The sequence below is a fragment of the Sorex fumeus genome, unplaced genomic scaffold (assembly GCF_029834395.1).
Source record: "Sorex fumeus unplaced genomic scaffold, SorFum_2.1 ptg000044l, whole genome shotgun sequence".
NCBI lineage: Eukaryota > Metazoa > Chordata > Mammalia > Eulipotyphla > Soricidae > Sorex > Sorex fumeus.
Genome location: NW_026606101.1, coordinates 12,991,978 through 13,061,858, shown reverse-complemented (window position 1 = coordinate 13,061,858; position 69,881 = coordinate 12,991,978). Strand labels below are relative to the sequence as shown.

General features: G+C 52.0%; 1 protein-coding gene across 1 annotated transcript; it reads left to right on the top strand.

The window, feature by feature from the left end:
- The first annotated feature begins 14,508 nt into the window (after nt 1-14,508).
- On the top strand, nt 14,509-63,685 carry EFCAB8 (EF-hand calcium binding domain 8). Its single transcript, XM_056121550.1, has 26 exons — nt 14,509-14,626; nt 19,001-19,119; nt 21,196-21,299; nt 23,775-23,910; nt 28,650-28,755; nt 28,886-28,970; nt 29,858-29,982; nt 32,714-32,793; nt 35,759-35,889; nt 37,955-38,022; nt 38,378-38,529; nt 39,734-39,871; nt 41,438-41,551; nt 43,204-43,431; nt 45,232-45,302; nt 46,460-46,664; nt 47,593-47,781; nt 47,963-48,079; nt 53,789-54,010; nt 54,859-55,017; nt 57,569-57,737; nt 59,511-59,631; nt 62,563-62,767; nt 62,860-62,958; nt 63,296-63,504; nt 63,616-63,685. Exons 1-26 carry the CDS (start codon nt 14,509-14,511, stop codon nt 63,683-63,685), a joined length of 3,540 nt encoding a protein of 1,179 aa, XP_055977525.1.
- The last annotated feature ends 6,196 nt before the right edge of the window (nt 63,686-69,881 follow it).

Sequence of the window (69,881 nt, the reverse complement as noted above, 5' to 3'; positions counted from 1 at the left end):
TGTGTGTGTGTGTGTGTCTGTGTCTGTGTGTCTATGTGTATGTGTGGCAAATGCAATAAGACTGGGTAGTACTTTTCCCTCGTGTATGCTTGAAAGTAGTTCTCAGGGGTTCTTGGGGTAAGGGGGTGCTGGACGTTGAGCTGGCACAGCATGTGCTCAACTCTCTGAGCCATCTCCCACTTTGGCCCACCTTGTGAGTTCTGAGCTGATCTCTCAGGGGATGAGGTTTGCCAAGAAACCTCCTTCTCTTTTTTTGTTGGGATCAAAAATAAGCTGATGGATAAAAAGAACCAGTGTTACAAGCCCTGCAGGAGTTCTCTAGATCTCAACTGTTCATAGGTTAGCAAAGCTTAGGGCAAGGTTTTGTTTCTGTTTTGGGGGCCATACCTGGCTGTGCTCGGGTCTTAAACTCCTGTCTCCGCTCAAGGGTCACTCCTGGCAGGGCTCAGAAGACCATTTCTAGTTAGGCGGGGGATCGAGCCCTGGTTAGCCATGTGCAAGGAAAGTATCTTACCTGCTGTACTGTCTCTCAGGACCAGAGAATTCAGGGTGTGATGTCTTAAAATAGGTTCTATTATTTTTTTTCTCCCACGACTGATATTCCAGCTTCTTCCTAGTTTTGTTTTTGTTTTATTTTTGGGCCATATCCTGCCGTGCTCAGGGCTTACCCCTGGCTCTACATACAGGAATCACTGCTGGCAGTGCTCAGGGGACCATTTGGGGTACTGGAGATAAAATCTGGGTTGACCGTGTAGAAGACAGATGCCCTTCCTGCTGTACTATCGCTCCATCCCTTCTGTTTTCTGTGAGATTGTTATATCAGCATGCATAGCAAATTTCTCCACTGATGAACTACATCCCTGCTCCCTACATTAATTTTAGGGATTTTGTTCTGTTCTATAGACTATTGTCTCTTTGTATAAAGATAGTGCCAGCAATTGCAGTGTTGCAAAATTAAGATAGTATTGTTCATCTGACACTGTACAACCTATCACTTTTTTTTTCGCCATTACCACTTCTAATGGGAAGATCATTAAATATTCTGTTTTGTTTGGGGACCACACCTGGCAGTGGTCAGGACTTACCCTGGCTTTGTGCTCAGGGATTACCCTGGTGGGTTCAGGGGACCATATGTGGTACCAGGGATTGAACCTGGGTTGCCAGTGTGCAAGGCAAGGGCTCTACCTGCTGTACCTTGGCCCCATCATTAAGTATTTTGGCCTAAATTCAAGGCTAGATATAAGTAAAAGATCCAAGACCTAATAAAACAGTGTGAGCTTTAAATTACTTTTTTTTTTCTTTTTCTTTTTGGGTCACACCCAGCGATGCTCAGGAACTGCACTCAGAAACTAATCCTGGTGGTGCCCAGGTGACTATATGGGATGCTATGGGTCGGTTGCATGCGAGGAAAACGCTCTGCCCGCTGTACTATCGCTCAGGCCCCTGAATTACTTTTTACTTTGGTTTGTTTTTGGGCCATACCATCCGTGCTCAGGGATCACTGTGGGTGTGCTTGGAATGATACCTGGGTGCGGAGGATTGACCCTGGGCAGGTTGTAAGTTGGCTTGCAAGGCAAGACAAGTGCCTTACTGTATCTCTCTGGTTCTCATTAGGTTTGTTTCCCAGTCTTTGATGGAACTCCTTTTGTGACTTTTCCTGTACTTCGCCAGAGTCCACGAACAAATGCCCTGAAAAGCCGCATGACCCCAAGGATAATAGCTTGCCTGGCACATGGGTGACTGTTGGCAGCGGAGAGTGGGAGCGACTGCTTTGAACCAAGTGCAGGGGAGCTGTGGTCACGGGTCTTGCCTCCCCAGTCACTGTTGCTCGGGAGTGAGGAATGTGTCTTGCTTTGGGGTTCCTACTTTTCCCTTAGAAGATGAAAGTAGGTGCTGAGCCATCTTTCCTCCTCGTGTTTGCTTGGGAGGCTGCACCTTCAGGGTGCAGGCACGGCGGGCCGAGGCTACTTTGACAGTGAAGTGACTGTAGGCGACTTGCCAAATGCTTAGCAGCTGCCTGAAGGTTCCCTTTGGCTCTGAATTAGTGATGTGATCCCCCAGTCCTTGGGGCATGGGAGCTTTCTGTCAAAGCTGTGTTTGGACAGCACTCAATTTGGTTGTCTGGGTGACAGAGGTAGCCTTGCAGTCAGATTTACAGGCTGTCCAGTTTCGGACTTTCAGATACACATACACATATATACATACTTCTTAAAATTTAAAAACTTAAGATGTCAATAACTATGATATTTCCTTTGTATTTGAGATCCTTTATATAACATGGAAAGACCATCATTGAAAGGTCCCTGCCAGTACGAGATAGACTCATCTTTGTTTTGGGGCTCCATCTGGCAGTGCTCAGGGCTACTTCCAGCCTGCTGCGTATCTTGGGCTTGTGACTGACCACTTGAAACCAAAAGGGATTAGTCATCAAAATTTAGAACTTTGTGAAGCTATCACAAGACTTTGCATTGCAAGGTTGTCTTGTTAGTCTGTAGTTCTGCAAGATGTCTTTTACGTGTTCTATTTTTGTTACTTTCTTGCTTTACTAGAATATTTAGTACAGTCTCCAGAAATCGCTGGTGTGATAGGCTGGATGCCAGTAGCAAGAAGAGGAGAGGAGAAATTCTGTGTGTGATATCTTGTGATATCTTTAACTTTTGAGATCTGGTCGATGAGACTGAGTTTGGAAACACATGCCTTTTTTTTTTTTTTTTTTTTTTGCTGTTTTTGGATCACACCTGGTGATGTACAGGGGTTACTCCTGGCTCTGCACTCAGGAATTACTCCTGGCAGTACTTAGGAGACCATATGGGATGCTGGGAATCAAACCTGGGTTGGCCGCATGCAAGGCAAACGCCCTATCTGCTGTGCTATCATTCCAGCCCCAACAGATGCATTTTTAAGGTTTAGCCTTGACAGGTGATCCACGAATTGCAGTGGAGGCTATTAAAGTTAAGTCCCAGGTCAAGCGTGCAAGAGGCAGATGGAATATGTACCTGTGGCTAGAGCCTTTCTGATCTTTACCAAAACTAGAGACCCGTAGTCAAGAGACCAGCGTGGGCTGGAGTGAGCGCCCAAAAGCTGAGCATAAACTTTGTATGGGGGAGGCTTGGGTTTGATCCCTGGCACCACTCAGTTACCCTAGCATCTCTGAGTGTGGAGCTGGATTTGACCCCAAACTCCCCCAAATCAAGAAAAACCTTCAAGGCTGGGAGTTGAGACCAGGGTCTTCCACCAGGCCCCGCCTCTCCCCTCTGCCAAGCACAGTGTTTTGAGGATACGGTTCCCCTTCTGGGACAGACAAGGTTGCTTATGTTTTTTTTGACACAGGAGAGAGCAGGATCTAGTGGGAGAGTGCTCAGTTGTGACAAGTGTTGCATCTCGAGGCCAGTTTCATCATCTGAGGGACAGTTGGATTCAAAGAAAAAGACAGTGTTTCTAAGTCTTAGCTTCATAGCTCTTTCACGTTTTTGAAAAAAGAAAAAAAAAACTTCCCACTGACAAATCGTAAAGTGCATTTTTGTTTTGTTTTACTTTTTGATGGAGGGGGATGTTTGGATCATACCCCGTAGTACACGGGGGCTACCCCTGCCTCTGTGTTTAGGGGACCATACGCAGTGCTGGGAAATCGAACCAGTGCTGACCCAGTGTAAGGCAAGTGCCTTAACCTGTACTCTGTCCCCAAGTGCCCTGAGTTTTAAAAAATGTTTCTTTTTGTTTTTTGCTTTTTGGGTCACACCTGGAGATGCACAGGGGTCACTCCTGGCTCTGCACTCAGGAATTACTCCTGGCGGTGCTTAGTGGACCATATAGGATGCTGGGAATCGAACCCGGGTCAGCCGCATGCAAGGCAAATGCCCTATCCACTGTGCTACCGCTCCAGCCCCTTAAAAAGTGTTTTGATTTCAGGGCTGGAGAGAGTGGAGGGCATGCTTTGGTGCAGGAGTCTCAGGGCATTCCCTAGCACTGCATGGTTTCCTGAGCACCACTGGGAGCCACAGAAGCTGGCTAATTGCTCCCTGCCCAGAGTTGTGAAAAGTTTGGCCATAAGAGGAGGTGAGGCTTTCACAGAAAAAGCAGCTCCTTTAGGTGTGCCTGGCTCACCCCACAGGCTGCAGGGAGGGAGAGCTCCGCTAGTCCTCCCATCGGGAGCACCCTGCACTGCTGTGCCACCATCTGAACTTGGGCCATCCTACTTCTCAATTTTTGTTCCTGTTCTTTTTTTTTTTTCTCTTTGGGTCACACTCAGCGATGCACAGGGGTTCCTGGCTCTGCACTCAGGAATCAACCCTGGCGGTGCTCAGGGGACCATATGGGATGGTGGGAATCTAACCTGGGTTGGCCGCGTGCAAGGCAAACACCCTACCTGCTGTACTATCACTCCAGCCCTGTTTGTTCCTTTTCTTTATTTTGAAGTACTGTATCTCAGCACAGAATTGTTGCCATCACATAATAACTTTTTGTTTTTGTTTTTGCCATATAGGTGATGCCCAGGGGTTACTCTTGGATATGGTTGCCAGGGATTGAACCTAGATCTCCTGTATGCAAGGCAGGCGCCCTACTCACTGTACTACTGCACCAGCCTTACACAATCACATCCCCCCACCCTCCAAGTAGTAACAAAATAGAGCTTCACGTAATGACTCTACTCCACTTTGCTGCAAAAAAAATTTAGTATAAAATTTGCAACGATGACATGAAATTCAGTGGTTTTGAAGATATGACAGACCCCAGGGTTATCTGGATTTTAGCATTCTAAAGGTTTCTCTTCTGAAAATAAAGTGAGTTAAACATTAATTATGTGATTGTTGATTTTACTCTGGCCTGCTCGAGCAAATCAATGAACAATGGGAGGACAGCGCTACAGATTTTATTCTAAAAGTTTTAATTTTGGGTGACTACATTTTTTTTTTTTGCTTTTTATTTATTTATTTATTTATTTATCTATTTATTTGTACTACCTGGATGCGCTCAGGGGACCATATGGGATACTGGGGATCAAATCCAGGTCAGCTGTGTGCAAGGAAAGGGTCTAACTAGATATACTATATCTCTGGCCCCTAAAGCCTGAGTATTTTTATAAAACACTCCCTTCTCGCTTATAATTGCTAGTTTAGTCAAACTGATGGAACTTTGACTAAAACTTCTGCTCCTACTACCTTTTGGTTGAGTTGCTGTTTTTAGTTTTCTATAAACGAGGCAAAATCCTTATCTCCATCCTTGATACAATGGAGAAAACATTTTTCCTGATTTGGATTTGGGAGAATGTTACATTTGGGCGACAGTTGACATATGGTCCCGTTTAGGACATTACGGAATCATTTAGCTACCTTTTTAAAAAATTTTTTGGTAGGGGGTGGGAGGGGCTTAGGGGGCTTTGGGAGCCACTTTTGGTGATGCTCAGCCAACTAGGCAGGACAGACCAATGCTCAGATCCGGCACTGCTGGAAACTCAGGGTTATGCCCGGTGGTACTTGGAACCGTGCAGTGCTGGGGATTGAACTTGGGGTCCTGTACCTGCAGGGCATGTGCCTGACCCTTGAGCTATGTCTTTGGTCTCTGATGGGACATCACTAGATTCCCTGTCCCCATGGACATGTCTGGAGATGGGCCTGGGCCACTTACCCCCACTGTGTTGTGCGTTGAGACAAGATTGAACAGTGCTGCTTCTCTTCCGGGCTGACTGGCAGTAGTGCCACCCTCGAAGCCTTCCTCTAGGACTCTGGGCTCAGAGGAAAGTGCCCCTTCCCCTGGATGGTGTGCCGTCCAGCAGTGTTGCGCCACCTTGCGCTTGTCCTTGCTCAGTTTGTGTGGGTTACCGAACCTGTCGCCACTGCACGTCCAGTGTCATCAGTGAAAAGCAGGCTGAGTGGGGAACAGCCTGTTTGAACGGGATCCCAGGACTTCTGTGTTGGCCACAGAAAGAACGGTCTCATGGGCCTGGTTCTAACTGTGCCATTCTGCACGCAGGTGGGCGGAGGCTGCTGAGCTCTTCATGATGGCACAGATGGGACCACTTTGAACATTGGAACAAGTTGCCAAGATGTCTCAGCTAAGTTTGAAGTTGAACAGCAAAGCCTCTAGCCCACATGGGTAATGGGAGAGAATCTCAGGCAGGACAAGTGAGGATGTGGGGTTCAAGTTGTCTCCAGAATGTTGAACCTCTGGGCCCCAACATTAGCCGAGGTAGAAACAGAGAGTGTCTCTTCCCCAAATCTGGGACAACTAGAGCTGCTCTGGGCCTTCTTAACAGCGCATCACACAGCCGGCCACGGGCTTCCCATCTGCCCCAGGTACCCTTCCTAGTGGCTGCTCCAAATGCCCCCGACCCCCAAAAGATGTGTCTTCCCGTCCTGATAATGATTTTTTTTTTTTTTGAGCCATACCAGGCAGTGCTCAGAGCTTACTCCGGACTCTGCACTTGGGTCACTCCTGGCGGGCCTTAGTGGGCCATATGGGGTGCTGGGGATCAAACCCAGGTCAGCAAGTGCTCTACCCAGGGTACTGTTATCTCCAGCCTGCTGGGTATTTTTTGTTTCTGTTCTTGTGTTTTTCGGGCCATACTCAGAGATGCTCAAGAATTACTCCTGTTTATTGGAAAGCCAGGTATGAGCCAGTGGTGATGTGGCAACTGCAGTCTCATGGGAAGAGGGGCAGTACAGGCTCGTCCTTCACGCCCTACCGAGGTCACGAGTTGCCCCCCAAAAGCGGCTCTTCGGCACGGCCATGGCTTCAGAGGCAAAAGGACTTAGTCCAGAGCCTGGCAGCTTGCAGAAGAAAAGTGAATGGATCATGCATTAAACTATGGCGCCATGCATCCCCGGGAGGGAAAGGGTGTTGCTCCCTTCTGCCTTTTCCCCCCTGGTAGCAAGGTGGCCTCTACCTCAGAGCTTATTGGAAAGCCAGGTATGAGCCAGCAGTGATGGGGCAACTGCAGTCTCATGGGAAGGGGAGCGGTACAGGCTGGTCCTTCACGCCCTACTGAGGTCACGAGTTGGCGCCCACAAGCAGCTCTTCGGCAAGGCCACGGCTCCAAAGGCAAAAGGACTTAATCCAGAGCCCGGCAGCTTGCGGCAAAAAAGTGAATGGACCATGCGTTAAACTACGGCGCCATGCCTCCCCGGGAGAGAAAGGGTGTTGCTCCCTTCCGACTTTTTCCCCCCCCCCCAAACCCCCCTCCTGGCAGCAAGGTGGCCGTCACCTCAGAGCTTGGAAAGCCAGGTATGAGCCGGCGGTGATGCAGCAACTGCAGTCTCATGGGAATGGGGGTGGTACTGGCTCGTCCTTCGTGCCCTACCGAGGTCATGAGTTGCCCCCCACGAGCAGCTCTCCAGCACAGCCATGACACCAGATGCACAGAAAACAATCTTGTAATTATCTGGCTCTTTGCAGAAATCCAAAATCATTATATGATTCTCATAACCAGCTATAGAAAACAAAGTATTTCACAATGCCTTTTTAGCAATTCTGATTGTTGGGGGGGGGAATTCTAAACAACAATGGTGCATCTTTTATCGAAATAATGAATGTAATCACTGTAGAGAAGAGTTAAGTGGAAATCATCTGTCTCACAGGCATTGGGAGGGGTGGGAGGGGGGCATATTGTGGGGGGTTCTTGTTGGTGAAAAGTGAGTACTGGTGAAGGGAAAGGTGTTTGATCATTGCATGACAGAGACTTAAACCTGAAAGCTTTGTAACTTTTCCCACAGCAATTCAATAAATAAATATAAGAAGAAAAAATAAAACTATGAAAAAAAAAAGAATTACTGCTGTTCTGAGTCTCATCCAGGGCACCCCGGAGTGGGGCAGGTGAGCCCACCACCTGCCCAAACAGCCCTGGCAGCTAAAAAACTCCAGAACCCAACTGTCACCATGCCCCTGGCCAATCTCCACAGGCTTGGGACAAGCATGAGCTCATCCATGAGAATGAATCTGCTGAAAAACTCTGGTATGCGGATTTTGTGACCGAAATCTCCAGGCTCTCACAGAGTCTGGGATGGGCGACCTACCTCCATACCCCTGTTCTTCCAGGAGCCTGGCAGTCACGCCCATGAACTGCCTCTGGTGCCATATAATAGTGATTCAGGGACACACCAATAAATCTTGAAAGAGAACCTCAAGCTGCAGAGATGCCTCCGAACCCCAGAATCACTGTCTAATAAAGATTTAACTCCAGCTGCATCACCCCCTTTAAAATCTTACACTTCCTCGAGTGACATTTCATACTCTGCGCTGCTGATCTGCCCAGAGTAGCGCATTTGATGGGGTGTACAGTAGAAGGCAACTGATCTTGATCAAGCTAAAGTATTAGCACACAAGGCCCAACCTTAACAACATGTTAGTAATCTCTTAAACAGGGGCTTCATGGCTCCGGGTGAGATACAACAATCTTTTCACACTTTTCCTCTAAGGAAACATTTTTGGATCATTTTTAGCAGATGATTCATAACAAGCAATACAAAATAAATTATTTAGGGCCTGCTTTTGGGGGAAGCTTGGCTGGTGGTGGGAAGGTGTGATGATGGTGGGGTTGGTGTTGGAGTATTGAATGTAATAAATTATTGTGGATCTTTATAAAAACTCGATAAAAATAAAAATAAAGAATTACGGGCTGGAGAGATAGCACAGTGGGTAGGGCGTTTGCCTTGTACGCGGCCGACCCAGGTTCGATTCCCAGCATCCCATATGGTCCCCTGAGCACCACCAGGAGTAACTCCTGAGTGCAGAGCCAGGAGCTGTGCATCACCGGGTGTGACCCCCCACAAAAAAGAAAAAAAAATTACTCCTGGTTCAGAGGGCCATATGGGATGCTGGGGATTGAACCTCGATCAGCTATGTGCAAGGCAAGTGCCCTACCTGCTGTGCTCAGGGCCACTGGGAATTTTCATTTCCGTTAAGCCCAGCATCATAGGCTCGGGACCACTGCCCCCGCAGGCACCTGGTACCCACGATGGCCCTGGCGCTGCCCTCCAGGGGCCTGGTTCTTGGCTTCTGATACTTGCCTTTGGTGCTCCGCCTCTCTGCGGACACAGCTTGGTCGCCCCCGGTGGCCAGTCCCAGGTGCTGCTCCTCCTCTGCTTTCCCTTGGTCTTCGCTGAGTTCTCATAATTCTGTTCAGACTCCCTGCTGAGAGGTTTAGGGTTCTACATTCTGTTTCCAATTTCCCTTCTCTCGCCCTGTTCTTCCCTCTTCACTCTGCGCCCCCCTGAGGGCTGTTGTCAGCCACGATGGCTCATTCCCTCTGTCCGTTGCGGACATCTAAGACTTGCCCCTTTGAGGGCCTGCCTCCTCCTCGCCTCGATCGGCCCTTGCACTCGTGCTGGTGGGACTTACCGACGAGGTAGGCCCCACAGATCCAACCGACTCAGCTCACGCGGGTGTGCTGCCAACCCCGTGGGAACAGGCCCTTGTCCTCTCAGAGCCTGGGGCCCCGCTCTCACCTTCCCTTCTTGTCTCTCAGCGCGTCAAAGGGTGGCGGGGCAGCTCGGCCCTTCTCAGCACACCCTTGACGTGTTGGCCAGGTGCCTGCCCCCCGGATCGTGGTCCGACTCTGGCACGACTTCCTGAGCTCCTAAGTCTGAAAAGCGGGGCATGAAGTTGGGGGGCTTGGGGATGCCCTAAGGCTTCGCAGGGCCAGGTGTGAGAGAGGGACCGGCTGCGTGCTGGAGCAGCCCCAAGGCCAAAGGGGTGCCTAGCAACCGTGTGCTGGGAGTAGCCATGGCAGGTGCCCTGACCCCTGACCTCTGACCTCTGACCCGCTCAGTACCCAGCTCAGCCTCACTGAGGTGCGTTACAAGGATGGGAGTTAAAGCCACTCCTTCCCCACTCTAGGTCCAAACCATTTCCTCCGCCGGGAGATGTGAGAGAGGACACTCCAGCTGAGAAGGTAAGAAAAATCCCAGAGCCTGGGGAGGAAGGGGCAGCCCAGACCAGCCCAGAGCAGAGATGAGCTTGCTGTTTCATATGGAATATCTGACCTCTGATGTCAGTGCTTGTATGTTTATACACATAATAAATGCATATATAATACAAATACATAAATGTATATATATATATTTATGTAGTTTTTTCTGTTTTTTTTTTCTTTTTGGGTCACACCTGGCGATGCTCAGGGGTTACTCCTGGCTCATGCACTCAGGAATTACTCCTGGCGGTGCTCGGGGAACTGTATGGGATACTGAGAATTGAACCCAGGTTGGCCGTATGCAAGGCAAACGCCCTACCTATTGTGCTATCGCTCCAGCCCCTATATATATAGTTTGTCTTTGGGGACCATACCTGTGCTCAGGGGTTACTCGAAATGGGACTTTTGGGGGACCCTGGGGTGCCAGGGCTGAAAGCTGGATCAGCTGCGTGTAAGAAGGTGCCTTGATCCCTGTATTCTCTCTCTGGCCACCTGAGTGTTTTTTTTTTTAATTAAACACCCACCATGGCACTGTGGGCATTTGGGGCCCTCCCAGTGATGCCCCACAGTGCCAGCCTTTCAGTTTGGTGCTGGTGCCCAGCCTCCAGGGACACACCTGTAGTACTTGGGGGGCAACTTGTGGTATCAAGGATCCAAATCAAGGACCCCAATGCTACAGTATGCTCTGCCACTGAGCCAGCCCCAGCCCTGTATGGTCATTACTATTATTTTGGTTTTTAGGTCATATCCAGTGGTGCTCAGGGGTCACTCCTGGCTCTTGGCTCCAGAGTGATCCCTTGGCAGTGTTCAGGGGACCATCTAGGGTTTGGCCACATGCACCCCTATATTATTGCTCTAGGTTCCTGGAAGCTCAATGTTATTATTCTTTAATTCGTATTTGGGGGCCTCCTAAACAGTGCCAGATGCCACTAGGGTCACCACAGTTGTGCTTGAAGGAGTATGCAGTGCCAGGAATCGAACCCTGGGCCTCTGCATGACAGGCACGCCTGTGAGCTCTCTCCCCAGTTCAGCCTCATTATTTTTTGGTTTTGGGGCCATACCCAGCAATGCTCAGGGGTTACTCCTGGCTCTGTGTTCAGGAACTACTCCTGCTGGTGCTCGGTACTATATAGGGTGCGGGGGTTGAAACCTGGTTGACTGTGTGAAAGGTAAATGTCCTCTCTGTCGTACGAGTGCTCTGACCTCTTACATTAATTTTAAAGGGTAAAACAAAAGCAACAGCTTTAATAAAAGTTTTTTTTAAATTGAGGGACCGGGATTTACAATCCTGTTAATTACACTTCTCATCCGAGCACTATTCCAATACCACCCCCACCACCAACGTGCCCACTTCTCTTCGCCCCTGCCCCAGTGGGAGCTCAGTTTGGAGGACAAAAATCTTCAGTTCCAAAGAGTTTGGGCATTTGTGTTCCCTTACTGTTTCTTTTTCTTCTTTTTGGTTTTGAGGCTGTACCTGACAGTGCTCATGGCTCAGTCCTGGCTCTGTGCTCAGGGATCATGCCGAGCGGGCTCCGGGGAGCTTATGGGGTGATGGGGATTCAACTCGGGTTGGCCACAGGCCAGGCAAACGCTCCACCTGCTGTGCTCTCTCTCTCTCTCTCTCCAGCTCCCTTTATTGGATCCTGTATAAGAATCTATATCCTACATATGGGAGAAAACTTTATTTGTGGAGGCGGTGATACCTTCCAACATATGGATGAATAGAGTGAAACTCCTGAAATGCCACAAAGTCATAAATGAATATGAATAAATTGATATTTTTTTTTCCGAAAACTTAACTTTTTAAAAAACAAGTTCATAAATTAAAATTTAGTATTATAATTATTTGCTAATACATTGGAAATTTTTAGTTTTATTTTTTGGGCACACCTGGTGATGTTCAGGGCTTGCTCCTGGCTCTGTGCTCAGGGATCACTCCTGGAAGGGTTTTATGAACCATATCGGGTGTCAGTGATCTAATTGGCTTGGCTGCATACAAGGCAAGAGCCCTACCTGCTTCACTATCACTCCAGCACCCCACATTTAAAATTTACACGAAACTGATAAAAACTGCAAATGTAAAATTTATCGAGGAAAGAGAAAATTTTAAGGCAAAAATCAGCATAGTTCTATAAAAGTATAAAATTGTGTTTTATTTTAAAGAAGTGAGAGCTTTTATATCTTTATTTTTATTTTTTGACTTTTTGGATCAAACCCAGCGATGCTTAGGGGTTACTCCTGGTGCTCCTCAGGGGACCGTATAGGATGCTGGGGATCAAACCGGGGTTGGCTGCTGCAAGGCAAAAACCTTAACCACTATGCTATTGCTCTGACCCATGAAAGCTTTTTTAAAAGTGAAAAAATAAAGGATTTAATGTCCAATATTAGTGATTTTTATACAGATGGAACATAAATTTTGGACAGTTTTCCTTTCGGAGAGCCCGGCAAGCTACCGAGAGTATTCGATATGCCAGACACAGTAACAACAAAGTCTCCAATGGAGACGTTACTGGGCCCGCTCGAGCAAATCGACGATCAACGGGAGGGCCTTTACCTTTACCTTTACCTTTCCTTTAGAAAGAATTTATTTTGGCTTTGGGGCCATACTTGGTGTTCAGGGACTATTCCTGGCTTGATGCTTGGGGTCCCTCTTGGCAGAGCTCAGGGGGTTATGGAATGCTGGAGATGGAACCCAGGCCCCCTGCGTGTAGTCTATGCTCAGACCATGGAGCAGTCTCTTCTCTACACAGGAATATTTTTTTGTTTTGTTTTTTAATTTTTTTTTCCTTTTTGGGTCACACCCGGCAATGCACAGGGGTTACTCCTGGCTCTTCACTCAGGAAGAACTCCTGGCGGTGCTCAGGGGACCATATGGGATGCTGGGAATCGAACCCGGGGCCAGCTGCATGCGAGGCAAACGCCCTACCTGCTATGCTATAACTCCAGCCCTTTTTAAATTTTTAAATTTTATTTTCATAAAGTTGTTCACAGTAACTTTATGTTCAATATTTCAACTCCAATCCCAACACCATTACACCTTCTCACCACCGTTATTTTGAAGTTTCCCACCACCACTCAAGCCTGCCCCACGGTCAGATGCTAGATAATTTAAATTTATTTTGTATTGCTTGTTATGAATAGTGTAAGACGTCTGTAAGTGTCTGTCTAACAGTGATTCAACAAAAAAGCAAGAACAAAAAAGTATGAGATTGTAGATTCCCTCCCTCCCTCCCTCCTTCCCTTCTTTTTTTTTAATTATTTTTTTTTTCTTTTTGCTTTTTGGGTCACACCCAGTGATGCTCAGCGGTTGTTCCTGGCTCTGCACTCAGGAGTTACTCCTGGCGGTGCTTGGGGGATCATATGGGATGCCGGGGATTGAACTGAGGTTAGCTGTGTGCAAGGCAAACACCCTACCCACTGTACTATCATTCTGGCCCACCTCCTTCCCTTATTTCCCCCAGAGATGCTCTGGGCTTACTCGGTTCTGCAATGAGGGATCATTCCTGGTGGGACTCAGGGACTGTATTGGATGCTGGTATTGGACTTGGGTTGATTGCATGCAAGATGAGTGACCTACACACTGTAATATCCAGCCCCACGTTAGCACTCAAGATTCTTCTTTCTTGTGTACGTCTTTCCTTTCTCTATCTTTTGGCAGTTTGATTAAGTGTTTTTGACTGACTGAGGCACAGAACACCTTGTCTCAGGGAGCACTACTCAATGTCATCTCCTAATTCTCCTAATTTGCGACTGATGTCTCTCTCTTTTTTTTTTTTTTTTTTTTTTTTTTTGCTTTTTGGGTCACACCTGGTGATGCTCAGGGGTTACTCCTGGCTCTGTACTCAGGAATTACTCCTGGTGGTGCTCAGGGGACCATATGGGATGCTGGGAATCGAACCCAGGTTGGCCGTGTGCAAGGCAAATGCCCTCCCCGCTGTGCTATTGCTCCAGCCCTCAGCTGATGTTTGGGCCGGGGAGGAGGGTATCCTTGGATAATCTGAGTCTTTTTATGATTGGAAGCATTGATCACCGTCACTGTGTCCAAGTCAGTCACAGTGTATCTGTGGAGAGGAGGCCTTGTTGGGGGCAGGAGGGGCGACAGCTCCTTGGGGATTTGGACTGGAGGCACTCAGCTCCTGCTAGCGGAGGATGTGGCCTGAGCTGAGTGCCGACGTGCCTTGAGTGCAGATCTACATGGTGTTCCAGTGTGAGCTGGGTGCAGCTGAGAGCTGTGTGCCTACGTAGAGGTGAGCTGGGTGCTGGGTACAGATGCGTGCTGGGTGCAGATCCACATGCTGACTTTTGGAGGGTGTCATGTTGTGTGGTACTCGGGCAACTCTTCGCTCTGTGCTCAGGAGTGATTGCTGACAGTGTTTGGGGATTGGACGTGGTGCTGGAGACTCACACCAAGGTTGGCCCCATGCAAGGCAAGTGCCTTCACCCCTGGGCCATCTTTTTGACCAGAGGCTCATCTTCAAGCACTGTGTTCTGGGAAGGGCGCGGAAGGGCGGCGCTCTCTCTCAGGAGCAGGTTCTGCTAGCCGTTCTTTGTTTCAGCTGTTCACCCCAAGCGGATTTCAGGAGAAAGCCTCTACCGACCCTTTCATGCCCAACCTCACGCCCAGCCAGATGGTAGAATTACAGCAGGAGTATTCCTGGCTGACTGAGCTGCCGTTGGATGAGATGGAGAAAATGTTTGAGACCTACGGGAATGCAGATGGAGGTGAGCCTTCTGCTCTTGCCGGGCTGGGCTGCTGTGCTGAGCTGTGAGTCTGGGAGGGGAGCCGGGGAGGGAGGAGAGCTCCCCCGCAGCACTCCCCCAGCCTCCGGGTGCCTCTGCCTGCAGGAGGCCCAGCATCCCACAGCACCCTAGTGTCTTCATGGCTTGCACATCCAGGGACATCAGGGGACATGGCCTGGGGGTGACAGGCTGGAGGGAAATCAAGAACTAGAGTGGGGGTGTGTGCATCGGGAATGGTTCCTAGGGTGGCTTAGGAGTGCCAGTGTACTAGGATGTGAGGAGGGGCGTAGCGACTGGAGTGAGAGCTGAGGCAGGTGGACAGAGGAGAGGCCCTCAGGCCATGACGGGATCCCAGAAAGGCGGAAGAGGCTTTCATTTTCTCTTTCTCTTTCTTTCTTTCTTTCTTTCTTTCTTTCTTTCTTTCTTTCTTTCTCTCTTTCTCTCTTTCTCTCTTTCTCTCTTTCTCTCTTTCTCTCTTTCTCTCTTTCTCTCTCTCTCTCCTTCCTTCCTTCCTTCCTTCCTTCCTTCCTTCCTTCCTTCCTTCCTTCCCTTTCTTTCTTTCTTTCTTTCTTTCTTTTCTTTCTTCTTTCAAATTTTTAAATTTTTATTAGTGAGACACCATGAGGTACAGTTGTAGACTTACAAATTTTTGTGCTTGGGTTTCAATTATACAATGATCAAATACCCATCCCTCCACCAGTGCCCATTTCCCACCACCACGAATTTTTGCTCCATGGCTTAGAGGCCAGCCACACATGCTAGGGGAAAAGGAAGCTCAGATAGAGAAGGAAGCACCAAATAAAGGGTGTTGGGAGGATGCTCCCAGGATGGGAGAAGTATGCTGAAAGTAGACTATAGAACAAACATGATTGCCACTCAATGCCTCTTTTTTTTTAAGTTTTATTGAATCACCGTCAGATACAGTTACAAAGTTTTCATGTTTGAGATTCAGCCATACAATGATTGAACACCCATCCTCCACCAATGTACATTTTCTACCACCAATGTCCCCAGTATCCCCCCTTTCCATCCCAGTCCTCACCCTGCCTCTATGGCAGACAATTTTCCCAATACTCTCTTTATTTTTTTGGCATTATGTTGTTATTTTGCTCTTTGGGTCATACCTGGCGATGCACAGGGGTCACTCCTGGCTCATGAAGTCAGGAATTACTCCTGATGGTGCTTGGAGGACCATGTGGGATGCTGGGAATCGAACCTGGGTTGGCCTCGTGCAAGGCAAACGCCCTACCCACTGTGCTATTGCTCTAACCCCTTGGCATTGTTTGGCCCGAATTTTCCCACCCCCATTCAAGCCTGTCTGCCAGGGGCAGACGCTAGATAATTTATTCTCCATTGCTCATTTTGAATATCATGAGAGTTTGTGCTTGCAGCTGCGCACTTCTGGAATCCTAGATTGTAAATGGTTGGGTTCCAGAGACATCTCTGTAGGGCGCTAATCCATTTGGAGATTCAGTTGGGAGTCTCTGGACTGGGGCTGTTGGTGTGTTAAGATGTGCCTGGAGGCAGATTGTGGGTGTGACAGCCAGGCTGCTAAGTGGGCGGAGAGCCAGGGAAGGACAGCCCGGCGCCTGGAAGAGGCTTTCAGAGCACTTAGGGTGGATCTATTTTTGCTTTGGGGCCACAGTGGGCTTCTCCCGGCTTAGTTCCCAGGGATTGCTCCTGGGGTGTTCGGGGCCTGCATAGTATTGGGGGATTGAACCCCCTCCCTATGGGGAGCTGACCCCTTGGGAGACATAACCCCTGGAGCCTACAAAACCCTCTCCAGGAGACTGTTCCATCTCTGCCCTCTCCTCTGCACCCCATGGCATCTTTCCCTTCAACACACTTTTCCTGTTCTCTGCAGTATCTTTATTTATTTATTTATTGTGTGTTTTTTTGTGTGTTTTATTATTTATTATGATGGTGCATATTATGAAATACCACTTGCTTTAATATCAATTTTTACAAAATCAATTGCTTTTTTTTTTGTCTAGAAGATGGTCGATTCTCATGACCCCCTGTCCTGCAACCCTGGCCTCCCATCATCTCTCTCTTTTTTTTTAATTAGTGAAACACCATGAGGTACAGTTGTAGACTTACAAACTTTCGTGCTTGGGTTTCAGTTATACAATGATCGAGTACCCATCCCTTCACCAGGGCCCATTCTCTACCACCAATGATCCCCATAGCCCTCCCACCCCCCACCCTATCCCCCCCACCCCACCCCACCTCTGTGGCAGGGCATTCCCTTTTGCTCACTCTTTCCTTTAGGGTGTTGTAGTTTGCAATAGAGGTATTGAGTGGCCATCGTGTTTGGTCTATAGTCTACTTTCAGCACGCATCTCGCATCCCGAGTGAGTCCTCCATACATCCTGTACTTGGTGTTTCCTTCTCTCTCTGAGCTGCTTTTCCCCCCAGCATGGGCTGCCAGCTTCCAAGCCATAGAACAGACCTCCTGGTACTTATCTCAACTATTCTTGGGTGTTCGACTCCCATTCTGTTATTTTATATTCCCCAGATGAGTGCAGTCTTTTATGTCTGTCCTTCTCTTTCTGGCTCATTTCACTTAGCATGATACTTTCCACATAGAACCACTTGTATGTAAATTTCATGACTTCATCTTTTCTAACAGCTGCATAGTATTCCATTGTATAGATGTACCAAAGTTTTTTTAACCAGTCATCTGTTCTCGGGCACTCGGGTTTTTACCAAATTTGGTTATTGTAAACAGTGCAGCAATGAACATAAAAGTGCAGATGTCATTTCGACTGTACTTTTTTTGCCTCTCCAGGATATATTCCCAGGAGTGGTATTGCTGGGTCAAATGGGAGTTCAATTTCTAATTTTTTGCAAATCGTCCATACTGTTTTCCAAAAGAGCTGAACCAGTCGGCATTCCCACCATCAGTGTAGGAGGGTCCCTTTCTCGCCACATCCACACCAACACCGGTTGCTTTTGTTCTTTTGGATGTGGGCCAGTCTCTGTGGTGTGAGATGATATCTCATTGTAGTTTTGATCTGCATCTCCCTAATGATTAGTGAGGTAGAGCATTTTCTCATGTGCCTTTTTGCCATTCGGATTTCTTCTTTGAGAAAGTTTTTATTCATTTCAGCGATCCATTTTTTGATGGAGCTGGATGTTTTCTTCTTGTGGAGTTCAACCAGTACTTTGTATATCCTTGATATCAAACCCTTGTCGGATGGGTATTGGGCGAATATTCTTTCCCATTCTGTAGACTGTCTTTGTATTCTGTAGACTGTTTCTTTTGAGGTGCAGAAGCTTCTTAGTTTAAGATAGTCCCATTTGTCTATCTCTGTTTTCACCTGCTTGGCCAGTGGCGTGTCATCTTTGAAGATACCATTCGCTTCAATGTCGTGGATGGTTTTGCCAACCTTGTCTTCAATGTACCTTATGGATTCTGGTTTGATGTTGAGGTCTTTAATCCATTTTGATCTTACTTTTGTACATGGTGTTAGGTAGAGATCTGAGCCCATTTTTTTGCATGTAGCTGTCCAGTTTTGCCAGCACAATTTGTTAAAGAGGCTTTCCTTGCTCTACTTCACATTTCTTGCTCCCTTATCAATGATTAGATGATCAGATGTTTGGGGGGAGATGTCAGTATATTCAACCCTGTTCCATTGGTCTGCAGCTCTGCCTTTGTTCCAGTACCATGCTGTTTTAATTATTACTGCTTTGTAGTAGAGTTTGAGGTTGGGGAGGTTGATTCCTCCCATTTTCTTTTTCCCAAAAATTGCTTTACTCTGTAGTATCTTTAAAAGATGTACTTTTGGGGGCTGGAGAGAGAGCACACGGTAAGGTGCTTGCCTTGTCTTGCAGGCGACCTGGGTTTGATCTCCAGTATCCTGTAAGGTCCCCCAAGCTCCACCAGGAATGATCCCTGAGTACACAGAGCTAGGAGTAAGCCCCAAGCACCGCAGGTGTGACCCCCCAAACCAAATAAAGATTCATTTTAACCTCACCCTTCTTGTAGTGAACTGCTTCGTGCCTCTCTGTTGCCATTACCAGTTTTCCCTTCCCCAGCCAGGGGAAGATCCATCCTGTTTCCTTTGTCTCCATGGCTGCTGGTCTGTTTCATTTGTTCAGAAATGGGATCCAATCTAGGATATGACTTGAATACTCCCTCCCCCCGACCTCCTGCCACCCGTTCCCCTGCCTCTCCTGGGGAAGGTGCTTGCTGGGATTTGTGGGCTGATGGAGTGTGAACGGGTGGAATGTGGAAAAGCAGCTGGGCAGTGTGATTCTTCATGTTTCCCCCTACTTGGAGCTCAGACACCCCAAGAGCCCCAGACGGGTAGGGTGCTGGGTGTCTGGAGGGATTCTATGCTCCTCTCTTAGGCTTGGACAGGAAGATGTTCATCAAGGGTGCCAAGAAGGTCCTGGGCTATGTGACCGAGGACAGGCTGCAGGTGCTCTTTCTCAAGGTGGACACAGACTGCGATGGCACCATCACCTGGGTGAGAAGAGCACGCATGGTTTTGGGTCTTGGCAGGAGGTATTGGGTAGGTGGGGGAGGGGCGCCTCGATTAAGCACAGTGCAGAGACTGCTCCTAGCACTGTAATATCGGACAGCTTCCTGTGATTCTGGAGTGCCTGCTGGGTAGAGCGAAGTCTTTTTGTTTGTTTTTAGTGGGGGCAGGGGGCACATCACAACTCTCTGTGCTCAGGGCTTGCTCCTGGCTCTGTGCTCTAGGATCACTGCTGACAGGGCTCAGCGGACCTTATGGGATTCTGGGGATTGAACCTGGTTCAGTCATATGCCATGTCCAAGGCAAACACCTTGCCTGCTGTAACTCATTTTTTTTTTTAATGAATCACCGTGAGAAAAGTTACAAGGCTTTCAGGTTTAAGTCTTGGTCATACAATGATCAAACACCCATCCCGTCACCAGTGCACATGTTCCACCACCAAGAACCACAGTATGCCCCTCATCCTACCCCTACCCCGGCAGATGATCTCCACTTTACTCTCTCTCTACTTTGATTACTTTCAATTTTTCGACAAAAGACCCACCATTATTATTTGATTTCCCCCCAATAATCAGACCTGTCAAAAAGTCACGGTCCTCCCGTTGTTCATCGATTTGCTCGAGCGGGCCCAGTAACGTCTCCATCATGAGACTTGTTGTTACTGTGTTTTGGCATATTGAATATGTCACGGGTAGCTTGCCAGGCTCTGCCGTGCGGGCGAGATACTCTCGGTAGCTTGCTGGGCTCTCCAAGAGGGGCGGAGGAATCGAACTCGGGTCGGCCATGTTGGCCGTGAGTAAGGCAAACGCCCTACCACTGTGCTATCGTGCCAGCCCCGTCGAAAAGTCATCAATAGATAATTTGTTTTCTGTTGCTGATAATGAAGAGCATATGATGTTGCGTGGCTGCAACAGTGGCCGCACAATTTTGGATTTCTGATATTTTTGTAATTAAGTCCGGAGGGATTTCTGCCAGAAGTCGCTGGGTTCCGAGATTGGTTTGTGTGCCTCTGGGATCATGGCCGTTTCGGGGCTGGAGGAACCATTCGTGGCTGTAATCCATTTTTTTTTTTTTTGCTTTTTTTTTTTGGTGAGACCCAGCATTGCTCAGGAATTACTCCTGGGTCTGCACTCAGGAATCACTCCTGGCAGTGCTCGAGGGACCATATGGTATGCTTGGAATCGAACCTGGGTCAGCCATGTGCAAGGCAAACGCCCTATCCACTGTACTATTGCTCCAGCCCTGTAACCCATTTTTATTGAGGATATTTGTAAATCTATGTTCACAAGGGGGTGTTGATCTGTGGTTTTATTTATTTATTTTAATTTTTGTGGTGGTCACACTCAGTGGTGTCAAGGCCTTACTCTTGGCTCTGCACTCAGGGATCATTCCTGGCAGCCTTGGGATCATACGGAATGCTGAGGATTGAACCAAGGTTGGCTGCATGCAAGGCAACTACTGTACCTTGCTGTACTATGGTTCCGGTCCCTGTAGTTTCATTTTTCAGAAATCATAATGGTTTTTCTTTTTCTTTTCCTTTTTTGGCTTTTTGAGTCACACCCAGTGATGCTCAGGGATTACTTCTGGCTCTGATCTCAGGACCCACTCCTGGCAGTGCTCGGGGGACCATATGAGATGCCGGGAATCGAACCCGGGTCGGCCACTTGCAAGACAAATGTCCTACACACTGTACTATCTCTTTGGCCCCAAAATGGGCTTTCTTAATAAGTTCTAGTTTTTTGGTAGAGCTTCCAATGATGGCCCACCGGGGCCTTGGCCCTATTTTAACGAGGCCATTCAACCGAATGTCCAGTGTCTCTCTTAGTCTGACTTCGGATCCTGCTCAGCCCTGAAGTTGGTCTCTGAGCTTGGGAAAGTTCTCTGTCGTGACTCGGGCCCCAGGATTTTGGTCCACCGAGAGGGAGTAAATAGGTTTCAGCGCGCAGGGCTCTGGGCATGCTGCTCTGGGCTGGGGAACCTGACACAGGCGGGAGACGGGGCAGGCCGAAAGCCACCATCCAGACTGTCTGCTCAGGGCCTCCTGCTGTCCTCCTCCCGAGGCAGGAGGAGTACGTGGACTACGTGATGCGGGAGTTCCAGGGGAAGGAGATGAAGAGGAGGAGCCAATACCGCCTGCGCTTCCAGCTGCCCATGAAGATCATCCCCCAGTAAGAAGCCACTGGGAGGGCTGAAGGGGCGTCTGAACAGAGCAGGGGGCCGCAGCCACGGTCTGGGCCGGCTCCTGGGTCTGGAGACACCATGGTGCAGGAGACCAATCGTGGTCGGTCACTTGCAGGGCCAGTGCCTTGGCCCCTGAGCTCTCCCTCTGAGCCTGACCTTGTCTAGTTTCTTTAGATCTTTCAGCCCGTAGACAGGAGAAGGAAGGTGGTAGGGGGAGTGTCCCCCTTTGACTTCCCAAGAAAAAGAGGTTTGGAGAGGTCCCCTATGTGTCCTCCGCGTGCCTCCTGCACAGCAGGTTCTGGGCACAGCCCTGTGGAGAGAGCAGGCAAAAGCCACTGCTGGAAGCTACTTCCCGAGCCACATCTGACTCAGAGCAGGCGGCCCTGGCCCGGCCTCGCTGGTTTACTTGTGTTTTGTTTCTGGGGTCCACCTGGGAGCTCTCAGGGCTTTTACTCCTGGCACTCAGGGGTTGCTCCTGGTGGGGTCAGGGGACCAAATGGGGTGTCAGGGGGGCTGGAGTGACAGCACAGCGGGTAGGGCGTTTGCTTTGTACACGGCCAACTGGGGTTCGATTCCCTCCCTGAGCACAGCCAGGAGTAATTTTTCAGTGCATGAACCAGGAGTAACCCCTGTGCATCGCCAGGTGTGACCCAAAGAGAAAAAAAATGGGGTGCCAGGGATCAAACCCAGGTCAGCTATGTACAAAGGCAAGTGCCCTGCCCACTGTGCTATCTGTCCAACCCTGCCTGTTCTCTTCCTGGTACTCCTCTAGTGGGCCCCCCAGACCTCTGTGCCATCCACCTATCCCTGGGCCATGCCCTGTCTGCCCCCCTCCAAACCACCAAGGAGGAGAAGTGTCCCTGTGAACCCAGTTTGGTTTCCTGAGCTGGGCGGCTTGTAGCCCACACCCTTCCTTGAGCCCACCTGGGTATCTGCTGCCCATGGGGCCCACACACTGAGCAGTCCTCAAGAAGCCTGGGGCTTACTAGAGATGATGGCATAATGGGAACCACAAAAGGGGTGCTTAAGCAGTGTTGATCGACTTCATTGAGGAATGTGCAGTAAACAGAGGGATGGACAGCTTGACACCAACTTCATTGAGGAATGCGCAGTAAACAGGATGGAAGGCTTGACAGTCAAACACTGTGCCGTAAATTGACTTGGCGTCACCTTGTCTGTGCTACCATCGTTCTTTGACCAGTTAGTTTTTTCCAAGGGGATGTAAAGGGGTCTGAATTCAACTCTCAAGAAGCTTTTCTTTAAAAAAAAATTAATGATTTTATTTTTGGGGGGAAAAATTAATAATGGAATAGACATCTATAATTCTATTTGTAAATCACTCTTTTTAATAAAAAGGAAGCTTTTCTTATGTTCTCTTTGATGTAGCCTGAGAGCATTTCAAGCTTGGTGGAGAAAAGAATCAAATCATAATTACTTCCCTGACTAAAGGGTAATTTTCTAAAGCTGGAGGCCCGTGGGCCAGGGTGCGGCTCCGGGTGAGCTCTGCCTTGAAGGTGTGAGGTCTGGGCTGGGTTCCCCGGCCATGGGCTTCCCTGAGCTCTATTGGGGGTAACCCTCGTGCGTGACCGGTGTCTGTGCATTCCCCACTACCCCCCAAAGTGCTCTAGTCACCTTTCCTGTGCCTCTGCCAGGCCCACGACAGGCACTAGACCCTTGAGGGGCCACCACACAGAGAAGGCTTCAGGGTCCTGAGGGACATTCCCTGCGCCCTCAGCAGTGTGAGGCCCCTTAGCATGGCAGGGAGCTATTCCCAAGCAGCCCGCGGAAGACTGATAAAACATAAAGTGAAAGAAGGTTGTTAGCAGAAGACCCCAGTTCTCATTCCCTCCTACACGTCCTCCCGGGAGGGCGTGGAGGGCTGTTTGTGGTCAAAGCACTGCCTCAGGCAGCTCCACATTTGGCTTATTTCCTCCGGCCACTGCCAATGCGATTGGTAGAGCTCCCGAACTGGGTCAGCGGCCACAGCGCCCAGAGCCAGCTCTGGCTTCTCAGGGTGCCCCTGTGAGTGAGCACGCATGGGCGACTGAGCCGTTTGTGTGCACATGTGCTCAGAGCGACTGAGCCATCGGTGTTCATGTGTGCTCGGGGCGACTGAGCCATCTGTGTCCATATTTGTTCAGGGCAACTAAGCCGTCTGTGTGCACACGTGCTTGGGGTGACTGAGCCATTTGTGTCCATGTGTGCTTGGGGCGACTGGGCCATTCATTCAGTGTGTGCTTGGGGCAACCGAGACATCCATGTGCACTTGTTCTCGGGGTGACTAAGCTGTCTGTGTCCATGCATGCTCAGGGCAACTGAGCCGTTCTTGTGTGTGCATGTGCTGGGCTACTGATCCCTCGTGCACGTGTGTGCTTGGACTGAGCCCCGCTCTTGTCGCCAGCCTGCTCCTTGGTGCCGGCGGTTCCCATTGGCTCAGGGTTCTCCTCTGTTCCCTCCCGCAGAAGCCACAGGTGTGAGATCGTGAAGGTGCAGTACTTCGTTCCCCGCCTCAAGAAATTCGGCTGCTTCGTCACCATCACTAAGGACGGCTGCCTGGAGACCTGGTCTGAGAGCTTTACAATGATCAGCTCCTTCAGGGTGAGTGGGGAGTCCCAGACCCCGGCGTCACAGCTCCTGGGGCCGAGAATGTCCTGTGCCTCTATCGTCAGCAAGATGCCATCTGGTGTCTGTTCCACGTGGGCGCCTGCCTTCCGTCGCAAGCCTGTCAGTCCACTTGAAACGTCCTGGCAGCTCATCTCAGCGACTATCCTCGTCATCCACCAGCCTCTTCTCCCTCCCCGGTTGCCCCGGCCCCGTCAACGCGCCCTGCTGCTTTGGAAACTCCGCCTGCACCAGGCTAAAATCCCCGAGGTTTGAGCGTGGAGCTGTGAGCCTGACTGGCTCACTGACAGGGGTTTTCCCATCTGTCAGATGTCTCTCTCCCTCTGATCCACACGTATTTATTGATTTATTTATTGTTAGGGGGCCATTGAATCTGGGTCACCCAGATGCAAGGCAGGTGCCCTATCTGCTGCACCATCTCTCTGGCCCCTCTGATCCACATTTAACCCGAGATTCCTTTCTTTCTTTGTATTTGGGTCATATCCGGTGATGCTCAGGGGTGTTATCTCAGGCCCCTTAAGCTGAGATTTTGTTCATCTTGCTACCTGGTTGCCTCAGTGTCCCCTAAGGGAGAGCCACGGCGGACAGAGGGAGCCAACTGTGAGGCCCCGGCAGACCTGGGCTTTCTCCCTGGAGGGGCTGGTTGGCAAGAGGGAGTAGCCCAGTGTCACCCATTGTCTTTTCTGCATGCCTGCTGGTGGAAAGCTCTGGGTTTGGGCGGGGGGCGGGAGGGGCGCTGGTCTTCGCTCTCCAGCCACCCTGGACAGTCTCGGAAAATGCCTCCAGGCTCCCATTTCCCCATCTGAGGTTTAGGATCCCTTGTGTATCCTCAGTGGGGCTCACCATCTCTGGCCCGCGCTCACTGTCCTCACCACCAGGGCGAACCCAAGATTCAGCACACGCTACAGCCCCTGGGGCTCTCATTCTGGCCTCCTGGCTTGCCCCGTCCACTTCTGCCAGCCCTTTGTTTTGTTTTAGGGTGGTGGGTGGTGGTGGTGGTGTTGGTTGGGCCTCACCAGGTGGTGCTCAGGGCTTACTCCTGGTGTTATGCTCAGGGATCAGTTCCTGGCAGTGTTCAGGGGACTAGGTGGGTACTGGGGATTGAATCCAGGTCAGCTACGTGCAAGGCAAGGGCCCTACCCTCTGTTCTGTCTCTCTACCCCCTTACCAGCCCTTCTCAGTGTCCACAGAGAGGAGCTGTCTGCAAGCCCAGGGGCGGAAACAGCAGGTGCTTGGACCCCAGACTCCAGGCCAAGTTCGCCCCTCCTTCGCTGCAGTTTTTTTTCTTTTTGGGTCACATCCAGTGATACACAAGGGAACCTCCTGGCTATGCACTCAGGAATTACTCCTGGCAGTGCTCGGGGAACCATATGGGATGCTGGGAATTGAACCCGGGTCAGCCGCATGCAAGGCAAATGCCCTACCCACTGTGCTATCACTCCAGCCCCTTTACTGCAGTTCTTACCCTCTTCTTGCTTCAGTTCAAAGTCCCCGGCCTTCAGCTGTCCCCTCACTCAGCGTCGACCCTGGGCGAGTCCTGTCCAACTAGCCTTGCCTCTCTGCCTGACGCAGCAGCTCTTTTCTGCTGGCCAGCCTTCCTTCCTGGCCCACTCCCCTGCCTTCCCACAGGGCCCTCACTCCAAGAGTGGGGCTCAAGACTGGCAGAGGTGTGCGAGAGGGCCCCTGGGCTGTATGAACCCCCGAGAGTGCCCACCAATGCATTTCGGCCCTTCATTCTTGCCACCTGGAGGCTGGTCCCTCATTCACGAACTTCTGTGGCCAGGTGACACCTGCAGATGAGAAATAAGTGTAGGATTACATTGGTTTGTCCTTTCTCCCTTGCCACAGGGAGTTTAGGTTTATTGGGTTACACCCATCACAGTGCTCCCGAGTCACTCCCATTCCTCTGTGTTTATCTGTGACCTCTTCGCTGTGCTCTCCTCCCCAACCAGTTAATCACCTTTTCCCCCTAATCAGATTCTGTTAACTTGTAAGATCAGATTCTTCTAAGGACACTGAACTTGTACGTTAAATATTGCTTTCCCCCATCTTTTGTATAGTTTACTTTAAAGCAATGTCCTTTCTGTATGGACAAAGGAAGACAGTTAATATTATGCTTTTGTAACTTGGGAGTAAATTGTCTCCGAACAATATGAACTCTGGGCATCTGCTTCCTTGATTTAAGCCTCAGTTGCCCTTAGTTCCTACCACCCCAAAAGCATGGTTCCAACTAGGGACTGAGTGGACCCAGGGCAAGTTGTGAGCTACCCTGGCATCGAAATGGGCCAGGCCAAAGTGCCCACGATACTCAACTATAAGTTGAGAGCATGGTCATGGACAAATGCTGTCATGATCCAAAAGTAACGACGAGATTAGGACCCTGCTAGGGATAGGAAAGACTGATCTGGCCTGAGCACTGTAGTCTGAGATCGAGATGACCCCAGGAGAGCAAGCCCATAAGCTTGATATACCTCTTACTATGCTCACAAGAGTCAAAGTCAGGCAACCAACAAAAACAAGAGCTACACTTGGTGTCTGTGACATTGCAATAAAACGGAGGCGGGGAGAGATTCAGACTCCCAACGGATGGACAGTGGGGGTGGGGTCAGCCTTCCTTCCCCAGAGGCAGCTTCAGTTTGGGGGATGCTCTTCCGTGGAGAGCCTGTACTGATGTTCCCTGACTGCCCTCCCCCTGCCTCCCACTGTTTTTGGTTACTATTTTTGGGCCATATGCTCTGCCCTCAGGGGTTGCTCCTAGCAGGGCTGGGACCCTGTGGGTTGTTAGGGATCAAACCTGGGTCACTGTGTGCCAGGTGTACTCTCGCTCTGGCCCCTTGGCCTCCATTTTTTTTTTCACTCTTTTTTTTTTTTAATTTATTGAATCACTGTGGGAAAGGTTACAAAGCTTTCAGGTTTATGTCTCAGTCATGCAAATATCAAACACATTTCCCTTTCCCAATACTTATTTTTTACCATGAAGAACCCCAATAAAACCCCACCCCCCACCCCTCCCCGTCCCTGTGAGGCAGATGAATTCTAGTTAACACTCTATCTGCTTTGATTAGATTCATTGTTTCAATAAAAGATTCACCACTATTATTTAGAGTTTACCCCCCCCCCCCCAACTCAGACATGCTGAAAAAGCATTGTGAAGTGATTTGCTTTCTACAGCTGGGTTCAAGAATTAAATGTTGGTTTTGGATTTCTGCTATTTTACCTATTGACCCTGGAAGTATTTCTACTGAAAGTCAGATAGTTAAGAAATTGGTTTCTGTGTTCTGGAGTCGTGGCCGTGCTGGAGAGCCGCTCGCAGGGGGACCGGTGGCCTCGGTAGGGCGTGAAGGGCGGAGCGAAACGCCCCCCTTCCCATGAGGTTTTAGTCGCCCCCACACTCCCGGCTCATACCTGCTGTCCACAAGGCTCCCATGTGGCCGCCATCTTTCTTTCCAGAGAGGAGAGGGCGAATGGGGCAACACCCTTTCCCCTCCGGCAGACTTGATGGCCTGGATCAACGCATAGTCCGTTCACTTTTCTGCTCCAAGCTGCTGGGTTCTGCATTAAGTCCTTGTGCTTCTGGGGTCGTGGCCGTGCTGGAGAGCCGCTCGTGGGGGGCGACTGGTGACCTCGGTAGGGTGTGAAGGACGGACCGGAACGCCCCCCTTCCCATGAGGTTTTAGTCGCCCCCACACCCCCGGCTCATACCTGCTGTCCACAAGGCTCCCATGTGTTGGCCTCCATTTTTAAATACAAAAAGAGAGTCCACTGGGAAGTAGATCCGGAGGTGGTTCCTTCTGCCACACACATGGCCCCAGGTAGTCATGTTGGGGTCTCTGTGGACTCAGCCCTGTCTCCTGGACTCTCTGGCTGTGGCCGCCACCCCCACCCACTCTCCTGTGGGTCCTGGTGGGCGCAGCCATGGAGGGGTTTTGGAGGCAGACCCGGGATGACAAGCCAAGCATGTCTAAGACTTGGATGAGCTTGTCAAACTGCTCCAAAGAGGGGTCGTGGAACCTGGGTTCCATCCCCAGTATCCCATATGGTGCCCCAAGTCCACCAGGACTGAGCATAGAGCCCGGAGAAATCTCTGAGCATCACTGGGTGTGATCCCTAAACCAAAAATAAATAAATAAATAAAAAAATAAAAAGTTAAAAAAAAATTAAGAAGGGTTGTGAGTTTCTCCAGACTCTATCTAGAATTTTGGAGTTCCAGGAGCACAAAGCCACTCTTGTGGCAGTACGACATCTTATGCTATTCATAACAAGCAACACAAAAGAGAGTATGGGGGAGATTCTCTGCTGTAGAGGCGGGAGGAAGGGTGGGATGGGGGGATACTGGGGTTCTTGGTGGTGGGAGATGTGCACTGGTGGAGGTTTGGGTGGTCGATCATTATGAATGAAACTCAAGTTACAAAGGAAAGCTTTGTAACTGTATCCCAAGGTAATTAAAATGATAATAATAATATCAATAAAAATAATAAAAAAGAAGGGTTGTGAGGATAGGGTTTTATTAGCTCGTTTGACAGCCCTGGAAACAGACTTTAGGAGGTTGGGGCATTTATGGTAGCGCCGAGCCGGGCACCCAGGCTGGTCCCGGTCCCGGGGGTTGGGGAGAATGCCAGGTGAGGGCTCCCGGGACTCTGTGCTGCTTTGTGTGTGGGCGGCCTCCTAGGAGCCCTCTGTCCTTACCCCATCCTTCCTCTGTCCTTCCCCTGCAGCTGAACCAGCTCCAGCAGTCCCCCCACCAGCAGATGTGGGTTGTCGACATGGTGTGTCTACACAACATGAACCTCATCGCAGTGGCGTCCACTGAGCAGAAGATTGGTGAGGCCGGGGGGAACCATGCGTTGGTGTTTGGGGAGGCCTGACAGCAGCCGTTGGGGTCTCCAGGGCAGCCCCGAGGTCTGACGTGTGGCTCTGGGGTTCCCTGGGTCTCCCCTCGTCTCCTCCCCAGAGTTCTACGATATTAGTGACTTCAACTGCGTCCGGGCCTTCACCTTCATCGACCTGGACAGCTGCGTGATGGTCATGGACTACTGGTGAGTCAGGGGACCCTGAGTGGGGTCCCCACATCTTCTGTGGACTCACAGTACTGGAGGGGGTCCCCCCTTGGGGGCTTGTGACCTCTTCCTCTGCATGTGCTTCCTCTCGTGTCTCAGTCGGGGAAAACCACGTGGTCATGGGTCTCTCCCCTGTGGTGGTCAGCGGGGGTGGGAGGAGGCCGATGGGGGACTGGGCACTCCTTGATTCGGATTTAGAAAGACTCACTTCCTGTTGGGGAAATTGCCATAGAGGCAGAGTGAGAACTGAGATCAGGGTGGGGGGGGGGGTGGGAAGGGGATAAGGGGGACATTGGTGGTGGACAATTTGCACTGGTGGAGGGATGGGTGTTTGATCATTGTATAGCTGAATCTCAAATATGAAAGCTTTGTAACAATATCTCATGGTGATTCAATAATAATAATAATAATAGTAATAATCACTGTCACTGTCCTCCCGTTGTTCATCGATTTGCTCAAGTGGGCCCAGTAACATTGTGAGACTTGTTACTGTGTTTGGCATATTGAATACGTCATGGGTAGCTTGCCAGGCCTTGCCATGCGGGCGAGATACTCTCGGTAGCTTGCTGGGCTCTCCGAGAGAGGCGGAGGAATCGAACTCGGGTCGGCCATGTTGGCCGCTTGCAAGGCAAACGCCCTACCCGCTGTGCTATCGCTCCAGCCCAATAGTAATAATAGTAATAATAATAATAATAATAATGACAAAAAAAAAACCAAAACAGAGCAAAAAAGACAGACCAAGTTCCTTTTGAGCCTGGTGCGTTGGGGTCTGGTGAGGTGCAGAGTAGGGGACCCGCACTGATCCCCGCACAGGAGGCTGGGGCTCAGGGTGGCCACAGTACCCCAGTGCGCCCCTTCTCCCCCAGGTCTGACTACCACAGAGGCGTCTTCTGCTACGGCGACAGCAAAGGCAGCGTCACCGTCTTCACCTCGGACAACGTGAAAAACGGGCTGTTCAATCCATGCATCCTCCCCAAGACCTCTAAATGGGGTACCTGAAATATGGGCCGGATTGGGGAGGGTCCTCCTTCGGCTGCACCGCCCCTGGGTGCTGGGGTGGGGGTGCAGTTTCTCTGAAGGGAGTGGGGTCCTGCTGGGTTTCAGTTTCTCCTTATTCCAGCATTCCTTGTTTTATTTATTTATTTTTTTAAAAATTGAATCACCATGAGATACACAGTTAAAAAAGTTGTTCGCGATTGGGTTTCAGTCATGCCATGTTCCAACACCGATCCCTTCACCAGCATACATTTCCTACCATCAGTGTTCCCAGTTTCCCTGTGACAGACACCTCTCTCTCTCTCTCTCTCTCTCTCTCTTTCTCTCTCTCTCTCTCTCTTCCCCACCCCCTCACCCCCCACTTCTGGGCACTGGGCATTATGGTTTGCAACACAGGTACAGGTACTGACACATTGTCCTGTATATCCCTTTACTTACTTTCAGGACTCGGTTCTTGTCCAGAGTGATCATTTCCAACTGTCATGGTCATAGTGGTCCCTTCTCTGTCCTAACTGCCCTCACCCCGCCCTTCCACTAGTGGCAGGCTTCCATCCATGGACCCGTCCTCCTGTCCCTTGTCCCAGCATTCTTTTTCTTTTTTTCTTTTTTGGTTTGCTTTTTGTTGTTGTTTTAGGCCACACCTGGCAGTGTTCAGGAATTGCTCCTCTTTAAAATTTTTTCAAAAGTAAAAAAAAAAGTTAATGGGTATCAGAACGTGGCTCAGAGGGCTGAGTGCACCTTTGCACGTGGGCAGCCCAGGTTCCATCCCCGGCACCGCATAGTTCCCCAGTGCTGTCTAGGAGTAGCCCCTGAACACTGCCAGGCTCGCCCAGAAAACAAGTTACTTTTCATTTCCTTCTCGCCTTGCCACGGTAGCAGACAGCACTGCTCCCCAGGGCTCGCACACGACCATGGGGTACACTGAGAGTTGTGTTCCTCTCACTGTGGTGCTTGCGTGTGTCTACACCAGGCTCCCACCCTTAAGTCGGGGCTCACAAGTCATGACCCAGTGCCAAGTTCTTGCCCGAGTGATGCCAGGATCAAACTCGGGGCCTAGTGCCTGCGTTGCTCCAGTCTTTTTTTTTTTTTTTAAGTAAAGACAGATTTTTATTTGGAGAGTTCTGGAAGGGAAAAGGGAGAAAAGTCTGAGAAGAGAGACAGAAAGAGAAAGAGGAGAGAGGAGGAGAGAACAGAGAGTGAGAGATAGAGGAGATAGAGAAGCGAGAGAGAGAAAGGAGAGAGAGACAGAGAAACAGAGAAGCGAAAGAGAGGGAAGAGAGAGAGAGAGAGAGAGAGAGAGAGAGAGAGAGAGAGAGAGAGAGAGGAGAGAGAGATTCCTGAAAGGGAGTGGGGTAACGTGCTCAAGAGAGAACATGGGCTTCTCCAAAGACAGAGAGAGCTCCTGCACACCCCAGCATTAGATACGGAAGCATGAAAGTCCACATCTCAAGAGGTGGATGTGGATGCCACATGTGCTTGACCACGTGGGTGCAAGCAGCACAGGGGCTCACTCAGCATATGCACCATGTGCTGATCCAGCCCTTTGAATGATTTTCCCGGCTCTTGGCACATCCTTTTTTTAAAAAATATAATTTATTTTTATTTTTATAGTTGTTGGGTCATACCCGGTGATATCAGGAACTTATTCCTGGTTCTGCATTCGGGGATCACTCCTAGCCTGGCTTGGGTGATCAAACCCAGGTTGGATACATGCAAGGCAAGCACCCCACTGGCTGTATTATGGTTCCAGTCCCACTGTTGCCAAAATCTTCATAGCTCCACATTCAGTGATACAACTCACAGGGGTCATGGCCCACAGTTGAAAAAGCTAGGGTTTAGATTACAGTGGCTAGGGATTAGGGAAGAGCCCCCAAATCTGCTTCCAGCTCTGCCTGAGGCAGGTAAGGGGGTAAGGGTGGTGGGGTAGGCAGTGAATCTAGCTGGTTTTTTCTTCTTTTTTTAATTTTTTTTCTTTTTTGGGGTCACACCTGGCAATGCTCTGGTTGTTCCTCCTGGCTCTGCACTCAGGAATTACTTCTGACGTGCTTGGGGGGACCATATGGGATGCTGGGGAATTGAACCCGGGTCAGCCGTGTGCAAGGCAAGCGCCCTACCCGCTGTGCTATCACTCCAGCCCCTAGCTGGGTTTCTTTTCTCAGCATGAGATGAGCCTCACCTCACTGATGTGACCAGGGTGCAGGGAGGCCTGACCAAAGTGTTTGTGTTTTTGGTTTTGGGTGAGTTTTTATTTTGGTTTGTTTCTAGAATACAACTGGTAATGCTCAGGGGTTACTCCTGGCTCTACACTCAGGAATCACTCCTGGAGGTGCTCAGGGGATGCCGGAGATCGAACCCGGATCAGCCATGTGCAAGGCAGTGTGTAGTACATAGTAGTGCATAGCACAACCCTACCTGCTGTACTATCTTTCTGGCCTGTTTGTGTTTTTGGGTTTGGGCCCACTCCTGGGTGGTGCTCAGTGATTACTCCTGGCTCTGCGCTCAGGGATCACTCCTGGTGGGATCTGGGGGACTATATGGGGTGGTGGGGATTGACCCCAGGTAAGCCATGTGCAAGGCATGTGCCCTACCCGCTGTCCTCTCTCCTGCCCCAACCCAAATGTCTGGATGGAGATACGTCAGAGTTGGAAACCCTCTTACCGAGTTTTTGCTTGTCTGGAGAAGGGGACTGTGCAGGTGACAGGCACCTTGGTTTTCTCCCCTGTCAGATCGCACTCACTGGACCACCGTTTCTGCGCAGAAGCTCCTGAACGAGAAGTCCAGTCTGTATAGAACTTTCCGACTGAAGGTACTTGCCAGCGTGCCCTACTTAGCATCTGGGTCCCACCGGGTCGGGGTCCCAGGTGTGGTGTCGCCCTCTCTCCTGCAGCTGCCCCGCTCCCCCCCAACCACCCATCCGAGGCGGTGGGCCGGATCCCTTCTCCATCAGCATCAGGGAGCCCCATCTCACCCCCTGGCTCAGAGCCCCCCAGCTGCGCTCGCCTCTCTCTCGAGTGCTCCTCCTCATTCCCCTGCTGCCGAGGCGCGGGCAGCCCCACCATCCTCCGCACCCAGCCCTGCCCGCCCCCCGCTGTTCCTCCTCGGGGGGCCCAGCGCAGACCCCCATGGCCCCTGCTGCATGCGTCACAGCCTCCCCGGGGGGCTTTCCCCAGCCTGCCCCCTGATTCTGACAGCGCTCGGGGCTCCAGGCTGCCCAGGTCCCACCGGATCTCCCTCTGCTCTGGATGCCAGGCACAGGTTCTGGTGGTCACCCGTGCTTTCTTTGTAGTCGGCCTGCTGGACATCAGAGCCACCAGGTGCCAGGATCTCACCTGGGGCATCCCGGCCCCTCGCCCCGCCCCGCGCCTGCGCACATCCACGAACCTGAAAGGATGCCCAGTCGCCACTACATCTAGGGTTCCCAGCAAGGCACGCCACCTCCACCCCCCAACCCCAGCCCTCCCTCCCCGGAGACTGGGTGCGGGGCCAAAGGTTCCTACCCTTCAACCACCTGGTTAGCAACCCTGGCAACCAGCTGCTGCCTCTGGGCTCTTAGGAAGCCCCAAAGGTCTGGGGAGTTTAAATATAGGTTTCTGCTTGACTGGGGCGCTGGTGCACGTGCTTTGCAAGAGAAAGCCCTTGGCCCTGCGGCATTCCCAGAGCTGCACTGGAAGTGGACTGCCCCCACCTCCCCCGAGCCCCTCTCCCCCAGCACTGAGCCTGGAATAGCCCCTGAGCGCCTCTGGTGTGGTTCCAAAACAAACAAAGGATTTCTTATGCGGGCTGCATGCTTCTGGGCTTGTGCTCCCCTCCCCCATCTGCACCCCTTGTTTTCTTGGCAGCCCCTCAAGGACAGGCTCCCAGGGAGCTGTGCCGGGTCCTGTCTCCAGTGCGGGGGAAGGGTATGTGGGGGTGGGGGGGGTACTGGGCTGGGCTCCCAGTGTGTGTTGTCTGTACAAATCAGCACGAATGATTGACAGGCGGGGAGGTGGTCTCAAGTCCCAGCTCCTTCCTGCCTGCGTTGGGTTCGGCGCCTTTGCTGTGAGAGAAGCTGGATCAGATGGGACTGGGGAACTGGCCCAGGGCCTGAGGACCTCTCCAGTCACCTTCTCTGTCCTTGTCCTGGTCCTGGGCCCTAGCTCAGAGCTGCCGTGGGAGAATTCAGAGCCTCCTGCCAGGCTCTCCCCTCAACTCCCCCTACCCCCCTGCCAGCAGATGTGCCCTCATGCACCCCAAGTCCCAGGTGCATGGCAACCTGACCCCATGGGGTACAGCGGTGGGGTCAGGAGGTGAGCCTTGTCTGTGGGATACCTGTGTGGGGCTCATGCATGAGCTAACTCATGGCTGCCCTTACCCTGCCTTGGGTGGGCATGGCAGACGGTGTCCTGAGCTTTGAAGCAGGCATTCGGTAGCAGCAAGCTTGAGCGTTGCTCCCCCTTTTTACATACAGCCAAAGGGGCCTGTCAGAACTGTGACCACTGCGAGGGTATTGTGATCCTGGACTCCCCAGCATCCCACAAACCCTAATACCCACCAGGTCTCGGGGGTTGGGTTTAGAAGACCACTCTTCTTTTTTTTTTCTTTTTCTCTTTTTGGGTCACACTCAGCGATGCATAGGGGCCACTCCTGGCTCTGCGCTCAGGAATCACCCCTGGCAGCACTCAGGGGACCACATGGGATGCTGGGAATTGAACCCGGGTCGGCCGCGCGCAAGGCAAATGCCCTACCCGCTGTGCTATTGCTCCAGTCCTCCCACTCTTCTTTTTTAAAATTTAATTTTATGTTTATAAAGTTGTTCACCACAATTTATTGTATTTAATATTCCAACCCCAGTCCCACCACTATTACACTTTCCCACCATCCTTATTTCAAAATTTCCCAACCACTACCCAGGCCCTAAATAATTTATTTTGTACTGCTTGTCATGAATAATTCACTAGAAATAATCAAAGAAGATTTCCTTAGAAGAAAGTGTGTGAAAAATGTATCTCACCCTGGAGCCATTAAGCCCTGGAATAAGAGATTGCTAACATGTTGTTACAAGTTGAGTCTTGTGAGCTAATATTTTTTTCATCGACATCGGTTGCCTTCTACCCTACATCCCACCCAATGTCGTGTACTACTCCTGGTACATCGGTGGTGTAGAGTATAAGATGTCACATGCTCCAGGAATTCTGAGATTTTAAATGGGGTGATACAGCTGGAGTTAATTTTTTTCTAATTTTTGGATCACACCCAGCAATGTACAGGGGTTACTCCTGGCTCATGCACTCAGGAATTACTACTGGTGGTGCTCGGGGGATCATATGGGATGCTGGGAATTGAACCTGGGTCGCCGAGTGCAAGGCAAACGCCCTACCTGCTGTGCTATTGCTCCAGCCCCTAGAGTTAAATTTTTAACTGGATGGGGACTTTGGGTTTCTGAGGCATCTCTGCAGCTTATTGGCCTCTTCTGAGATTTATTTGTGAGTCTCAGGATCATGGCCATTAATGAGCTTATATGGTGTCAGAGGCAGTTCCTGGGGCGTGACTGCCAGGCTCCCGGAAGAACGGGGATGAGGGTAGGTCACCTATCTCCAACTCCGTGAGAACCTGGAGATTTCTGTAACAAAACCCGCATCCCTGAGTTTTTCAACAGATTTGAGGATGAGGCTTGTCCCGAGCCTGTGGAGATGGATTGTGCACATGGCAGCAATTGGGTTCTGTAGGTTTTTGGCTGCTGGGAGAAGCCCACTCTTGGAGTGGGTCTCCCAAGGCCCCTGTTCTCTTCCCAGGCTCTCCACGACACCTGGTGCCAGCAGGTCAAGTTCATCCCTGAGATGAACCTGGTGGCCTCCTGTGCGGCTATTGAGAAGGCCTCACTGGTGCTGACCATGCTGCCGGACAAAGACTCGGAGAACCCCAGGTAGGCACCTCCTTTCCTGCCCGGGACAGGGGGCTCGAGAGGTAGTTCCAGGGATGGGGAGCTTGTCTTGCATGCAGTGACTCAGGCTCCATCCTGGGACCTCCAGGTTTCTGGAACACTACCAAGAGTGGCTCTGAAGGGCCCCCAAGCCCCCTCGGGGAGGCCTGGAATCCTGGGCAGTGAAGGCCCCCAGCAGCGCTGCGTCCTCTGACCTTTATGCCGAAGCACTGGCCTGCTTGGCTGAGAGTCACTGGCACAAATCCCTGGGTCTCCTGAGCATCGTTTAGGTACCCTTACCACCCTTGTCCCCAGACAAAGAGAGCACAGGGACTGTGGTGCTCTCGTGAGGAAGGATGGCGACAGGGACAAAAGTCCTGGCCTCAGGGATGCCATGCATCGGCCTGTCGCTGGCCACAACCCTAGGCTCCATTGTGACCATTTTTTGCATCTCGGCCAGCACCTCCTAGCTGGCCCCCTTGACATTTTTTACAGGGTGTTTACATGTACTGACACTGTTATAGAATCATCACCGCTGTCTGTCCCCATAACTAGAGGTCCTGTGAAACTGAAATCCACACTTTGGAGAGCCACCAGCACTTCCCATGGTCTCCTCTCCCGCTGTGTGCATTGCCTCTGTGAACATGACGACTTTAGGCATTGCACGTGAGTGCATTCTTAGGAAATTTTTTTCTTTTGGCTTTTTGGGTCACACCCGGTGATGCTGAGGGATCACTCCTGGCTCTGCACTCAGGAATTACTCCTGGCAGTGCTCAGGGGACCATATGGGATGATGGGGATTGAACCCAGGTTGGCCTCGTGCAAGGCAAAGACCCTACCCACTGTACTATCGCTCCAGCCCCTCTGGTTTCTTCGTTTCTGTTTTTAATGTTCTTATGGGGAAGAATTTCAAACCTGTGCAAAAATAGAGAAAATGGAGCGCTTTAGTATCACTAGAACCACGTCCAGGTCAGTCTTTCCTTGCACTGATGGGGAGTCCAGATCTGGATTGCTTCTGGCAGACACAATGGGGTTTGGCTTTGGGGTGCAGGCCTCCTCCTGGCTGCTCTGTTAGAGTGGACATGGGGGCTTCTAGTGAGGAGGCCATTGCATTAATTCAGGCTATGATGATGGCCCAGACTCAGGCCGTGGCGCGATTTGGGTGCACTGAAGTGTGTGTGTGTGTGTGTGTGTGTGGCGGGGGGCGGGGGGTGTAGCTTGGAGATTTTACCTTTATACCTGGATGCACTCAACCCTACCCTGCCAGACTGGCCTTCCAGGATGCAGTTCACATACTGGCCGGAAGGTGGTGCTGTTGTATGCGTGTGTGTCAGGTCCCTGGCCCTGTGGGAGTCCTCCCAGCTGTGTGTGTCTGCAGTCAGCCTTGGGGTCAGAGACTCCCAGCCTGATGATGGGGCACTCTGGCAGCTGGCCTGAGCTAGGCTCCTTGGGTGGTTGGAGCCAGTGGTGAGTCCGATGCAGGAGCCCCGGGTCTGACTCATCCTGCTCTGCTCTCGGCCACCACCTCCTAGCTGGCCCCCTTGACCTGAACTGCTGCAGTGACCTTGCCCCCTGTGTCCTCTGGCTCCTCCCCCTGCCCAGGAGCCTGCTGGTTCTTCTGGCTCTCTATCCCCGTTGCTCCTTTTTTTTGTTGTTGCCTTTTGGGTCACACCCAGCGATGCTCATGGGTTGCTTCTGGCTCTGCACTCAGGAATTACCCTTGGCGGTGCTTGAGGACCATATGGGATGCTGGGAATTGAACCCAGGTTGGCCTGTGAGGCAAATGCCCTACCTGCTATGCTATGGCTCCAACCTCCACCCTGTCCCCTTTTGTGCCGTGTCATGGGGCAGGGAGCCTGTGCCCGCAGAGTGGAGGTGAACATCCAGTTCAGCCGACTTCTGGAGGGTTCTGGCTTTGGGGCCGCCCTCAGACACCGGGAGTGGAGGCCCGTGTACCCTGGGCAGCCTGGGGCTGCAGGCCGAGAGTGGACAGGGCTTCAGGGCTGCTCCCGCCGTGTGGTGAGAGGGTGACCATGCCCTGCCCCAGCACTGCCCTCTGCTCTCACAGGTTTTCCGTGCTGGGACTGAGGAAGGGGATTCTTTGCTTTGATTACTGCGTGGACAAGAACTTCCTCGGTGAGCCGTCCTCCAGCTGCCTGGGGCCACTGCCGTGTGTATGTGTGTGCATGCGCGTGTTTTTGTGTGTGTGCGTGTGCGCGAGTGTGTGTGTGTGTGTGTGCATGCGCACCGAGTGTGTGTGTGTGCATGTGTGTCTGTGTGCGTGCAGCTGAGGAGCAGGCCCAGGACCTGGGCGCTGTCTGCCTCCCCTGCTATCCCCCTGGTCCCCTGTGGGGTGTCTGGGGGTGGGTGATGACAGTGGCTTTTGAGGGGAGGGCGTGTCCCATCTGCCAAGCTGGCCTGAGGATTGAGGTTCAGACCAGTAGGAGGTTCGGCAGAGCCCCCTGTGGCTGATGTCCACTTCCCCCCACAGTGACCGGTGGTTATGACCCCCTCATTCGCCTGTGGAACCCCTTCTTATCCAAGAAGCCCGTGTGGCTGATGAAGGGCCACCGGGCCTCGGTGACACACATCCTCATCAACAGCAAGGACAGTAGTATCCTCGTCAGCATCTCCAAGGACAAGGTGCGTTCTGGGTGGCAGGGTCGTGACCCCACTTCCAACTCCAGGACAGGACACCAGCAGAAGGCAGGAGTCCCCTGGAGCTGAGTGGTCTTGGGGGAGCACTGGGAGGGAGTACCCAGAGGTCCTGGTCACTGGGCATCCAGCTCTGAGCTGTCCATAGGGCTGATTCCGAGATGGGGGTGTTCAGGCTGCCTTTGGACTTGGGGGGTCCGGGTGGAGGCCCTTTCTTTCTCCGAGCCTCCATTTCCCCCTCCTAGAAGGGGCTGCTCGAGGTGGAGAGGATCAGCGCTGTGTGGGTACACGGAGGTTGTGACACTTTCGTGTCTTCACTCCTGGAGGGGCACATTTGTAACCGGATGTATGTGTGGCATGCCCAGGGCCCTGCCCAGAGCCACGGTCACTTTGTTCCACCCCCTGTGAGAGCTCCCACGACTCCTGCACTTTAAAAACTTTTTAAAAAATGATTTTATTTTATTTATTATTATTTTTGGGGTCACAGTCAGTGATGCATAGGGGTTACCCCTGGCTCTGCACTCAGGAATCACTCCTGGCAGTGCTCGGGGGGACCATATGGGATGCTGGGCATTGAACCCGGGTCGGCTGCGTACAAGCAGTCTGGTGTACTATTGCTCCACCCCCCCACCCAAATTTTTTTAAAAATTGAATCACTGTGAGATAGAGCATTACAAAATTGTTCACGATTGGGTTCCAGTAGTCACGTTCCAACACCCAGAGCTCGTTTCCCAGCACCAGTGTCCCGGCTCCTGTGCTCTGTCCCACAGGCCTAGGTCTCCCTGGAGCCCTGGGTACTCCCCCATGCTCCATCACTCATGCCTGCTGGAGTCTGGAATTTTCTGGGCGGCTGGGCAGGACTGGGGGCTGTGGGATAGGCTCATGGCTGGGCCTGGACGTAGGCTGGCAGGTGGTCAGACAGACATCCATGTCCTTCCCTACTTCCTGCCCTCCGGGTCCTGGAGGGACTCCCGGGGAGTCTCTTAGGGACAAGCCCCAAGTTCATGGGGGGAACGTAGGGTGGCTGGGGTTGGGGGCTGGGGTCGAGGGCCGCCACCAGTGTTCATCCTCATCCCTTGTCCTTGGAGCACAGAGCGAGTGCCGTGGGCCAGGGGTCCCGGGAGGCCTCGGGGTCCCTGCCACCCCTCCCACTGAGCCCTGCACCCACCTCCCTGCCCGTCCTCCACCCCAGAACATCCGCGTGTGGGACATGCTCGACTACATCTGCCTCCAGTCCTTCTGCGGCCGGCTGCTGGCCCTGGGCAACTGCCCCATCACCAGCGCCTACTACCACAAGGAGGACAACATGCTGGTCTGCTGCACCTTCACTGTGAGTGCCCCCCTGGGCTCCCTCGACTCAGCCCAGCCTGTCCCCAGCTCAGCTCTGCTCCCAGATGGGATGCAAAGCTGCTCATGGAGGCCCCTGCTGCCCTGCTCCTAGCTCTGGGGCATCCTGGAGGATGTTGGGCACCCCCTCTGCCCCTGCATCCCTGGCCCTTGTGGCCAGGAGCAGCTCCCCTGAGACTATCCCAGTCCTGGCCAGGCGAATGGGGCCCCTGACAGCAGGGTTCACATGCCCATGCTGGCTCTGTTCACTGACATGAGTTGGATAGGCCTCTTAAAATCTATTTAAATTAATTTTTGTATTTGATTTAAGATTTTTTTTTTTGCTTTTTGGGTTACACTCGGCGATGCTTAGGGGTTCCTCCTGGCTCTGCACTCAGGAATTAGTCCTGGTGGTGCTCAGGGAACCATATGGGATGCTAGGAATTGAACCTGGGTCAACCGCGTGCAAGGGAAATGCCTTACCCGCTGTGCTATCGCTCCAATCCCTTGATTGAAGATTTTGTTTGGAGGCTTTTAGGAAGGGGAGAGAGGGAGAGAAAGCGAGAGAGAGAGAGAGAGAGAGTAACACGTGCTTCTCCAAAGGTGGAGGGAGTTCCTATACACCCATCCCAGCATTAGATACGAAGCACAAAAGCACACATCTCAAGAGGGGAGATGCAGGTGACAGATGTGTTCGGCCATGTGGGCACAAGTAGCACATGGGCTTGGGCAGCGTATGTGCCTAAAGTCTATTTTTAAATACTGCTCAGGGCTTACTCCTGGCTCTGAGCTCAGGAATCGCTCCTGGTGGGGCTTGGGGGGGGAGCATCTGGGTCCCCTTATGGGGATCAAACCCAAAGACCACGGGCAAGGTAAATGCCCTCCCTATCTGCTGTATCATTCCGGCTCCTGAATAGCTTTTTTAAAAAAAATCACCTCTTTCCTCCTGCTGCCTCCCCCCGACCCTACAAGGGGGGTCCTATCAGAGCTCCCACACACAAGATAAACGCTCTGTCGGCATGAGCCCCTCCCCGTTGGTGCCTGGACAACTGTACATGATGGAGCCTCCTGCTGAGGGCCAAGCACGCATCCTTCCCTTGGAGCCTCCCCCTGGCCCTGAAGAGAGCGCTGGCAGTTCATTTCAGTTTCCCACTGCTCTTTGTCGGGGCGGAAAGTGTATTCCTTAGACACCAGCCCCTCCCACAGGGTGCCGAACAGCACAGGAAAAAAAGGTTCCTCTCAGTAGAAGATGCAGAGCGGGGAGCACAGAGAAAGGATCCTTACCCCTCCCTTGCAGCAGGCAGGGAGTAGTCAGGGAAAGCTTCCTGGAGGAGAGGACACCACATTGAGGATTGGAGCCTCAATAAGAGTTATAAGAGTGAGCGTGAACTTGATGGTTCTAAGAATGCCAGGAGGTGGGAGCCCCAATCTCCGAGGTGGGTCGCAGAGGGAGATATTGGTAGACATGACCCTTGATGGGCAGAGGCCCAGGTGCCGTGAGTCTGTCGTCCCCGTTTCTCCGAGTACTTCCGGGGCCCACCGAGTGAGAGCTGCGGTCTCCTGCTCCTAGATTGGGATCCTGCAGGGGAGCCTGGAATCACAGCAGGCCGACATGGAGGTGGAGAAGACCAGCACCCACAACATGCCGCTCTGCGGAGCCCTGTACAGCACACCCATGCAGCAGGTGAGCGGGCGGCCGGGTAGCGTACGGGGCTGAGCGGGGGGTCTCAGCGGACCCCCTCACTGCTCTCCTAGGAGAGGGCTGGGCTGGAGTGCTCGGAGTCAGGACCCGGGGCCACAGTCTCGGCCTCAGCACCCCCGGCCGAGCCTGTGGTTCCAGAGCCCAGCTCAGAGCTGGGCGACCCACTGAATCCCGGCTCAAGGCTGCTGGACTCAAACTTCCCGATTAACTTCGGTGTGGGGTCTGCAGCTGCAGGGTGGCCTTCGGCCCCCGGAGGACAGAGCTCACCTGTTTGGCCTCCCCCACATTTAGGGGGTGTTTACACGCAGTGGTACCCAGGGGCCACTCCCAGCAGTGTGTGGTGGTTGCTCCAGGTGGTGCTTGGGGTCCGTGTGGTGCCAGGGGTCTTATCAGGTCCACAGTTGTCCCTTGAGCTCTCTCTGGCTCTCTTCTCTCTCTCCTGGTCCCCTGCAGGTGGGGCTGAGCAGATGCGTGAGGGGCATGGTGATGGTGGGAACTGATGACGGGCAGGAAGATGACCATGCTCCCGGCACCTCACCATCTCTTACCCCTAAGGTGTCCCTATGGCCTGAGACAGCGCCCACTCCCCCGCCCCCACAGCTGCCATCCATCTCCCTTCAGGAGGCTTGGCCTGAGCCTTTCAAGGCCTTTCTGTTGCACCCTGAGTTGTGGTGGCTGCCAGGTGTTGGCCTGAGGAGGGCCTCCTCCTCTTTCCACAGTTCCCTTCCATGGGGTGGTCAGGAATATCTTTTTTTATGGTTGTTTTAACTTTTGGGGTCACACCTAGTGATGCTCAGGGGTAACTCCTGGCTCTGCACTCAGGAATTACTCCTGATAATGCTTGGGGGACCCTATGGGATGCTGGAGATCGAACCCAGGTCAGACACGTGCAAGGCAAATGCCCTGCTATTGCTCCAGCCCCTGGTCATGGATTTCTGGTACCCCCCCCCCCCCCCAAGTCCCTTCTAAGTGAATGATTCTCCACTCAGTGGACCCTGAGTTGGAGGGGCCTTCCTCACTGCTGCCACCTCCTCTTTCTCCTCTTCCTCTTCCCCTCCTCCTCCTCAACTCCTCCTCCCCTCTTCCTCCTCCTTCCTCTCTCCTTTTCCATTTCCTCCTCCTCCCCTTTTTCTTCTTTTCTTCTCCCCTCCTTCTTCTCTGTCTCCTTCTCCTCCTCCTCCTTCTCCTCCTCATCCTCTTCCTCTACCTCCTCCACCTCCTCTTCCTCCTATTCCTCCTCTTCCTCCTCCTCTTCCTCCCCCTTTTCCTACTCCTCCTCCTCCTCCTTCCACTCCTCTTTCTCCTCTTTCTCCTCCTCCTCCTCCTCCCGTACTTCTCCCTCCCCTTCTCCCTTGTTTTGGTGCCACATCTGGTGATGCTCAAGGCTTATGCCTGACTCCGCACTCAGAGGTCACTCCTGGTGGGGCTCAGGGGACCACATGGGATGCCGGGGGTCAAACCCATGTGGTCGGCTGTGTGTCAGGCAAGTCCCTTCCTGCTGTACTGCTGTTCCGGCCCCAACCCCTGCTTCCTGCTGAGGGGTCATGGTCCCGTGCTGAGGGCAGAGGAAAGCTCATGGTGTGTGCAGGGGCCAGACGCTGTCCCCTGGGGCTCTCCTCCTGGGTCCCCCGCAGGTGGTGAGCGGCTGCGTGAGTGGCATGGTGATGGTGTGGGAGCTGATGACGGGCAGGAAGATGGCCATGTTCTCAGTGTCAGGGGACGAGCATGAGGAGCTGACGGCCATGGCCCTGGACGAGCCGGAGCGCTGCCTGCTCACGGGCCTGCGGGACGGCAGCGTGAAGCTGTGGAACTACAACAACGGCGAGTGTCTGGTCACCTTGCCCAATCCCGACCACATGGAGGTCAGTCTGGGCTTCCTGTCCACCCCTCCATTGGCACTCCCAGCTGCACGCACTCCCCATTGCCTGATGGGACTCTGGACATTGTCTGGCCTTGCTTGCCACACTGGGTCAGAACCACCGGGGCTCATTCCTGCTGGGGGATTGCCTGGTGGGGTCCTGGGGACAGACGGGCCAAGGCGCAGAGCCAAGCCAGAGCCCCCCGCTGTGAGACAGAGGCCTCTCCCCAACCCCATGATCTGGCCCTTTCACCAGGAGAAGTCTGGGCCCCGAAGCCCGGGATTTAAGAAGGGGCTGCTTCCGTGGCTGCCAGGCCTCCCCGTTCCCCACTGGTCACACCCTCAGTGAGGCAAGCGGGACAAGAGGATATTTTTTTCTTTATTTTTTAAAATTTTATTGAATCACAATGAAATATAGTTACAAGCTTTCATGTTTGAGTTACAATCAAACACCCATCCCTCTACCAGTGCACGTTCTCCACCACCAATCTCCCCAGTAACCCCCCCTTTCCCACCCTCCCATTGCCTCCATGGCAGACAATGTTCCCCATACTCTCTCTCTACTTCTGGGCATTATAGTTTGCAATACAGATACTGAGAGACCATCAGGTTTAGTCCTTTATCTACTTGCAGCACACATCTCCCATTTCGACTGATCCTCCAACCATTATTGACTTAGTGATCCCTTCTCTGTCCCAGCTGCCTTCTTCCCCAGCTCATGAGGCAGGCTTACAACTATGGAGCAATATTCCTGGCCCTTGTGTCTACTGTCCTTGGGTGTCAGTCTCACGTTCTGTTATTTTGTACTCCACAAATGATTGCAGTCCTTCTATATCTGTAGCACTGTAGCACTGTCCTCCCGTTGTTCATCGATTTGCTAGAGCAAGCCCAGTAACGTCTCCATCATGAGACTGTTGTTACTGTGTTTGGCATATTGAATACGTCACGGGGAGCTTGCCAGGCTTTGCCGTGCGAGTGAGATACTCTCAGTAGCTTGCCAGGCTCTCCGAGATGGGCAGAGGAATTGAACTCGGGTCTAAATCTATATAAGAGGATATTTCACAGTGTGTTTAGGGGACTGATACTAATGGGGTGACAGGCTGGCAAGATCACAGAAGGGGAGAAAGCAGCAGTCAGGCCCAGTTCCTGAGGGATAATTCCTGGTCTCTCGGGCCCCCGTGTTCGTGTCGAAGTCTCATGGAAATAGTCAACTTAACAACAACCCAGAAATGTCCCCCCTCTGTGCTCTGTCCCACACGCTGCCCTCTTAAGGCTGCTCTGTCCTGGGACCTAATGAGCCCTGTGCTGGCCGCACCACACAGATACACCCCCTGCCCTGTGCTGGCCCCCCCACACAATCCTCCAACCTCCACAATTCCACACAGTTCGATCTCTACCCACCCCACCCCCCACCCTGCCCCTCACTCCCCACCTGGCTCTCCAGGTTCCCAGGACGATTGACTGTGAAGGCACTAGTTTGTCTTAGTGACTTCAGTGGGGCACCTAAGCGTGAAGGAGAAGAGGGTCTCCAAGCCCGCACTGGACAGCGCCTCCCACCTCCCTCAGCCCGGGTCTCTCTGCTGGCTCCCTTGACCCAACAACTCTAACAAACAAAGGCTTTGCTCTCTGGGAAATTCTCTACCCAAGAAATCTCCTTCAGAGAAGCCTCGGGAACTTGTCTGCGGGTGCCATCTGTGGGGTCCCACCCCCGAGCCTACCCCCGCCTCTAGCTTGCTGCCTTAGGAAGGTGGAACCCAGAACCGTGGCTCCAGGCACCCCCACGCTCCTCTCTGCTCCCCAACAGATCAGTGGAATCATCCACTTGAACAAAGTGTTCTACGTGTCAGGCTGGAGCAAGAGAATCAACAGTTTCATGTGAGTGTGGGGAGCTGGCCTGGCTCTCTCCCTGGCTCACTGGCAGAGGGACCCAGGCCTGGAGGGGACATGGGGGGCTCCCCTCGGTGGTGGCAGCTCATTCCTTCTTGCAGTCAGCATGCCTCCAGGCAAGCCTGTTCTAGGCTTGTGCTAGGGTGAGGGAAGGGTGGTGATGGAACCATGAACCAGGGGTCTCTGGCACCCCGACTCATGGGGAACTGGAGGCAGACGCCAATTAGCAGATCACTTCATTTATGACCATCAAGCCTGGTGAGCGGCTGCAGGAAACCGAAGGGGCTCGTGCTCTGGAAATCTAATGGAGGAGTCCCAAGGAGTTGGCCAAGGGTGGGAAACCAGCAGGGAGCCTCTCTGGTAGCAGAGAGTGGTTAGGAAGGAACATTCTGAGCATTTTTTTTTTTAGTCTTTTGGGTCACTCCCAGCGATGCTCAGGGCTTACTCCTGGCTCTGCACTCATGAATTACTCCTGGCGGTGCTTGGGGGACCATATGGGATGCTGGGAATCGAACCTGGGTTGGCTGCTTGCAAGGCAAACACCCTACCCGCTGTGCCATCTCTCCAGCCCCATATTTTGGGCTTAGAGCAAGTCCCCTTCCACTTCAGAATGCCTTTCTTCTTCAATTTCTTTTTTGTTGGTTTGGTGTTTAGGAATTACTCTTGGCTCTGCACTCGGGAATCACTCCTGGAAGGCTCAGGGACCATATGGGATGCCAGGGATCGGACCCTCCCCCCCCCCCCCCCCCCCCCAGTTAGCTGCGTGCAAAGCAAATGCTTTATTCATTGTATGATCTCCCCCACCCCACCTTTCTTGAGCCAGACCTCCCCCTCTTAATTTTTATTTATTTATATTTGGGTTTTGGGCCACACCCAGCAGTGCTCAGGGCTTACTCCCAGCTCTGTGTTCAGGGGACCATTTATTGCCCTACTCTACTGTCTCTCCACCCTCCCCTTCTGGAAACCTCAGATCTTGTTCTGGGGGTCCGGCCTGAATTGTAAGGTCTGTTGTCGGTGTTTAGTCCACAAGGTCAGGGTGCAGGAGTTCCAACGTTTGAGCGTCCCCCTCGGGGTCTAGCACCAGGGGCCGTGTCCCCGTGAGGAGCGGGGAAGGCTCACCTAGGGGCGCTTCTGCCTCTGGGCAGGTTCCACAGGACCAAGCCACTGCTCCTGTGCTACCCCTGGCCGACCTTCCACACGGACGACATCCTGAGCATGGACAAGTACCAGAACCAGTTTCTCGGGACGGCGTCCTACAACGGGGACATCATCTTATGGAACATCTTCCTGCTCAAGCCCCTCTTGGGGTTCAACGCCTCACAGAGCTACATGGCTCTGCAGCCCCAGAAGGTGCAGCCTGGGCCCCAGGCTCCCCTCTCCTGCCTCTCAGCTCTGGGCCAGGACCACCGAGGGCATGGGGTGGGGGGAGCATTCCGGGAAGTGGAGGGAGGAGGAGAGACTTGAGCTAGGGAGGATGTTTCCCTGCTTACCTGGAGGTATGGAGAGGTTAGCATCTGGGGCCTGTTTCTGCACCCCTGCCCCTCTGAACGCTGCACCTTAGAACATCACCTTGGAGCATCCGGCCATCCTAACCGCCCCTCTCCCCTGTCTCTGAAGGTGGCCCGGGACCTGACTCATCTGGGCTCCCAGGGCCGAGGTCTAACCCCTGTGATGATGTGGATTCAAGATGCAGTTCCTGTATAGGCCCTTAATCTAGCTCCACTCCCCGCAGCTCAGCTTTTTATTTCTTGGAGCTTCCTGTTGGGAGCCGGGCCAGGGAGATGGCTCACGGGACCGATAGGCTTTGCATGTGGAAAGCACATGTAGGGAACCCTGACCATCATGGGAAGCACAGAGCCAGGAGTATCCCCCGAGGACCCCCCAGGCACGACCCCAAAACAAACAAGCAAAACATTTTTTGGGAGGGGGGTGGTGGTGATGGGAAATGTACACTGGTGAAGTGTCGGGTGTTGGAACATTAAATGACTAAATCCAATAACGGAAAAAAAAAAAGAGCAAAACATTTTGGAAACCATGACCCATGGTGCAAATGGGTAGACTGAGACCCCCAGGGCCAGAGCTCTCTGCCTTGGGGTGCTTTGTGCACAGGCAGTGACCCCGATTTGGGGGTGGGAGCTCTGGCTTGGGGTCTTGAATGGGAGTTGTTTCTAGGCCCGTGGGCAGCAGCCCAGTGGAGTTGGCCTCGGAGGGGCAGGCTAGATGGGGCCCGATGTCTCCCACTGGGCCACGGCACATCCCTGGGGCCACTGTCTCCCAGGTCTACACCCCAGAAGCCGAGGAGAAGGCGCCAGAGTCGCAGGAGGCCAGCAGGCCACACACAGCGAAAAAGTGGGCAGAGCGTTCTGCGGACCACCCAGCCCCCAGCCGCAGGGCCGGCCCCAACCTGTGGCGGAACCTGGCGTCAGCGCCTCCAGTGATGAGACAACCCAACCAGAAGGAGATGGAGGTACTTGCAGCCCTCAAAGTGAGCGTGCATAGGACCAGGCCGCACCGCCCCCGGGTCTCCTGGGTGTAGGCTGATGGGGGGCGTGGGGCCAGCTCCTCCAGCACTGCCTCTGATTGTTTCCCAGGGGGTAGAGTGACTCCCCGATGCTGACCTTGGGGGGCGTACCCATTGTTCTTTCCAGAACCCCGTCAGCACCAGCAGCTCCAGGGTGACGGGAAAGACCCCGGACGACAGGCCTGCTGCCGAGGGGACAGAGAGCCTGCAGAAGGAGGCGCTACAGAGTAGGGCCGCTGTGAAGGTGAGGAGCTCAGCCCAGGCCCACGGGCAGTGACAGCGCCTGGCCACACCAGGGACCGTGGGCTGCAGGGGGGAGGCCTGCCTGCATCCAGCCACATGGGGCCCTGGTTCTTAGAGCTCTCCAGGGGCAAGGTCAGGATGAGTGGGGCATGGCGGATGCTCCCTCAGGGGCCCTGCTGTGTCTCAGTCCCAGTGTGGCTGAGAAGTGTCTGCACCCCCTGGCTCAAATGAGACTGCAGCACCACACTCGAGGAGAAGAGTTGAGGACGGGCACAGTGTCTGCCCGGCACATGAGTGTCATATGTGAGAGGATGCGTGTGTCCTTGGGAGAGTGCTTAGAGGGTGCGCTGAGTCGTAGGGAGAGTGTTTTAGGGTGCACTGAGTCCTAGAGAGAGTGCTTGTAGGGTGCACCGAGTCCTAGGGAGAGTGCTTGTAGGGTGCACTGAGTCCTAGGGAGAGTGCTTATAGGGTGTGCTGAGTCATGGGGAGATGCTTATAGCAAGGCAGTAAGGGTGGCCCTCCCTTCCCATCCTGCTCTGGTGATGGGCCAGTGCGCAGGCTGGCTGGGAGCTGGCAGGGAGCTGCACCCTCATTCCGGTCCTGTTCCTGCTCCTGCTGGCCCCTGTCCTTCCATCGAGGTCTGGCTGTGGGGCGCCCTGTGTTCTCTAGGCTGCACTCCCGGTGGGGATGCCTGTGCTCTTCAGGGTGGTGCTTGTGGGGGTGTCCACTGGTCAGTGCTTGACACCCGGGGCTGTGCGGGAGGTCACACACTGAATTGTGGCGCTGGGGAGCTCCAGAGCTGCGGGATGGTGCTTGTGGGTGTCACCAGGGTTCAAATTTGCAAGGTGGGTGCTTTTTTGTGTTTGTTTTTGGGGCACACCCTGTGATGCTCAGGGGTTACCCCTGTCTCTGTACCAGGAATCACTCCTGGTGGTACTCAGGGGACCACATGGGATGCTGGGGATCAAATTGAGGCCAGCTGCATGCAAGACAAGTCCCTTCCTGCTGTACTATTGTTCCAGCCCCCAAGGTGGGTGCTGTTGCCACTGAGCCAGGCCCTGGGCCCTAACTCAGGCAGATATTTCAGAGGGTTCATGCTCAGTGGAACTCAGGGGGTTTCTTCGGTTGATGCCCGGTCTGGTGATACAGTGCCACTCAGTCCCAGGAATTTTCCTGCTGTTGGTAGGGCCCAGAGCTCAAGCTCTGTGGTGGTTCTGGAGCTTGCCGGAAACCTCCAGTTCTGCCCTGATAGTGCTCTGCCTTCTTCTTCTTCTTTTTTTTTTTTTAAATTTATTGAATCACCATGAGAACAGTCACAAAGCCTTTCAGTCTAAGTCTGGGTCGGTCATACAATGATCAAAAACCCATCCCTTCACCGGTGCACATTTTCCACCACCAAGAACCCCAGTATACCCCCCTGCCATCCATCCCCCGCCTGTGTGGCAGATTTCCACTTTACTCTCTCTACGTTGATCACATTCAATATTACAGCAAAAGACCCAACATTATTATTTGGAATTTTCCCGAACATTCAAACCTGCCAAAAAGATGATCACGCTCACGATCGCGATCATCCTGTTGTTCTTCGATTGCCTCGAGCAGGCACCAGTAACGTCTCCTTAACCCTAGCCCTGAGATTTTAAAAAGTGCCACATCCAAGGCTCTTTCAGGGTTAGGAGAATGAGACCCATCATTGTTACTGGTATTTGGCATATTGGGTATGGCACAGGGAGTTTGCCAGACTCTGCCATGTGGGCAGGTTACATTTGGTAGCCTGCCAGGTTGTCCAAAGTAAAAATGAGATAATAAGATGTCTTCCAGGAGCTGGGTTTTAGAGTCTCTGGGTCTTGGCTGTTGATGAGATTACCTGGCGCTGGGAGTCAGTTGGTGGGTGTGACCCCTGCCTACTGGAAGATGGAAGATCTGGATGGAGGATGCTCAGCCCCGATCTGAACAGGCTTGGAGATCTCAGCCCCATGACCTACATGCCTTTGTTCTTTTGCCGGTACCTTCATGTGTGTGGAGAGTAGTCTCAGCATGGTTGTGGCTGGTTCTGGAGGTCTTTGGCTGCCAGAGCTCTGCTCAGGGTGGGGAGGGAAACTCAACCCGCCCCCCTCCAAGGGGCCCCGGCAAGGACAGCCAGGCACGGATGGAGTCTCCTGCCAAAAAGACATCATTAGGTAATTTGTTTTCTGTTGCTGATTATGAAGAACATATGATGTCGTGTGGCTGCAATAGTGGCCATGTGAATTTGGATTTCTGATATTTTAGTAATAAGCCTAGAGGGATTACTGCCAAAAGCCCCTGGGTTCTGAGATTGGTTTGTGTGCCTCTGGGATCATGGTTGTTCAGAAGCCGGAGGAAGCATTTGAGGGTGACAACCCGGGGCATTGTCATGGTGGGGAGCAGGGTCGATTCCACCCCCCATCCCACGAGGCCCCCGTGCCTCGTCAATGCAGTCTTATACCTGGATGTTCATTAGACTCTAAATGATGGAGGCCACCATGCCTCTGCCGCAAGGGGGGACAGGCGGAGGACAGACACCCTTCCCCTCCCAGGGCAGCATAGCACCGTATTTAAATGCACAGTCCAGATGCATTTCAGTTGGACATTATATTTTGCCCAGATTTTCCCACCACCATTTCAAGCCTGTCTTTCAGGGACAAACGCTAGATCATTTACTTTCCATTGATCACTTTGCATATCAGGAAATGTTGCGCGGCTGCTTATGTAGCTGCGTGGTTCAGATACCGGAGCCATGCTTGTAGAAGCTCATGGTCGCCGGGATTCCTTCTGGAGAAGGTGGGGAAATAGCAGCTACCCCATCTGGAACCTCCCAGTGATATGGGCTCAGTATGGGACCCGGAGAATTCTCCGGGAGTTGTGGAGGCCGCCGGGCAGTTTTCTTTGCTGCTGTGTATGCTCTGCCTTCTACGTGGTGGGTGCCAGGAGATCTTCTGATTCTCGCATGTGCCACTTGGAGTCACACCCCACTAGGAACCCCTTCCTCCACAGGACACAGAAGTGACACATAAGGCACAAATGAGTCGAATGGGCCATGGACACAAGTGTGGCCCAGATGAGGCTGCAAGAGAACTCGTTTCTACGCTTGCTTGCTTTGTATGGGTGGAGCTTGGTGGTTGGCAGGAAGTATGGGTGGATGGATAGATGGATGGATGGATGGATGGATGGATCCAGAAGGATAGAGGAATGGCTGGCTGGATCCAGAAAGGATGGATAGTTAGATGGATCCAGGAAAGATGATGGATGGATGGATTGACCCAGGAAGGATGAATGGGTGGATGGATCCAGAAAGGATGGATGGATCCAGGAAGGGTGGGTGGATGGATCCAGGAAGGGTGGGTGAATGGATCCAGGAAGGGTGGGTGGATGGATCCAGGAAGGGTGGGTGGATGGATCCAGAAAGGGTGAATGAATGGATCCAGGAAGGGTGGATGGATGGATCCAGGAAGGGTGGGTGAATGGATCCAGGAAGGGTGGGTGGATGGATCCAGGAAGGGTGGGTGAATGGATCCAGAAAGGGTGAATGAATGGATCCAGGAAGGGTGGATGAATGGATCCAGGAAGGGTGGGTGGATGGATCCAGGAAGGGTGGGTGAATGGATCCAGGAAGGGTGGGTGGATGGATCCAGAAAGGGTGAATGAATGGATCCAGGAAGGGTGGATGAATGGATCCAGGAAGGGTGGGTGGATGGATCCAGGAAGGGTGGGTGAATGGATCCAGGAAGGGTGGGTGGATGGATCCAGGAAGGGTGGATGGATGGATCCAGGAAGGTGGATGGATGGATCCAGGAAGGGTGGGTGGATGGATCCAGGAAGGGTGGATGGATGGATCCAGGAAGGGTGGGTGGATGGATCCAGAAAGGGTGAATGAATGGATCCAGGAAGGGTGGATGGATGTATCCAGGAAGGGTGGGTGGATGGATCCAGGAAGGGTGGGTGAATGGATCCAGGAAGGGTGGGTGGATGGATCCAGGAAGGGTGGATGGATGGATCCAGGAAAGGTGGATGGATGGATCCAGGAAGGGTGGGTGAATGGATCCAGGAAGGGTGGGTGGATGGATCCAGGAAGGGTGGGTGGATGGATCCAGAAAGGGTGAATGAATGGATCCAGGAAGGGTGGATGGATGGATCCAGGAAGGGTGGGTGGATGGATCCAGGAAGGGTGGATGGATGGATCCAGGAAGGGTGGGTGGATGGATCCAGGAAGGGTGGATGGATGGATCCAGGAAGGTGGATGGATGGATCCAGGAAGGGTGGGTGGATGGATCCAGGAAGGGTGGATGGATGGATCCAGGAAGGGTGGGTGGATGGATCCAGGAAGGGTGGGTGGATGGATCCAGGAAGGGTGGGTGGATGGATCCAGGAAGGGTGGGTGGATGGATCCAGGAAGGATGGCCTCAGACACTGAGGACGAAGTGGGGGAGTTAATCCTCTTTCCCAATCACAGTGCAGTGTGACAGGCCTTAGAAAATCATGGTTGAGTAATAGGAAAAAACAAACTTATGTGCCTTTTATTTAAACAGCTCAACTTAGAAAACATTTTATTTTTGTCTATTTTTGCCATACTGAGCAATGCTCAGGGATTTCTCCAGCTCTGTGCTTGGGGATCACCCTGGCAGGGCTCAGGAGAGCCTATGGGGTTCTAGGGATTGAATCCACATTTCTTTGGCCCCTAAAAACCTTAAGGCATCAGTTTCTTCCTCTCAAAATGCCACAGTCCTTTACCACCAATGACCCAAGGTTTCCTCTGTACCTTCTTTGCAAACAAATTCAAAAACATATTAAAGTTTGGACCACTATGCTTGCAATAGTCCCCCCGCCTCTCTTTCTCTCTCTCTCTCTCATTTTTTTGGGTGGGGGTGTCCCAAACTCAGTGATGCTCAAGAACTTTTATTAGGTCTGTGCTTAGAAGTGACCCCTGGCACTGCTCAGGGCACCTCACGTGGTGCTGGGATTCGAACCAGGGTCCCATTCATGGCAAGTGCCTTCCTTCCTTATACTGTCTCTCTGGCCCTAGCCCCAATAGTGTTAAATACTCTTTAAAAAAATATATTTTTTTAAATTTTTGGGTCACAACCGGCAATGCTCAGGGGTTACTCCTGGCTCTGCACTCAGGAATTGCTCCTGGCGCTGCTCAGGGGACCATATGGGATGCTGGGAATCGAACCCAGGTTGACCGCGTGTAAGGCAAATGCCCTAACCGCTGTGCTATCACTCCAGCTCCTTAAATACTCTTTTGGTATTTAATTATTTATTTTCTTCTTGGGTTTTGGGGCCACACCTAGTGGTACTCAGGGCTTACTCTGGGTTCTGTGCTCAGGGATCCCTCCTGGAGGTGCTCTGGAGCATTGGGGATCAAGCCCTGGCTGGCTGTGTGCAAGGCAAATACCCCAACCTGTTGTACAATTGCTCTGGCCCCTCCATGTCTCTTTTCAAAGGAACGTTTTCACAGCCAACTCTCATGTGTCTTTGGGAAACAAGAACTTGGTGATCACGTGGCACTTGTGGCTGCTGGAATCCACCCCAGCACAGGCAGCTTCTAGTACGGGAAACTTTCCCTGTGGCCAGCAGGGTGGGAGGAGTCTCACTGGGCACGTAGAAGACAGGGGACTTGCTGGGGCGGGTTCCTTGGGACCGGGGGGGCCCTGGCTCCTGACAGCCCCACCCGGGCTTGCCCACCCCGCAGATCATCTTCCTGCAGACCAGGCCCCGGCAGCCGCACACGGCCGCCCTGCTAAGCAGTTGCACGGATGGCTACCTGTATGCATGGTCCACTCATGGCAGTGGCGGCCTGCTGGGCAAGTTCCCCTCGGGCCTCACGGAAACCGAGAACGTGGTCGTGGGCACCATGACCACGGACAAGAATGACTTGATCCTTCTCACAGGGGACTCCAAAGGGCAGATCAAGGTGAGGGACTGGCGTTGGCCCCCGGGGCGGGCACTGTCTTTCCATCTCTCAAAGGTGAGGGTGGGTCTCTCCAGAGCCCTCTCCTGCTCGGGAGCACCAGTGGGACCAGTGTGTGGTTCTAGCAGTCCCTCCATGGCACCCTTCCCAGGGGATGTGGAGCCCTGTTGTTCTCTCCCCCAGACCCCCTCGCCCCTTAGTTGTACCTCCAGCCTGGGTTCCGCTCTCTTGAGCACTGAGCTGAATGAAACATGCAGAATGCCTTGTCCTGGGGCCAGCCCCTTGCTCCGCAGGCCCTCTCCTGGGTCTGAACCAGCAGATCCTGGGGACCCCTTCTGGGTAGAAGAGCTCTCAAAGGGGACCCAAGAGATAACACAGTAGGTAGTGCGCACTTTTCTTTCTTTTTCCTTTGTTTTGGGGGGATCACACCCTGCGATGCACAGGGGTTACTCCTGGCTTTGCAACTCAGGAATTAACTCCTGGCAGTGCTCGGGGGACCATATGGGATGCCAGGGATCGAATCCTGGTCGGCCGCATGCAAGGCAAATGCCCTACCCGCTGTACTATTGCTCTAACCCCAGGGCACTTTTCTTGCAGCTGACCTGGGTTCAATCCCTGACACCCCATAGCATCTCCTTAGCCCTGCCAGGAGTAGCCCCTGAGCACAGAGCCAGGAGTAAGTTCTGAGCACAGCCAGGTGTGGTCCCCAAACAAAAACGAAACAAATGCTCAAAGGTCAGAGGAAGAACCACCACTTTGCCCCCAGTGTGAACAGAAGTGATCAGGGAGGGGTCCACAGAGTGGGCTGGGGTTAAGGGCTGCCGGCCCACTGACCCCCACTTTATGCCTAGATCTGGGACATCAAGGATTACTGCATGCCCACTAGCAGGCATCCACAAGGGCGCCGGCCCGGGTGGCAGTCTCTGCCTGTGAGGAACAAGTTCCAGTACTTGATCTCTAAGCGGATCCGGACTGCCGGCCCCTACTTTGTCCCCCTGAAGCCGACTGAGGTAGGAGGATGCTTTGCATGGTGCTTTGGAGACTGGGCCAGTGTTCTTTTCTGAGTCTTTTGTGTTTATAAGTACATACACCCCAAACGTACCCTGGTCTCTCTCTCTCTCTCTCTCTCTCTCTCTCTCTCTCTCTCTCTCTCTCTGTCTCTCTGTCTCTCTCTCTCCCCCCCCCCAATGGGCTCTGCTTTTTGCAAATAGGATCTTAGAGTTATGATTGAGTTATTTTTGTTTTAGTTTTCGTTTATGGGTCAGGGACCGAACCCGAGTTGACTGCATACAAGGCAAGCACCCTGCCTGCTGTACTATTGCTCCGGCATACAAGTTTCTTTTTAAATTGATGAAAATGCTTCTTTATTTTCCTGAGCAGGTAATAGAATTATAATATCCCAAAAGCTCTTGTTTTCTCCCTGCTGAGGACTAGTGAAGTTGAAGACCTTTTCATTAGTTGGCAGGGGGATGCAAGGCAAAGCCACACATAGTACCACCTCAGATCCCCGCCCCCCTCAGGGTGACAAACACTGAAAAGCAGTATAAGCTGCTGGCAGGAATAATGATCAACTAAAGTTTTTACTGTTGGTAGGAAGGTCTGTTGTAATAATGGTATTTGCACTCTGGGGAACTGTTTGGCAGTAGTTAGGAAGTTAAAGATAATTACTTGTGGGGGCCGGAGTGATAGCACGGCGGGTAGGGTGTTTGCCTTGCACGAGGCTGACCCGGGTTCGATTCCCAGTACCCCATATGGTTCCCCAAGCACCGCCAGGAGTAATTCCTGATGCATGAGCCAGGAGTAACCCCTGTGCAACGCCGAGTGTGACCCAAAAAGCAAAAAACAAAACAAAACAAAAAAACAACAACAGAACAACAACAACAAAGATAACTACCTGCTTTAGGATCCAGCCATTCCTCTTGTAAATTTCTACCAAGACACCTACACTCTTAATTTTAGAGTCACACAGATAGGAATAGGAATGTCATCTCCACATTTGAAATGATGGAAATGTCTGTCAGTGTAGATTGGAAAGACAGATTGTGGCCCCAAACCCAAACTCAGAGGTGCTCAGGGCTTGCTCCTGGATCGGTGCTCAGGACTTACTCCTGGCTCTGTGCTCAGGACCTACTCCTGGCTCTGTGCTCAGGGATCTCTCTTGGTAAGCTTAGAGGACTATATTGGATGCCGGGGATCCAACCTGGGTCAGCCACATGCAAGGCAAGCGCCTTACGTACTGTACTGTCTCTCCAGCCATAGGAATTGTTTCTTATTGTAATTGATTTTAACAGGTAGTTTTGCTCATTAGTGACATTGACGTTGTCCTCATTTAAGGGCCGTGGAGAATTTTGTGGATTGCCTTTTCATGGCTTCTTAATTTCCCCCATTCTGGTCATAGCGCTCAGGTGCCACTCAAGGCTCTGGACTCAGGGCTCACTCCGCTGAGTTCTGGGGGATCATGCACATGACTCTCACTTGCAAATGATATATAGCCTTTTAAAAATACATTGATATGGGGGCTGAAGCAATAGCACAGTGGGTAGGGCATTTGCCTTGCACATGGCTGACCCGAGTTCGATTCCCAGCATCCCATATGGTCCCCCAAGTACGGCCAGGAGTAACTCCTGAGTGCAGAGCCAGGAGTAACCCCTATGCAATGCCGGGTGTGACCCAAAAAGCAAAAAATAAAATAAAATATATTGCTATTTCCCATCTACTGACACTGTTTTACTCAGAGAGGAGAAGTCATTGCTATCTTGGAGCTGTTTTATGGTTTCCTCAAAAAGAATTCTTCACCCCTTCTAATGTTTATCTCGTTGCAATATATTAGATGGTGATCTGAGCTTCTCTAAATGGTGTATTGGGTTTCTGGTGAGTTTATTCCCACACATTTCTCCCCTCTTGTACCATAGGCCAAGATGACATAAATCTATACTTAGATTGTTTCCAGACACGCCCTTGTCTTCCATTGTCTTGGTCAACATTGTTATAACCTACATTCTAATCTGCCAAGTGGCTTAACACACTTGAGGATGGTGATGTGGGTCTCTGTTTTCATTGGTATTGTTTTGTTTAAAATTGGCTGGGTTACTCACACCCAGTTCCCAGCTGCGTTTCCTTCTTACCTAGTATCCAGCCCCCTTGGCTTCACTCACCCCATGCTTCTCCCAGTGCCCAGTGGAGTCGCTTTAGAGGAAACCAGGGCTCCTATGCTGGCACGGTGACTTGCTGGGCATGGCTGGTCACTACCTGTCCCTGCTTCTCACTGCTCTCCTGGAAACAGTGAGACAAGGAAAGGTGCTGTTGGAGCTTGTGATGTTCCCAGAGCAGGCCACATAGCAACAGGCAAATGCTTCTTAGGATTTTACGAAAGTGCTCAGGGGGCTCGAGAAGTGCTAGGATTCACCGATGATCCAAGAAAATGAAGGTGAGAACGTGTCTAACCGCCAACCCCAGCGCCTGTCTCAGGACCCCTCAGGGACTCTCTGCCTCCGTCCTGGGGGTCCCTCTCTCCCATCACCCTGCATCCTGGATAACTTCTGTGCTGCCTGTTCCCCGTAGGTGGTGTCTGGTCAGACTGTTTCCCTGGTTCCTCCCAAACTCCTGATTTCCTGGAAGGGCCACGAGGAGAGTGTGGTGGACATCCGGTATGTGAACAGCTTCCAATTGCTCATCACTGCTGGTCTGGACCGGGACGTCAAGGTTTGGAAAGTCTCCGGTGAGGCCATTGGTACGGGACCCGCTGAAGCTGCACAACCCTTTGCGTCCCTGTCCTTGTTAGAGCAGAAGCTGGTCCAGGGGAAACTGTATATCCATCCTGCCACCTGGTGCTTTCCGTGCAGCTGTGCTCTGCTCAGACTTCATATTTATAACTGACAGTGCTCAGGGCTTACTCCTGGTTCTGTGCTCAGGGATCAGTTCTGGCAGTGCTCAGGGGACCATAGGGGCTGCCGGGGGTTGACCCCAGTTGGCCACGTGCAAGGCAAGCACCCTCCCTGCAGTACTATCGCTCCAGCCCCAGCCTTAAACTCTAGGAAGAGATGATTTAACCTACTCCCCAAGGATTAGATACTTCACCCACGAGGGCAGAAACATCCAGACTCATTAGACCCACAAAGACTAAAGCATTTAGCTCCAACGAGTCTATAGGACGTGCTCTAGGCTGAGAGGGCATCCCAGTAGTATCAGGGAAAACACCACAGGAAATTATGAAGACCGCCGGGAAAGGTGCTGTCTGAGCACATACAGGATACAACACGGTCATCACAAAATTGTGGCCTAGGGCTGGAGCGGAGAGGGCATTTGCCTTGCACACGGCCGACCCGGGTTCGATCCCTGGCATCCCATATTGTCCCCCCGAGCACTGCCAGGAGTAATCACTGAGTACAGAGCCAGGAGTAAACCTTGAGCATCGCTGGGTGTGACCCAAAGAGCAAACAAAACAAAACAAAACAAAATTGTGGACTGAAAACAAAAGGAATGTGGTGATAGTTCCAACATCCACAGAGATAAAAATGCAACGAGAGCAGCAAATTCTCTAACAGCAGATGGCATTAGAGATGAACATCTGACCTTCCAGCCAGAGAGATGTAGTGTAGTGTTCCAGGCTCAGCTTGTATCCTGCCAAGCTCCGTTCAATTCCCGGCACTTCATATTGTCCCCTGGGTTCCCCCAGGAGCCACTCCTGAGCACAGAGCCAGGAATAGCCCCCAGGGGGGCAGGGCACTTGTTTTGCACAGGCTGACTCCATCGTTGGCACCACTTGGGGTTCCCAGAGCACCATCAGAGCTGGCCCCTGAGCGCAGTGGGGCTTGCCTGCTCCCCTCCCTTCCACGCAGAGAGGATGGCTCTAACACACCTTTGTTATTCAAGAAATTGTAAGCCGGAGTGAGATAGGGGTTTGCTACTCCCTGCCCAGAGCAGGTCTCCTGTGTCTATTTTTGCTACAGCCGCTTCCTTCGACCCTTTGCCTCACCTCGAGGGACTCCTGCTCGCCCAACCAATGTTATCTTAGAGCTGAGCAGCAGGGCGTTCTGGGGGGCCCGCTCCCCTCTGCCCATTCACGGGCAACTTTAGGCCTGAGTGCCAAGCGTCTCCTCGGCTTGGGGCTGGTTCTTCCACATACCGGTTGAGTATCAGCAAAATGCCTGGCACACGGTGGTCACGATAACCTAGAGGCCAGGGTCAGGTGGTCATTTCCATTGGGGAATTACTTTTCCTTTTTTCTTTTTTGGCCACACTTGGTGGTGTTCAGGGCTTATTCCTAGCTCTGTGCTCAGGGATTACTCCCGGTGAGCCTGGAGGCAGGAGGACCATAAAAGGTGCCTGGGATCCAACCTGGGTTGGCCACATGCCAGGCAGATCTCCCCACCTGCGGTCCTACTGTTTTGGCCTGTCACTGGGTGATTGGTAGGGGTGGCGCATGGGTGGGCAGGGGCTGCAGAAGTCATCGGAGGGGCCTCTCTTGTCCCTGTTCCTGAGTTGCTTCTGTTGGCAATCACAGGCACATTTGGCCTGACCATCTGGAAGAAGCTGCAGACGGTGGACATCGAGCTGAACAAAGGCTATAACGACACATCCATGTTCATGGACAGCAACCTGCAGACTCTGTATGAGGAGCAGCCGTGAGTTGCCATGTCCCACCTGCCCTCTGGCCCAGCGAGGGGTGCGAGAGGCCAAACCCCCACCAGGACCCAGGGGGTCTGGGCATGTTTGTGGAGGGCGCTCAGGAGGCCAATGGCTTGGGGACCCTCGGGGGGCAGCAGTGACCTCAGAGCTGGTGGCTCTGTTCTCATCCATTAAGCAGAGAGGTGAGAAGTCCCAGGGCTCCGCATGTGGAATTGAAGCCCCCATCCTTAACGGGGCTGCCCCAGACGAGGCTCCAGCTTGCACCCCCGATGCCCCCCTCTGGCCAAGCCCTGGCACGAGTGCCCATGGCTGTGGTCTTAAGCAAATTCTTGATCTCCCTGAGCCTTGGGCAAGAGCATCTCCCGACAGGCTTGTCCTCCCCTGACCAAGTCTCCAACAATTCTGAGCTTTTCTTTCCCAGTGGAGGGGAGCACACCTGGCGATGCTTAGGGGTTACTCCTGGCTCTGCTCTCAGGAATCACTCCTGGGGGTGCTTGGGGGACCCCACGGGATGCCGGGGACTGAATCCTAGTTGGCTGCATGGAAAGCAAATGCCCTACATGCTACTATCGCTCCAGCTCCTATTCTGGAAAATTGGATTTTCCAGGATAAACATAAATAATTAAAAAATTATAAAAATAATATAATAGATCATTATATAATAAATTATAGTATAGGTAATATATAATTACATAATTAATATAATAAAATAATATAATAATGAAAAATAAAAAGAATGCATAAACATCTTGAAAACTGTTTTGAAAAAATTTGATAAAAAATTTGAAAAAATGTTTATGCATTCTTTTTATTTTTACTGAGACCCTGTGGGCTCCAGGCTCTGTGCCAGGTTCTGGAGATCTGGAATAATGCAGGCGCAGGCGCGGCTTGGATCACTTAGCATCCGCTTAGGGACATGTCTGCGCCAATGCATAGCCACGTGAATGTGAGTAGTGAGGGGGTGGAGGAGGAGTTGGGAAGGCTTAGAGGAGACTCACCTGGCTGGGCACATCATGGATGGGGGCTTCCCAGAGAGGGGATTTTGGCACTGGGGTTTGACATCTAGGAAGGAGATGGTCAAAGAGTCTTTGTGACATGTTTATTCCCATCCATACCTATAAGTACTGTTTTGTGTGTTTTGTGGGAGAACTTAAAATAAGACAGTGGTAGTATTTATCTCTGTGTGTGTGTGTGAGAAAGAGAGAGAGAGAGAGAGAGAGAGAGAGAGAGAGAGAGAGAGAGAGAGAGAGAGAGAAGGAAAGAAAAGGGTGGGAGGAAGGGAGAACAAAAATGGAAAGTAGAGGGTAGAGGGTCTGGAGCGATAGCACAGTGGGTAGGGCATTTGCCTTGCACGTGGTAGACCCGGGTTTGATCCCCGGTATTCTATATGGTCCCCTGAGCACCGCCAGGAATAATTCCGGAGTGCAGAGCCAGGAGTAACTCCTGTGCATTGCCGGGTGTGACCCAAAAAGAAAAAATAAAAAGACTACTAAGGGGTTTTGTTTTGGGTGGAACTTTGGAGTTTGGTTTGGTTTAGTTTGATCTGGGGACTGTACCCTGTGGAGCAACTCCTGACTATAGAGTTGGGGGACCGTGCAGTATCAGGGATCAAACCCAGGCTTTCTACACAAAAAGCTTGCACTCCAAAGCCTATGAGCTGGGATTCCAGCCTGTGAGCTATCTCTCCAGCCTTATTCAGAAATATGAAAAATAGTCCAGGACAGAGAACTGTCTCAGGAGATTTCTTAAAGGACATGATGTCTTGATCGAAACCTACAGTGGAATCAGGAGAAGGGGGAGCAGGAGAATAACGCAGCAGATAAGGTGCCAGCAGGTACACGCCGACCTGGGTTTGATCTAAAGCACCCCATATGGTCCTCTGAATCCACCAGGACTGATACCTGAGCACAGAGCACAGAATGATACCTGATGCACTGCACCCAGCGATGCACAGGGGTTACTCCTGGCTCGTGCACTCAGGAATTATTCCTGGCGGTGCGCGGGGGACCATATGGAATGCTGGGAATCGAATCGAACCCGGATTGGCCGCGTGCAAGGCAAACGCCCTACTTGCTATGCAATCGCTCCAGCCCCTCCACCTCCTTTAAAAAGTTTTTTTCTTTTAAGTGAAGCAAGAGAGTTTTTACTGAAGCTCACGTAGAGGGATGTGAGGGGAGAGAAAGAGGAAGTTCATGTTTGAGAGAGAGCATGGGCTTCTCCAGAGTGGATAAAGCAGATACAAGCAAGCGAGATCTGGGTTCAAGGGTGAACACGGGCTTGAAGGGCAAGCCAAGTCAGCCAACAATGATATGCAACCTAACAGTTTCAATCAGGCTCAAATTCTAGTCCCACAAATACATTATTACAAATCGAGAATGCACTGAAAATAAAAGATATGGGGTGGTATCAAGTTTAACAAGGAAAGCTGACCTTTACATAGAGGTCTAGCATGGAGAAAATGTCCAAACTGATCAAAGGCAGCATGAGGGGGCTGGTGCGATAATATAGCGGGTAGGGCATTTACCTCGCACACGGCCGACCCGGGTTCGATTCCCAGCATCTCATATGGTCCCCTGAACACTGCCAGGAGTAATTCCTGAGTGCAGAGCCAGGAGCAACCCCTGAGCATCGCTAGGTGTGACCCAAAAAGCAAAAATAAATAAATAAATATTAAAAAAAATAAAAAGGAAAGTAAGAAGAAAAGAAGGACGGGAGGGAGAGAGGGGGCATGTGGGTGCTCCCACGAGGGAAGGTCCAGCTAAGGGGCGGGGTGTCCGGTTTTCTGTGGAGGGGAACCCAGCTCTGTGGGATGGGGTGTGTGGGGGGGTCTCAGGACTCATTGGGGTGCATTTCCCCTGGGTCCTGTCACGCGTACAGAGGGAGGGTGGGGCCTCGCAGTGCCTCTGTAAGAGCCGTCCTGCCCCCAGGGGTGACGTGGATCTGGCCAGCGCCCTGGAGTACCAGCGGCAGGAGCAGATCGCCCTCCTGGCCCTGCTGCACATGAAGGGGGACATGGAGACGGAGGCCTGGGCCGCCCTGCGGAAACTGACCCTGCAGTGCCCCTGGGGCGGGGAGCGCCCCCTGGAGGACATCGAGAGCAGCTGGCGCGCGTGGGAGAGCCGGGCCCAGACGGTAAGGGGGGGTGGGGTGCGGGGGCTGGGGGCCCCGGGTGGGGGGCCCCGCCGGGCTCTCGCAGGGCCTTCACCCTGGCGCCCACGCTGCAGGTGAACAAAGTCGCGGGGGGCACCTACTGGCCCAGGGAGCGGGCGCGGAGCCCCAGCGTGCACTTCAGGGACGTGCAGTACGGCTGCATGCGGCTCCAGGTACGGAGCAGAGCAGGGGCTGGGGGCGCGGGGTAGGACGGACCCCTGGCAACTGTGGGGCGGGGACACGGGAAGGGCCACAGAGGAAACCCAGGGCCCTTCCCTGGGGCGGAGGAAGCCGCAGGGGGCCTGGAAGAGACCCCCAGAGACCCCTCCTGCCTCTGGCTCTCGCATCTCCTGGGTCAGGGGGCCTTGCGGGGACCCTGGCCCTGGGCACAGGGAGAGCCTGGGAGCGTCCACCTCAGAGCCAGGACCTGTGTCCACGTGTCCCAGAGGAGGCGGGTCGCCCCTCGGTCCTGGGGACCCACCCCGTGCTCCCCCCACTCTCTGCCCACAGATCTCCCCCCGGATCTTCCAGAGCCTGCACTTCAACGAGCTGGCCGCTGTCCAGCAGCCCGAGCTCCTGCAGGAGGCCCTGGAGCAACCGGGCAGCAGCGGGTACACGGTGGCCCACAAGCTCTGGCAGAAACTGTGCTCCGAAGGGGACACCAGGGCCAGCACAGCCTCTGTGCTCTCCTCGCTCTTCTCCACGGCCTCGGGCTCTGCGTACCAGGATTCCACCCCCTCCTCCTCCCTTTTCTTACATTCAGGCTCCATTAGCTCCAGGGGTGCCAGGCCCAAGTCTGGGACCCCGATGCCCGTTGCTGCCTCCTCCAGGCAGCCCACCGGGTTTCGAAAGACCTCCTCTAGATCCTTGATAAGGAAGGGCACCCCTGTGCAGCTCTGAGGGTTCCCTCGTCCCACAGACTGTCAGCAGCCCACCAGGCCCCTGGATGGACCTGCCCGTCCCAGGTTCTTGTCTGCCTCTCCCCAGCTCTCCAGGCTCTGTGCAGTCAGGGATATGGATCGATATGGATCTTCCTTGGACTCCCCAGGAGGAAATAAATGCAGCAAGATGTTGGGGCCATGCCCCGGGCTGAGGCTGTGTGCCAGGCTGTGTCGGGGCCAGGGGGGCTGTGTGCTAAGGCCATGTGGCCACTAGACCATGGCATGGGGCTGGGCAGGTGTCCAGAGGGGCCTCTGTATGTCCTCACTGGGTGTCCTGGGAGGGACTTGGGTGCTCTGCGACCACCTTGTGGGGTTGACCAGCCAGTGTGTGTCCATCTCACTGTGTGTCAATCTCACTGTGTGTCCTCCTTGCTGTGTGTCCTTTTCACCGTGTGTCCATCTCATTGTGTGTCCATCTCACTCTGTGTCCTCCTTGCTGTGTGCCCATCTCGCCGAGTATCTTCCTCACTCTGTGTCCTTCTCAATCTGTGTGTTCTGCCCGACCATTTGTCCTGCCCAGTCTGTGTCGTATCTGCTTGTGCGTCCTTCCTAGTGTGCATCTGTCCCTCTCCGAGAGACCCTGAGTGGACACTCTGTGCTGTAGCTCATTTGGGGAAGGCTCAGAGGTGCAGTGGACAGGCCTGTCCTACCCAGCCCTAGGGCTTGGTGTCTTCTTTGGCCCTGCAGCACCGTCCCAGCCACCCCACGTTGGGTCAGTGGGCGGTCTGGACACACCATCCGCAGGGGGAACCCGGGGGCTGCTGCAGGCCCAGCATTGGTGGGGACTGGAGACTCTCTGGAACTGGCGGTGTCCCTGCAGGCCCTCCTGTCCACTCTGTGGCTCAGCCCCGGGACGGCGTGACTCCTGGGCCCTCTGTTTGGTGGCCTCCACTGCCTGCCTTCCCCCTTCCTGTGTGAGCTCACCAGGTGCTCCGGTAAGGAGTGAGGAGGGTCGAAGCTGACATCGACTTGCAAAGTCCCAGCTTGTCACACGTGCGGGTGCGCAGCCCCCTGGCTGCCCCCCAACGCCCCCCGCCCCAACATGGCCGAGGCCGGCAGGTGTGCTCCCAGGCTCGCTCCCCGGTGGGGCCAGCACAGTGGGGCCCCAATCAGTGTCACATCGCAGGGGCCGACTGTGGAGCTCTCCAGTCTGCACATCAGGACAGAGAATCACTGGAAGGGACTCCAGGCCCTCTGAGCACTGCTCGGGAGCTCCCCTGCCCCCTCATCCCGAAAAGACTGCACAGAAATGCCTGGTCTTGCAGCTGTGGTATGCAAAAGCCTGGGCTGTGGCAGCCGCTCCCCTCTGACATGGGGGGCTTCTCCCTGGCCCCTCACAGCCTCTGCGGGAGGGCAGCAATGTGGGGTGTCCCGGTAGGTCTGAGCATTCTTCTTCTTCTTCTTCTTTTTTTTTTTTTTTGCTTTTTGGGTCACACCTGGAGATGCCCAGGGGTTACTCCTGGCTCTGCACTCAGGAATTACTCCTGGCAGTGCTCGGGGGACTATATGGGATGCTGGTAATCGAACCCGGGTCGTCTGCGTGCAAGGCAAATGCCCTACCCACTTTGCTATCACTCCAGCCCTGCAATCTTATTTTTTAAATTGAATCACAGTCAGATACACAGTTACAAAGTTGTTCATGATTGTATTTCAGTCATATAATGTTCCAACACCTGCCCCTTCACCAGTGTGCATTTTCCACTATCGATGTCTCCAGTTTCCCTCCCATACCTCCCCGCATGGAAGATACTTCTCTCTGCCTCTCTCTGTTACACTCTCTCTCTCTCTCTCTCTCTCTCTCTCTTTTCTCTTGGGCATTATGGTTTGCAATACAGGCAATGAAAGGTCATATCATGATTGTCGCTCTACCTTTTTTTCAGCACTCAGATCATTTCTAACTCTCTTTGCCGTAGTGGTCCCTTTTCCATCCTCGCTGCCCTCTCCCGACCACTTGTGGCAGGCTTCCAACTGTGGACCATTCCTCCTGGCCCTTGTTTCCACTGTCCTTGGGTAATACAATCATACTATGCTTTTTAGTAGTCCGCAAATGACTGCAATCATTCTCTCTTTCCCTCCTACTCAGCATGTTACTCTCCATGTCCATCAATTTATATGCAAATTTCATGACTTCATTTTTCCTGGTTGCTGTGTAGTATTCCATTGTGTAGACTTTTCACAGTTTCTTTATCCAGTATTCAGGCACTGGGGTTGTTTCCAGATACTGGCTATTGTGAATGGTGTTAGTGAGCATGGAGGTGCAGATGGCTTTTCTATGGTATGAGTTTGAGCCCCTGGGATAAAGTCCCAGAAGCAATATTGCTGGGACCTTTAAAAAAGTTAAAAAGTTTTTATTTTATTATTTTTTAAATTTTTTTTTTATGTAGGAGTACGGCTATTTATTTAGCCACTGATTAGCTGATTGAATTGGGCACGAACTCTACCTTACTTTTATTTTCATTTTTTATAATTTTATTTATTGAATCATCGTGAGAGCAGAAGTTAAAAAGTTTTTAACTTTTTGAGGAATGTTCATATTGTTTTGCCAATAGGCTGGACTGGTCTGCATTTCCCACTAGCAATGAACAAGGGTAGCTTTTTCCCTGCATCCACACCAGCACTGGCTGTTCTTATTCTTTTTGATGTGTGCCAGTCTCTGTGGTGTGAGATGATAATCTCATTTTTGTTTTGATTTGCGTCTCTCATGATTAGTTACGTAAGAGCATTTTTTTCATCTGCCTTTTAACCATTTGAATTTCTTCTTTGAGGAAGTTTCTATTAATTTCTTCTCCCCATTTTTTGGTGGGTTTGGATTTTTCTTTCATGTTAAGTTCTGCCAGTGCCTTAATATATTTTGGATGTTAACTCCTTATCAGATGGGTATTGGGTAAATAATTTTGTCCATTCCCGGGCTGTCTTTGTATCTTGGTCAGCATTTCTTTTGAGGCACAGAAGCTTCTCAGTTTAATGTATTCCCATGTGTTTATCTTTGCTTCCAGTTGCTTGGTCAGTGATGTTTGGTCTTTGAAGATGCGTTTAGCTTCAGTGTCATGAAGGGTTTTGCCTACATTTTCCTCTATGTACTTTATGGATTCAGGTCTGATGTTGGGGTCTTTAATCCATTTTGATCTGACTTTTATGCATGGCATTAGGTAGAGGTCTGAGTTCATTTGTTTTTTTAACAACAACAAAAAGAACTCAGCACCACTTGTTGAAGAGGCTTTCCTTGCTCCATTTCCTATTTCTTGCTCCCTTATCAAAGATTAAATGATCATATATTTGAGGGTCTGTGTCAGGATATTCAATTCTATTCCACTCGTCTGCCTATTTTTATTTCAGTACCATTCTGTTTTAATTGCTACCGCATTGTAGTACAATTTGAAATTGGGGCAGGTGATGTGTCCCATCTTCTTTTTCCCAATGATTGCTCTAGATATTTGTGGGGATTTATTGTACATATGAATTTCAGTAGAGCTTGATTTATTTCTTTGAAAAATGTCATGGGTTTCCTTATAGGGACTGTATTGAATCTGAATAATACTTCGGGGAGTATTGCCATTTTGACAATGTTAATCCTCCCAGTCCGTGAGCAGGGAATATGTTTCCATTTCCTTGTGTCATCTTTTATTTCTTGAAGTAGTGCTTTGTAGTTTTTTTTTGTTTGTTTAGGTTCTTTACCTCTTTAGTTAAGCTGACTCCAAGGTACTTGATTTTCCGAGGCACGATTGTGAACAGGATTGTTTTTAATATCTCTTTCATTAATTGTATGTGGGAAAGTTATGAACCTTTGGGTACTGATTTTATAACCTGCCACTTTACAGATCCATTGTTTCTAGGAGTTTTTTGGTAGAGTTTTTAGGATTTTCTAAGTACAGTATCATGCCATCTGCAAATAGTGAGAGCTTGACTTCTTCCTTTCCAATCTGGAAGCCCATGGTGTCCTTTTCTTGCCTAACTGCTATGACAAGTACTTCCAGTACTATATTGAATAGAAGTGGTGAGAGTGGACATCCTTGTCTTATGCCTGATCTTAGAGGGAAGGCTTTTAATTTTTCCCTGCTGAGAATAATGCTTGCCGTGGGTTTGTGGTAGATGGCTTTGACTATACTGAGGAAAGTTGCTTCAACTCCCATTCTGGTGAGTGTTTTAGGTCTGAGCATTCTTGGGCTGTCCTGTCTCCTGCTCTCCGCACCCCCCCATCTCTCTCTCTCTCTCTCTCTCTCTCTCACTCTCTCACTCACTTGCTCACTCAATCTCTCTTGCATTTGGCTGTGTTCAGGGGTTACTGCTGGTGGTGCCCAAGGGACTATAGGGGGATGCTGGGGGTGAGGTGGTTTTGTGAGATAAATGGAAGGAGGGAGGAGATGGCCACTCTTGGGAATCTCAAGCACATTTTATTTTTTATTTTATTATTTTTTAATTTTAATTTTTATTAGTGAGACATCATGAGGTACAGTTGCAGACTTACACATTTTTGTGCTTGAATTTCAACTATACAATGATCAAATACCCATCCCTCCACCAGTGCCCATTTTCCACCACCACAGATCCCAGTATCCCTCCCACCCGCCCCCCCCAACCTCCCCCCATCCCACCCTGCCTCTGTGGCAGGGCATTCCCTTTTGTCCCCTCTCTCTCTTATTCCAGCACGTTTTAACAGCAGGTATAGCGACACCTCCACTGGGAGCCCCAGGTGGGGGTGGGGTTGCTGGGGGCTCTGAGGTCTGCTGGATTCAAAGTCTTTGTTTTCCTTTTCAGCATTTTCAGATTTTCTCAATTTTCAGGCATACTTATAAAAATTTTTTAAAGGAAAAAAAATTTCAGAAACTGGGAAGTGCCCTATAGTTGATATAAGAATCTCCGTGAATTTCTGGGGGTGAGGTGGGGAAGAAGGGGGCCATAATTGGTTCCTTTATCTGAGCCTGCCCCTTAGGGAATTCTGCTGGGGAGGAGCGCCCCCTGGTGGCATGAGACTTTATCCCGTGCCCCCACCCCCACTGGGCCTCTTCAAATCTTCAAAGGAGGAAAGGTTGGGGGCGAGGATGGGGTCTGCTTTTTAAAAAAAATTATTTGTAAATTTATTCAACTTTATTTTTTACTGAATCACTGTGAGACAGACCCTTACAAAGTGTTTCATGATTAGATTTCAGTCACTCACTATTCCCGCACCCATCCCTCCACAAGTGTACCTTTCCCAGCTCCAGTGTGTGTGTGGGGGGTCACTTCTAGTTCTCCACCTTGAGTCCTGGAGGAACCTTCCCATCTGCCAGATGCCTTTCCCACAAAGCTCCCATGAGGCAGGTTTTTCTCCCTGCTTTACAGAGACCTGGAGCCACCGAGGTCACCCAGCCGAAGACTGTCTGATGTCTGAATGCCGTTTCCAGCCAGCGGTGCCAGGCCCCTGGGGCCTTTTCTAGGCTGAGATGCTCCTGACAGGGGAGGGATTTTTTTTTTCTTCAAATTTCAAGGAACTGAACCCAGGTCAGCCGGGTCAGCCTCGTGCAAGGCAAACACCCTACCTCTGTGCTATTGTGCAGTCAGCCTGGTCGAGCCGGGTTCGATTCCTCCGCCCCTCTTGGAGAGCCAGGCAAGCTACTGAGAGTGTCTCTCCCGCAGGACAAAGCCTGGCAAGCTCCCCGTATCATATTCAATATGCCGAACACAGCAAACACAGTAACAACAAGTCTCAAACAAAAAAAAAACGGAGACGTTACTGGGCCCACTCAAGCAAAATCAATGAACAACGGGAGGACAGTGACAGTGACAGTGACTTCAAATTTATTAAAAAAATTTTTTTTAAATGAATCACTGTGAGATACAGACTTATAAACTTTCGTGATTATGTTTCAGTCATATAGTGTTCGAGTACCCATCCCTCCACCAGTGCCCATTCTCTACCACCAATGTTTCCAGTATCCCTCCCACCACCCCCAACCCCCGCCTCTGTGGCAGGCATATTCCCTTTTACTCTCTCTCTCTCCTTTTGGGCGTTATGGTTTGCATTACAGGTACTAAGTGGTCATTCTATTTGGTCCGTAGCCTAGTTTCAGCACAAATTTCCTATCCTGAGCGAGCCCTCCAAGCATCATTTACACAGTAGTCCCTTCTCTATCCCAGCTGCCTTTCTCCCCGAGCATGTGAGGCCAGTTTCCAAGCCG

What these genes read in the sequence shown, in the direction of transcription:
- EFCAB8 (XM_056121550.1), top strand. Translation starts at nt 14,509, where the DNA reads ATGCCCAACCTCACGCCCAGCCAGATGGTAGAATTACAGCAGGAGTAT. An exon ending in AGAGTAGGGCCGCTGTGAAG is followed by an intron (nt 48,080 to 53,788) that starts GTGAGGAGCTCA and finishes CCCACCCCGCAG; the next exon opens with ATCATCTTCCTGCAGACCAG. An exon ending in AGTCTCCGGTGAGGCCATTG is followed by an intron (nt 57,738 to 59,510) that starts GTACGGGACCCG and finishes TGGCAATCACAG; the next exon opens with GCACATTTGGCCTGACCATC.